The sequence below is a fragment of the Urocitellus parryii genome, chromosome 6 (genome assembly GCF_045843805.1).
Source record: "Urocitellus parryii isolate mUroPar1 chromosome 6, mUroPar1.hap1, whole genome shotgun sequence".
NCBI lineage: Eukaryota > Metazoa > Chordata > Mammalia > Rodentia > Sciuridae > Urocitellus > Urocitellus parryii.
Genome location: NC_135536.1, coordinates 173,732,939 through 173,804,227, shown reverse-complemented (window position 1 = coordinate 173,804,227; position 71,289 = coordinate 173,732,939). Strand labels below are relative to the sequence as shown.

The following is a 71,289-nucleotide window of genomic DNA, read 5'->3' as shown; positions in this document are numbered from 1 at the left end:
CAAAGCCTTTGATTCCATCGCTACAGGGCTACCAAGGGCTGGAAGGGGATGCAGGTGTGGCAGGGTATCACTTCCAATATTTAACTGAAGAAAACTCAAGAGATATTTACAAATTTAAGCAACTCCTCGAGTCTTGGAACTGAGTCCTGGGTCTTTGAGATCAGAAAAAGGCAGATGCTAGAATTTCTGCTGTACTGGGGACAGGCAGCGCCAGGGCTCCGGGGACCATCCCCTTCCACCCCGGGCCCCATGCAGAACACAGGATCCAGGGAAACCAGAACCAGGATGGAAAACAAGCTCAAAAACACACCATGGAGGAAAAGAAGCAGAATATTTCTTGAGAGGAACGTCGAGATGGCAAACTGTCTCAGAAACCTTGAACTCTAGAGGAAGATGCAAAACTCAGAAAGCAGAGTACTCACATTAAAACTCAAACCCAAAGTTTGCTATAGAAATAGCTTCTTTTTGTGTACAATGAATCCAAGAGCATTCTGCTGTCAGGTATAACTGATTAGAACAAAGAAATTAATTAATTAAAAAAATAAATACCTTCTCTTTTTTTTTTCCTAATCATGAAAGTACACACAAGCTTTCGCCCAAAACTCAGAATTTTTTTCCAAAATTTTTATTGGTGCATTGTCATTGTGCATAATGGTGGAATTCACTGCTACGTGTCACACATGCACACAACAGAACAATGTAATTTGGCTAATGTAGCTCCCTCCCTCCTCCCTCTCCCTCCCTCCTCCCTCCCCCTCCTCCCTCTCCTCTCCTCTACTGATCTCCCTTCGGTTTTCATTCGAGCCCCCACCCACCCACCTTCCTTCTCCTTTTTCCTCTCTAGCTTCCACATGTGACCCTTGACTTTCTGAACACTCAAGACAATTTACACAGACAGACAGACATATGCACACATACATGTTTGTAGGCACATTTCTTTTTCAAAGATTAACTCATACTAGGTGTATATTTTGTAGCCCACATTTTTCTGTTACTTTTAATGACTGCATGGTGTTCTTTTTATCTTACTTTTTTTTTTTTTTTTGGTACTGAGGATTGAACCCAGGAGTGCCTAACCACCGAGCCACATCCCCAGCCCTTTTCTACATTTTATTTAGAGATAGCGTCTTACTGAGTTGCTAAATGCCTCGCTAAGTTGCTGAGGCTGGGTTTGAACTCACGATCCTCCTGCCTCAGCCTCCCAAGCCACCGGGATTACAGGCGTCTGCCACCCCTCCTGGCTTCTCTTACGTTTTCTATGTAGAATGAGATCTGAGTTTTATCATCACTTAGGTTGCCTTTAGTTTTCTGCTTTTGTGAATAATGTTGAAATCAACCTCTTTAGGTACTTTTCCAATTATTCCCATTGAACAAGAGTCCAAGGAACAACTTCTGAGTCCAAAGGAAAGCGTATTTTAAGACTTCTGACATATATTGCCAAATCGCTCTACAAAAGAAAAGCCGATTAACACCTGAGCCTCAGCACAGGAGAGCGCCAGCTTCCCTCGGCCCCACCAGCACTATCTGCCAAGCCCAGTGTCCAAGAGGAGCACAGACGCACTGTTGCACATCTGCTCCTCAGAACAGCCTAGAACACAGGTGCTCAGAAAGTCAACCCAGCCTCCCATCCAGCTGACCTTCTGATCTAATTGGACTGCCCCAGGTGACAGAGAACTCTCTTTGGTCCTCTGCCCAGCACCCTGGTATCAGGTGGTTCTTATAAAGGCCTTAGCTCCGGGCACATTGCACAGAGGGCCTGGCTCGCTACACTACCACCTGCTCCCAGCTACGCTTTCAGCCATGAAGCTCCCACTCCTGGTCCTTGCAGCCCTTGGATTCCTGGCCCAGATGGCCCCAGGTAAGCTGGGTAGAGGGGGAAGGAGAGCGGGGTCAGGACCACTAGCAGACCTGGTTGCTCTGGGGACACATGGCCAGGTCAGGAGGAGGCAGGGCTCTCCCACCGAGTTCCAGTGTAAACTAGGGAGCCCCCACCGTCACCACTGGTCTCCATGCTTCACCCCACCACCGCCCTATAGGACCCCCTGCAAAAACGTCCCTGTTCTACCATGACAGAGCCTCAACCTGGTCCACAATCTCTCTCTTTCACCTTAGGTGAGTTTTTAAACTCCTAAGACTCTTTTTCAGGCTTCTTCCTTCACATTTTTCATCTTAGAGATCAGAGCTGAGTTGAGAAGTTGAGCCTTAGAGTCTTCGAGTCCTATCCCCAGGCCCCACAGAGGGCTGGCGGGGAGGGCAGGAAGCAGACCCCCTAGAGGGTGTGTGTCCAAGGGATGGTGAGCCAGGTGCTCAGAGTGAACCCTGGGGCAGGAGAGAACGAGGATGGGGCCAGAGGAGGGTCAGGCAAGGGCAGGGAAGGAAGAGAGTCCTCGGAGGGGGCTGGTGCCGAGAGCCGATGGAAGCCAAAGCCCTGAGACTTTACCAGAAGGTGAACCTGGTGGGTCCCCAGTGTGGGAATGCAAGCCATTATTTCCCCTCTATTGCTTTTAGAGAATGGTTTGACCTCCTGCATCCCCAGGGTTGACGGACATTTACTGTTTTAGATCCCCTGATAACAAGGCAAAAGCCCATAAAAGGGGAGCAGAAGGGTAAGAAGAGCCCCCACTCCCCCTTTGGAGTGTTCAAGCTCTTCTGCACAGTGAAAACCTGGCTCCCCTCCTGTGTGCACCTGTACCTCCTCTTCTGTGGTATCAAATTACCACCCCAAGAGGACCTAGGGGCTTCAAGGGTGTGAAACAGGCGAAGAGCAAGAGCCTCCTTGGAGTTCCCAGAGGCCATCAATCAAGGGAGACTCCATCTCCTCTTCATGTCTTTCCCAAGTCTGGAAAAACACATTGCACCCTTACATTGTTGTCACATTTTAATGACTGCATAGTATTCCATTTGCCTGTTGTCCTAAGCACACATCTCAGAATAAATAGCCAACAAAATGCTCCCAGCCCAGACCCCTCCCCATCCCCGTGCAGCTCCTGATCTTGACTTCTTTGTCTCTTTCTCACCCAAACAGCACACGGGGGCAGGACAAGATGTGGGCGTGCTCTCCCAGGACACTGCAGGCTGTATTGCCACAAGAAGGAGCAAACGATGTTCATGTGTGACAGGTACAAACAGTGCTGCGTCCTAAGCAACTTCCTGCCAGAGCCTGTGGTGTCACCCTACGGATCTCTACCCAAGTCCTCAAACATCAAAAACACCATAAAACACAGGAATCAACGACCAGCTACGACACTGCCCCAGTAACGGCCACTGTCATCGCCACATCTCACATTTCCCCACCCAGCGTTGAGAAATACCAAGGCCACCTCCTTCTGGACCTTCGATGGATGACCAACGCCAAAGCTCGGGTCTCGATCATCACTGTCATTAACCATTGCTGGGCCGGAGTTGTGACTCAGTGGATGAGCGCTTGCCTGGCTTGTGCGAGGCCCTGGGTTCCCTCCTCAGCACCACATAGAAATGAATAAAAGACCCACAGAAAACCAAAGAATATTAAAAAAAGAAAAAGAACAACCATCACGAGGACTCAGCCACAGAGTATCTGTCCATTGGAGTCTCCAAAGAGCCAATGTCAAAGCAGAATCAGACTTGCAAAAATAATTCAATTTGTAAAAAACAATGTAATTGGGGAAGGAGGCTGTGGAGTGGAGAATGCCCATGATGGACAAAGGCCAGAGGGAGAAGGAGGAAGCCCAGAGAGACTTCTGACCTCTGTGCTGGCCTGTTTGATAGCTATTAAAAAGAGAGACAGGGAGGGACAGAAGGAGGATGGGACAGGAGGAGGCCGACACTGCAGTTGTCAGGAGACCTCTAACCTGGGTCAGCAGCGCACACGCCTGTAATCCCAGCGACTCCAGAGGTGGCACAGTAGGACTGGAGTTCCCAAGGCAGGCTGGGCACCTGAGCAAGACTGTGTCGCAAAATAAAAAGGGCTGGGCTGTAGCTGAGCCTCAGTTCCAACAAAGGTCTCTGCCAGGCTGAGAGAAAGACCCGAAGCAAGGCTTGCCCCTTGCAGGACTTGGGCCCAGCCTGGGAAGGGCAGGCTCTGCTCTCCCACTGGGTTCAGCCTTCAGCCAGGAAGAGCCCACGGGTAATGCTGCCATAGACCAGGGAGTGTGGCCCGAGAGCCTGCCACCTACCCCCTCAGCAGGTTCTCTTGAAGGGAGCTGTGAGCAGCACACCCCATGACGGTGGCAGGGTACAGGGATGGAGGCACAGCGGCAGGACGTGAACGCATGACAGGTCAGGGACACTGACGGCCATGAGCCCCCTGGGGAATAAGACAACAGAGACCCAGCACTGGAAAGGCACCCTGAGAGCCAGGCTGTGTGATGCTGCTGACGGGCGGCCACCCCCAGGGGAAAATTGGCAGATCCGACTGGAAATCTGTGTCATCGGTGCAAAGAACTAACTTCTATTTGTTGAATCCAGTGGGCATTGGACATTACTCCTGGACTCTCTCCATCATAAATTATTTGAAAGAAACAAAAGGTTATGGGCACAAAGATATTCAATTTCCTGTTATTTAAAATAGACACCACTCAGAGAAAATGAGGAAAATAATAAAATATTACAAACTAATAATGTATAATTGTACACAAATGGAAATGCTTACAGAATCATGGTGCAGACTGGAAATTATTCAAAATTAAACTTGTGCCAGGCAGAGGTGCACACCTGTAATCCCAAGGCTCAGGAGGTTGAGGCAGGCAGATCACAGGTTCAAAACCAGCCCCAGCAACTTAGAGAGGCTCTAAGCAACTTAGCAAGACCCCGTCTCAAAGTAAAAAATAAAAAAGACTGGGGATGTGGCTCAGTGGTTAAGTGCCCTTGGGGTCAATCCCTGGTACCAAAAAAAAAAAATTGAGCTTGTACTGTGGTTGATATTATGTCAAAATTGTCTCCTCATATGATGCAATAAACTCATACAAATTATGATTTTTTTGTGTGTATGGTGCTGCAGATTAAATCCAGGGCCTTGTGCATGCATGGCAAGTACTCTACCAACTGAGCATGTACCCAGCCCCCCAATTTATCACTTTTTTATTTGATTGGAAATATGGTCATACATAAATTTCTTCTTACAAATCAATGCTTGTTAATTTTGTATAGTATTTTGTGTTCTCCCCAAGAACAGACAATGTCAGGCCTAAATAATTTAAGGCAGTTATGGAATCTAACTAATCATACCAAAAAAAAAATTTAACACTGCTTCCATACCTCATATCATCGACCAAAATTAATTCCCGAGTAGAGTTAAATATTTAATTTGGGAGCAAGAACATTCTTAATAAATGTGGCAATAAAGACATATAATATGGCAATAAATGGGCTAAGAACTGAACAGACACTTCTCAGAAGATGATATACAATTGATCAATAAATATATGAAAAAAGTTCAACATCTCTAGCATCTCTAGCAATTAGAGAAATGCACATCAAAACCACTCTCAGATTTCATCTCACTCCAGTCAGAATGGCAGCACTTAAGAACACAAACAACAATAAGTGTTGGCGAGGATGTGGGAGAAAAGGCACACTCATACATTGCTGGTGGGACTGCAAATTGGTGCAGTCAATACAGAAAGCAGTATGGAAATTCCTTGGAAAGCTGGGTATGGAACCACCATTTGACCCAGCTATCCCACTCCTCAGTCTATACCCAGAGGACTTAAAAACAGCATACTACAGGGACACAGCCACACCAATTTGTATAGCAGCACAATTCACAATAGCTAAACTGTGGAACCAACCTAGATGCCTCTCGGTAGATGAATGGATAAAGAAAATGTGGCATATATACAAAATGGAATATTACTCAGTCATAAAAGAGAATAAAATCATGGTATTTGCAGGTAAATGGGTGGAGCTGAAGAATATCATGCAAAGTGAAGTTAGCCAATCCCAAAAAACCAAATGCTGAATGTTTTCTTTGATATAAGAGGGCTGATTCATAGTGGGGGTTGGCAGGGGGAGCATGGGAGGATGAGATGAACTTTAGATAGGGCAGAGGGGTGGGAGGGGAAGGAGGGGGCATGGGGGTAGGAAAGACGGTGGAATGAGATGGACATCATTACCCTAAGTACATGTATGAAGACAGAATGGTGTGACTCTATGTACAACCAGAGATACGAAACATTGTGCTCTCTGTGTGTCATATGAATTGTAGTGCATTCTGCTGTCATATAAAAGAGATTAGAATAAATAAATAAATATGGCAATAAAGGCAATATTCATATTTTGATTCATAATTTGATTAATTCATAATAAATTATAAATTCATTAGATTGTAAAATTAAACTTCTCTTTCTTTAAGTTGCAGATGAGCACAATACCTTGTTTTTATTTATTTATTTTTATCTGGTGATGAGGATCAAACCCAGTGCCTCACACGCGCTGGGCAAGCACTCTACCACTGAGACAACCCCAGCCCCCAAATTAAACTTCTTTATGTCAAAACTTAACATTTTGAAAGTCATCCATCTTGTGGCCCATATCACTAGTTTTTTCCTTTTGATTGATGAGTACTGTCCCCTTTCATAGATATTCTGCAATTTATTTATCCATTGATGTGTTGATGGACATTTGAGCTGTTTATAGTTTTTTTTTTATTTGTTATATGTGACAGCAGAATGCATTACAATTCATATTACACAGAGAGAACACAATTTTTCATACCTCTGGCTGTACACAATGGGTTGTTTACAGTTTTTGCTGTTACCAATAAATTTCGCCCAACACTCATGCACAGGTCTTTACATGGACCGATGCTTTCATTTCCCTGAGGTAAATACTTAGAGTTGAATGACCGGATCACGGGTAAGTAAATGTTTAACTTTCTAAGAAAATACCATACTGTTTTCCAAAATGGTCGTGCCATAGAACGCGCCCACCAGCAGAAAGTTCCAGTCCTTCCTCGTCCTTACCAGCATTTGATTTCCTCAGTCATTTTCCTTTTAATAGTTCTAATAGGTGTGGTAGTGTTCCATTTTAATTTTAATTTGTATTTTAATAATTGGTCACCAAACACACACACACACACACACACACACACACACACACTGTAACTTTCATTTACAGAAAATTCAAAGCAAGATCTAATGACAGAAAGCAATCAGCAGCTGCCTTGAGATGTGAGGGTAGGTGGAGAGGGAGGAGGGCAGAAGGTACTCTGAGGAGCAATGGCTAAGTTCATTAACTCAATCGCTTACTTTAAACCCAAGCACTTTATTGTATGTCAATTATGCCCAAAAAGCTATCAAAATAAAGTAAGATAAATCTCAAAGGGAGGGAAAGATGAAAGTATCGTAAATAGTAAAAAAAAAAAAAAAAAAAAAAAAGACAGCCCAAGGCTGTAATCCCAGCAACTCCGGAAGCTGAGGCAGGAAGATTTCAAGGTCGAGGTCACTCTCAGCAATTTAGTGAGACTGTCTCAAAATAGAAAATAGATGGGGCTGGGGATGTGGCTCAAGCGGTAGCGTCCTCAGCACCACATACCAACAAAGATGTTGTGTCCGCCGAGAACTAAAAAATAATATCAAAATTCTCTCTCTCTCTCTCTCTCTATCTCTCTCTCTCACTCTCTCTTTTAAAAAAAAAAAAAAGAGTCCATTCTTAAAAAAAAAAAAAAAAAGAGAATAGAAAAAGGGTGGGGATGTGGCTGGTGGTGGAGCACCCCTGGGGGTCCTCATCGCTGCTATTTTCGATCATGCTCTCCTTGCAAGAAAAAGTGGTGGCCCAAAACAGATTCAAAGCCACAGGCAACATGGAGAAAGGTTGCACTCACTCATTTACACTAAGAGCTTTGTGGGGAGTTATGACGACGCATCAACACCCACAGCAGATCTTCACAATGGCTCCCTCCAAACATTCTTGGTTTCCTGAGTTCCTTTTCAGCCAGGGAAAGAGGCTCTGGGGCTCCCTCTGCCCTTCCCCACTCCCCTCTCCCAGGCCTCCTCTCTCTGCCCATCCCCAGTGCCCGCCTTTTCATAGACATTCACTGTGTCCTCTCTCCACTTCTTACATCCATAACCAGGCCACCAGACAGTGACCTTTCTTAGTATTCACTCCCCTTGGACTTCTTTATTGTCATAAATATATTTCTGATAGCAAGAGACCCCAAATAAATCTGGACACAGAAATGAATGTGACTCTGGAGGCTGAGGCAGGAGGATCAAGTTCAAGGCCAGCCTGGACCACTTAGTGAGGTCCTAAGCTACTTAGCAAGACCCTGTCTCAAAATTCTTTAAAAATTTAAAGGGCTGAGGATGTAGCTCAGTGGTAAAGCGCCTCTGGGTTCAATCCCCGGTACCACAAAAAATAAAGAGAGAGAGAGAGAGAGAGAGAGAGAGAGGCCATAAATAGATATACAAAGACAGAGTATTGTAGATAATGATTTCTAGTCATTATTTATCTTTCTAATTTTTTTTTACTTTCTTCTTGTTCTATAGTAAACATATACAGAAAAGTAAAGAAGCACTCAAACAGAGGCATGATAATTGTAAATCATATCACAACTTAAACTAGCAAAACATTTTCCAATTTTCTACTCATTTCTAAAGGACACTAATCCTATTGCATTGGGCCCACTCTCGTGAACTCATGTGACCCTAACTACTTCCTCAGAAGCCCTGTTTCCAAATACAGTCACATGGAGATCGAGGCCTTCAACCTGTGAAATTGGGGAGGGCACAAACATTCAGTACCTTATGTTCCATTTTGGAATTCTATTAGTTAATTTTATCCATTAGTGGAAAGAAAATCTATTGACAAATAGTTGTGATTGTTTTGAGAAAATGAATAAGAAAGGCATGAGAACATAATGTAAAATGTCCTGAAGTGGCAGATCTGGCCTATTTCATTGTTTTTTAATTAACTTTTTGCACTAAAGCAAAACGGTCTGTAAGATTTAGTCAGCTCTCTACAAGACATGAAATTTTCCATTAAGATGATACTTGAGGACATGGAATGTAAGAGTTTTGTGGGAGGCAAAATCCTAAAAATGTCCCCAAGGTTCCCGTCCATCAAACATGGATGTAGGAACTGCTGGGAAGGGATTTTACAGATGTGATTAAAGTCTCAAGTCATCGGACTTCATCACAGTGATCGTCCCCAGGGGCCTGGCCTGAACAGGGAGCCCTTCAAAAGCTGAGTCTTCTGCTGCAGAGGAGCAGGAGTCAGAGCGCGTGTGAGCTTGGGAAGCCTCTCAAGTCCCTGAGCTCCCTTGATCATAGAGAAGCTCCTGCTGTGGAATGGGCGCTCACCAGCAGCTGAAAGCAGTCCCCAGCGGCACCCAGCCAGGAAATGGGGATCCCAGTCCCAACACCAAAGGGAACTGAATTCTGTCAAACTGGTTCTTCCCCCAGAGGCCCCAGGTTAGAACCCAGCCCACACATTCAGGCGTGTGGGACCCTGAACTCAGCCCAGCCTTCCTGGGCTTCTGAGATAACAAATTGGCAAAGTTCTAAGTTGCTAAGGTTGTGGTGATTTGTCATACAGCTGTAGCAAACTCATACAGATTTCCAACTAAAAGGTGTTTTGTTTTCATGAACTTACAAACTGGTTCACATTAAAAAAAAAAAAAACAGATAATACCATAAACTTATGTAAACTAAAATTTCATTGAAATTTCCTGCATATTTAAGAGAATCAAATCTCTTTAATCTTTGAAAATCTTAAATATTTTCAGGGCTGGAGGTGTGGCTCAGTGGTATAGCACTTGCCTAGCATGCATCCAAGGCCCCGGGGTCAGTTCCCAGTACTACAAAAAGAAAAGAAAGGAGGAAAAAAAGGAGTTTGTAAATACTATTTTTATTGTGATGCTCTATTTTGATATTTTGAAATGTCTTTGGAGATTTTAATATGATACAATTATAACTACCCATATACATCTAAAGACTTTTCTAAATTGGAATTTAATTCCAAAGCTATGAAATTATAAAAAGTTAAAAAGATATAATGTCACCCCTTAGTCTCAAACTGTTTAAGTTTTACCAATACATATGGTCTAAATTTTAACAGCCTGACTTTTCTAAAGCCCAAGATGAAATAGTACAACATGATAACTTTACAATGTCCTTAAATTAGGTTTAATTAAAACAGCTTCAAGTTTTAAGTAATGTTGCAATTTAAATCTGTTGTTTGATATGACAATATAGATAAGACTAAAATGATAAGAGGAGAGTAATTAATACCTAAAACAAGCTGGGTGTGGTGACACAGGCCTGTAATCCCAATGACTCAGGAGGCTGAGGAAGGAGGATCACAAGTTCAAGGCCAACCTCAGCAATTTAATGAGGCCCTAAGTAACTCAGTGAGCCCCTATCTCTAAATAAAAAATAAAAAGAGATGTGGATGTGGCTCAGTGGTTAAGTGCCCCTAGGTTCAATCCCAAATATACATATATATTTAAGACAGTAATAGATGTTATAAGTGAAAGGAAGAATGAGAAAAGAAGAATAATTGAAAAGCTATAACATTTGGATAATATTTTTTAAATTATGACCATAGTTTAGGTACGAGTTTTTTAAAGGACAAAATGACAAGCAGTTAAGATGGGACAGCTGCGGCCACCCACCATTCTTGGTCCCATGATATCATCACCACCCCTCGGATCCTCCAGTTGCAGATGGGCACACAGAGCAGCTGACTTCGAGGCTGCGGCTCAGGAGCAGGGAGAACGCACCACCCCTTTGCCTACCAAAGAAAGGAGTGTTTTTTGGAAAATGAGGCAGAATGGGGCCAGCTGTTCATGAAAACTAATTTCTTTCCCTTCTGATACACTTCTAGACACATCTCCCAGACTTCTTTGCAATTAAAGGGGTCATGTGACTGAGATCTGAGTGACAGAAGGTAGGTGGCACTGATTTAGACCAGTGACCTATAAAATTCTCTAGTATAAGGCCGGCATGGGGGCGTGCACCTGTGTCTAGGGCTAAGGCAGGAGGTTCTTGTGAGCCCTGAAGTTCAAGACCAGCTGGGCAACATAGCGAGATTCTGTCCCAAAAAAAGAAAATAAATCTTCCCATGAAACCTTTCTGTTTCATTAACTATCTTTCATGGGGATGGTGATATCCAGGGCCACCTTGGAAGCTACAGGGACTTGGAAGCAACAGGACCCCTACAGCTTAGGTTCCAAGTTACTGCTTGAATGACCAACCCTCCCACCAAGGACTGAGAAACAAACCATTAACCAGACACAGTGGCATGAATCTGTAATCCTACCTACCAGGGAGGCTGAGGTAAGAGGATCCAAGTTCAAAGCCAGCAAGTTTGATGCCAACTTTGGCAACTTAGCAAGACGCTAACCCATTTAGAGAGACCATCTCTCAAAATAAAAAATAAAAAAGGATGGGGAGGTATCCCTAGGTTCAATCCCCAGTACCAACAAAACGTTTTCTGTAAAAAGGGAGGGAGGGAAGCCGGGCACGGTGGTGTACCCCTATAATCCTAGCAACTCAGGAGGCTGAGGCAGGAAGATCACGAGTTCAAAGCCAGCCTCAGCAAATTAGCAAGATCCTGTCTCTAATAAAATATTTTAAAAAGGGATGGGGATGTGGCTGAGTGGTAGAGCATCCCCCAATTCAATCACCAGTAACACACACACACACACACACACACACACACACACACACAAACACAGAAGCCTTTGCCACAAAATCCAAGGGAAAAAATGTAGCCACTACATTAATAAATTAATTATGTACCTTGTGTGAAGATTTCAAAGACTTCAGTCAGAACCCGTTATCCACCTTTTTCCCATGGCATTTATCATCTCCTAATATACAACATGTAATTTACTTGTTTATTATCTAACACCCATTACTTAATAAACACGCTTCCCGAGGATTTCTTTGCCTATTTTGTTCCCAGTTATATCTCAAGAGCCCAGAGCAGGACCTTGCATGTGGCAAATTCTTGAATGAAGGGATGAATAAGTAAATGAATACCTTTTTATATCCATAGCTTTCATACACAAAAGACACGGACGTTTCTCAGTGTTGGATCCCTCGTTTGTCTCACAAAACAGAGGGATGTATCCTCATAATGACAGTATCTGCTGAGATGATGAGAATAATAACTCAGCAACCAGGAGTGAACAGCCTGTGTCCTGGTCTACAGATGCTGTCCATCAAAATTCTCCAATAAAACAGTGGTACATTCAGCAAGTTACGCCAGAAAAAAAGATAGGATACAAATCAGGAACTACTAGATTATTGGAAAGACAAGGATATGTACATAAAGTATATTATTATTACTTATAATACCCTTTAATTCCAATTACAATAAACCAAACCAGCCATACTGGTCTCCTGGCCTCCTGTATACGTTCACTCTCTCTCTTTTATTTTAAGCTTTTCTCTCCTTTTTTTAAATTTTTTTTTTGTAGTTGTAGATGGACAGCATGCCTTTATTTTCTTTGCTTATTTTTGTATGCGGTGCTAAGGATAGAACCCAGTGCCTCACCCATGCTAGGCAAGCGCTCTGCCACTGAGCTCCAGCCCCAGCCCATAAGCTTTTCTCTTTCTCTTACATTTTTTAGTGATGCTAATTGACAGCATAATGAGTCTGTGTGACGGTTCCTATATGCCTGCAACTTGCTTTGGTCTCACCCACCCTCCCTATTGCCTGTTTCACCCCTCGGCCTCCCCACCCCCTCGCCCCACCTCTCCTTTTCCTTGGTGGCCCTCCTTCTATTTTCATGTCATCTTTTTTTCTACATTTTTCTCATATGAGTGAAAATATGCTGTTTTGGTCAGCTCTGCATCAGTGTGACCCAAATATCCAACAAGAACAAATTGGAAGAGGAGCTTATGGGTCCAGAGGCCTCAGTCCACAGATGGCCGACTCCATGGCCCCGGGCCCTAGGTGAGGGAGCCCATGTGGAAGAAGAGCCAGGGAAGGGAAGCTGCTCAGCTCCTGGTGGGGTCAGGAAGCAGAGAGAGAGGGAGCAGAGGAGCGGCCACAGGGAAATGCACCCTTCCAGGGCAGGTCCCCAGGGCCCCACCCCCTCCAGCGCGCCCCACCTGCCCACAGTTACCACCAGTCAGCCATTGGAACCAGGATGGACTGCGTAGGTGACAGCTCCCACAGTCTGATCATTTCACCTCTGGGTATCCCTGCAGTGACTTGGGGCGACCCCTCATCTCCAAACCATAACACACCCCATTCTTGTCTTCCTGAGTCTGGCTTCTTTTGCTCCACATGGTGATTTCCAGTTCCATTTTCCGGGGATTGGCATGATTCCGCTCTTCTTCGTGGGTCATACTCCACCACGGACCCACATCCCATTTTCTTATCCATTCATCGCTGAGGGGCACCTGGGCTGATTTCATAACCTGGTGTTGCAGCTAGTGCCACAGGAGTCGTGGGTGTCAGGTGTCTCCATAGTAGGTGACGCGGGTTCCTTCAGGTGTGCGCCCGGGCGTGGTACAGCTGGATCACCTGCAGCTCTGGTTTTAGTTTTCTGAAGAAGCATCACACTGATTTCCATTGTGACTGTACTAATCACATCCCCACCAACAGTGTGTGAGTGCTCCTCCCCACCACCCCTGCATCTTCGCCAGCATTTTGCTTGTTTTCTTGATAACAGTCATTCTGACTGAGGTGAGAAGGAAACTCAATGTAGTTTTAACTTGTGTTTCCCTGATGACTAGTGATGCTGAGCATCTTTTCCTAAATGTCGGGCCTTTTGTACTTTTTTTTTTTTTTTGGCGGGGGCGGGGGGGTGGCGTGTTACCAGGGATTGAACTCAGGGACTCTGGACAGCTGAGCCCCATCCCCAGCCCTGTTTTGTATTTTACTTAGAGACAGGGTCTCACTGAGTTGCTTAGCGCCTCGCTTTTGCTGAGGCTGGCTTTGAACTCATGAGCCTCCTGCCTCAGCCTCCTGAGCCTCTGGGATGACAGGCACACGCCACCGCACTCAGCTCATTTTTGTACTTCTTTTGAGAATTGTCTGTTTGGCCCATTGGCCCACGTACTGATTAGATCACGTGTTTTAGTGTTAACTTTGTTGTGCTCTTCCTGGACATTAACCCCTGTGAGTAGCTGGCAGAGATTCTCCCGTTCTGTCGGCTCTGTCTTCACTCTGCCCAGGGTTTCCCTCCCTGTGCAGATCTTCAGTTCCACGTCATCCCATTTGTCGATTCTTGCTATTATTTCCTGAGCTCTTGGGGTTCTTAGGGAAACCAGGCCTGTACCCTTCTCCTGAAGTGTTTCCCTTCTGGTCTCCTCTCGTTGTCTTAAGTTCCAGCAGATACATGAAGGTCTTTGGCCTATTTTGAGCTGATTTCTGTACAGGATGAGAGACAGGGATTCAGCTTCACTCTTCCCAGGAGGAGCTGAGTATTGTTTTGTTTTGTTTTGTTTTTTGGTGGGGGTGGCAGTGCTGGGAATGGAGCCCAGGGCCTCAAGCGCCCTCCACTGAGATGGGTCCCCAGTCCTGGGTACCATTTAAGCACACACCAGATGTACTCCTTGTCCAGGGCCTTTTCTTATTACTGAGCTGACCCTCCCTGAGCACTCCTGGGGCCCATTTCCTCACTTCGCTGAGATCTTGGGTCAGGTGTCAGTGGGTGACGACGTCCCTGACCACTCAGTAAAACCCAAAAGTCCTGGGCTGGGGCGCAGAGGGCTTGCCAAGCGTCCCCACGACCTGAGTCTGACCCACATTGCAGCCCCTCCCCCAAAAGAATTGAATTTGAATTCAAAACAGTTTTCAATTAAAAAAATAAAATTGAAAATTCTTAGCTAGGAAGCCCTGTTTGTTCCTCTTCTATTATTCTCCACAGATTTACTGCCATCGAACACATTAAATATGCCACATATTTTTTTTTAATTTTTGCTTCCCCTTTATAGACTAGAATGTAAAATTCCACCTTGTATTCACTGTTGAAACCCCAGGGCCTAGAAACAATAAAGAAAGAAATAAAATAAAGGCATTATTTTTTTAAAAAGCATATTTTGAAAATAATGGGATAAGAAACACAGTGTTGTTTTATATTTCTACAAATTTCTTTAGTAGATTTAACAGAGGAGAGTGGGATCCCTGCATTTATGTATTCCATCTGCTACCAGGTATTGTTTGGTTGAAATACGTGTGGTTGGAAGAGGAGGAGGAGGGTAGAAGTCTCTTCAGATAGTTATGGATAATATTCTTTGATATTACACCAAAGCAAACAAGTGGCAGTTTGTTGAAGGTTAGTTATAACATGGAATCTGAAATAACACTGGTGAAATTTCTAGTCCTCTGTCACATTAAAAATCCACTGGGAGCCGAGTGTGGTGACACATGCCTGTAATCCCAGCGGTTTAGGAGGCTGAGGCAGGAGGATCACAAGTTCAAAGCCAGCCTCAGCAAAACGCAAGGCACTAAACAACTCAGTGAGACCCTGTCTCTAAATAAAAATACAAAAAAAAATAGGACTGGAGATGTGGCTCAGTGGTCGAGTGCCCCTGAGTTCAACCCCTGGTACAAAAAAAAAAAAAAAAATCCTTTGGGAGACTAGGGCTGTAGCTCCGTGGTAGAGCATGTGTGAGGTACTGGGTTCAATCCTTAGCATCACATAAAAATAAAGAAATAAAGTAAAACATGCTGTCTATCTACAACTAAAAAAAAATTTTTTTTTAATCCATTGTGCCAGGTGTAGTGGCACACACCTGAAATCTCAGTAGCTCAGGAAGCTGTGGCAGGAGGATTGCAAGTTCAAAGCCAGCATCAGCAACTCAGCAAGACCCTAAGCAACTCAGCAAGACCCTGTCTCTGAACAAAATATTAAAAAGGGCTGGAGATGTGGCCCTGAGGTAAAGCACCCCTGGGTTCAATCCCTGGTACCAAAATAAATAAATAAATAAAATCCATTGGTCTATCCTATTCTTTAAATCATCTGTTAATCACACATGATTTGGTCACCTCGTGCTTTAATCATTCAGAAAATAGTGGTTCGCTGAGTTATGCAGATCTTCCACTTTTTGATAAGTTTCATAACACTATATTAAAATATCACATGTGTTCATATCACCCCTCCCTCAGTAGAAGTCTCTAAGACCTCAGGGCTATGGACAGTTTGAATGTTATCATTGCCCCAAATTCTAACAGTCATTCTCCTTGAATTGGCTGGCTCACAGAGGTCATTTATGAAAATACCAAAGTCTGAATAGCCATAGTTTGTTCAAAAGTTACTCATTCAAGTAAAAATGGAGTTTCATGAAGAGTGACTGTCAACTCACAGTTTAAACAACGGCACTAGTGTGTTTCCCTGGAGAAGATCATTACACTCCAAATAGCTCTCTGTGGACATCCTGCTTCATCAAAAGGCATGGGGTGTGGGGGGCACACGCCTGTAATCCCAGCAACCCAGGAGGCTGAGGAGGATCACAAATCAGGCTAGTCTTGCAACTTAGCAAGACCCTGTCTCAAAATTTAAAACAATAAAAAGGACTGGGGATGTAACTCAGTGATTGAGCCAGCCAAGAAGGCGTATTCTTGAGGGATGAAATTTGATTTTAAAAAATACAACTTTCAGCAGGGCATGGTGGCACATGCCCGTAATCCCAGCAGATCGGGAGGTTGAGACAGGAGGATGGCGAATTTAAAGCCAGCCAGGTGCTAAGCAGCTCAGTGAGACCCTGTCTCTAAATAAAATACAAAATAGGGCTGGGGATGGGACTCAGTGGTGGAGTGCCCCTAAATTCAATCCCGGGTACCCAAAAAAAGAAATAGAACTTTCATCAAAAACATTCTTAAGTAAAACTAGGTGGCTGTTTGGCTTGCTTGAGTCTTGACCTTGCTTGTGTTTTTGCAGAACGTGGTACAGCTGCCAGATTCTTGCTGTGGAGCAAGCAGTTTTATGCAAAAATGAGCACAAACGTCGTCACAGCAAAGAAGGCCACTAACTAACGTCTTTGATTAGGAAAACAGTCCGACTCTGAGGGCCACTTTAAGTAGTTTGGGGGAACCCCCAGGAGTCTAACAAACATACTTGGGAACATCCAGGTCACAGTCTCAAAAATCTCAGTGATTTTGGAGGCATTTGTAATTACACATCATCAACACCAGGAAGTCGACACTGTCACAACAGACTCCAGACCTTACTCAGGTGTCACCAGCTTACATGTGGACTGGTTTGTGCACCTCTTTGTGTTTAGCTTCATATTTGAACACATGCCATTCACCTACCCAACACCACAACCTCTGTGACCACAAAGGAAGGCCCTTTGAAAGTCACACCTTGGCCTGGGGCGCCACTCAGTGGTAGAATGCCTGCCTGGCATGCAAGAGCCCTGGGTCCCTACTCTGTTTCTTTAACTGAGTCATCTGAAGAATGCTGTCTAAGGGGAAGCTACTGCAGGTGACCTTTTGAGATGGGCTTTTTTGCCACTCAGCGTAAGTTCTCTGAGATCCATCCACATTGCCTCTCATGTAGGTAGTTAGCTCCTTCTTATTTGAGTAACGTTCCATTTCATGAAGGTATCCCAGTTGGTTTAACCATTTACCAATTGAAAGACACCAAGGCTATTTCCAGATCTGAGATATTGAAAAAAAAAAAAAAAACCTGCAATAAACGTTGTGTACAGGTTCTTGTGTAAACAGAAGTTTTCATTTCTCTAGGAATAATGCCCAGGAATGTGATTGCTGGGTCACACAGCAAGTGTATGGTTCACTTTTAAAGAAACTACCAAACTCAATTTCAGGGTAGCTGAATCGCTTAAAATTCTCACCTGCAATATCAAAGAGATTCAGTTCCTTCATATTCTCACCAAAATTTAGTAGTCCCAGTAATTTTTTCTCTTTTCTTTTTGGCAGTACTGGGGATTGAACCTAGGGGCACTTACACTGAGCTACCACTTTACCCCAGTTCCTTTTATTTTTTGAGACAAATCTCACAAGTTGCCCAGTCTGGTCTTGATCTTGCTTGCAAATCCTCCTGCTTCAGCCTCTGGGGTCACTGGGATTACAGGAATGCACCACCATGCCCAGAGAGTATCAGTATTTTTTTCTTCTCTCTTTTCTCTCTCTCCTCTCTCCCCTCTCCCCTCTCCCCTCTCCCCTCTCCCCTCTCCCCTCTGCCCTCTCCCCTCTCCCCTCTCCCCTCTCCCCTCTCCCCTCTCCCCTCTCCTCTCTCTCCTCTCCTCTCTCCTCTCTCTCTCTCATCTCTGTATGTGGTGCTACATTGAACCCAGGGCTGTGTGACTGCTAGGCAAGCACGCTACCAACTGAGCTATATCCCCTGAAGTCAGTATTTTTTATTCCAGCCATTCTAATAGGTGCATAGCAGTATCTCATCATGATATTAATTGCATTTCCTTAATGACTAATAATGTTAGACTTCTTTTCAGATGCTTAGTTGCCATTTGTATATCTTCTCTAATGAAGTGTTTGATAGAGGTTTGGTACAGGTGTATGAATTTGTCAAAACCAAGTGAACATGTTTAGATTTGTACATTTCATTGAATGTAAATTCACCTTAAAAGAAGAAGACAATAAAAAAAATCAACCTATAGGGCTGGGGTTGTGGCTCAGTGGTAGAGTGCTTGCCTAGCATGCATGAGGCACTGAGTTCGATCCTCAGCACCACATAAATGTAAAATAAAGATATTGTGTCCACTTAAACCTAAAAAATAAATATTTTTCAAAAATCCACCTTTAGCAAATAATGAATTGTTAAAGTATTTAGTAGGAAAAGTACTGATTATACAATTTACTTTGAAATGTATCAAGAAAATGGATGGATGGATGGAGAAGGTGTAGACAGATGGCAAGATATCTATTAAAGCAGATACAAGCAGGGAGCCATGGGGCATGCCTGCAATCCCAGCAGCCTGAGAGGCCGAGGCAGGAGGATCTCGAGTTCAAAGCCAGCCTCGGCAACTTAAGGAGGCCCTCAGCAATTCAGCGGGACCCTATCTCTAAATAAAATATAAAAAAGGGATTGGATATGTGGCTCAGTAGTTAGGTACCCCTGGATTCAATTCCCAGTAACACATACACAAACAAACACACACCAAAAAAAAAAAAAAAAACAGTATTGTTCAGAGTAGAATCTCAGAGGTGGAGGAAAGGGTATTCACTTTAAAATTCTTTCAAATTTTTCATAAAAATTTTCATTAAAATGTTGGAGAAATCAAATCCGGGATTGAATGATAGATACCAGGTTACAATAGACAGAATCACCTCATTAATTCAGTGATTTAATATCATGAGAACCAGCTACTGCCAGGACCTGCGCCCTACCCTGGGGACAGCAGAAAACAAGAGGGACAAATTGCCACCCTCATGCACATTACATTATGTTTGAGGGAATCAAGGAAAATAAGGCAGATTGAAGGATGCTGAGTGCTGGGGAAGGAGCAGAACCAGGTCGGAAATGGTGGTCAGCCGAGGCCTCTGACGGCGTGACGAGGAGGACCCTGAGGGCACGTGAGGAGCAGAGGACAGCCAGGGCAGAGGCCAGCGGTCACGGAGCCCGACGGCGGCGGAGGAGGGCGCCAGCCGGCAGAACCCCGGGCGGGAGCCGAGCGATGGAGGTGAGGCTGGAGGCCAGCTCCGGGTGGGGCGCCGGGCAATAGTAAGGGGCGCAAAACAACGTCTTTCTCTCGACACTAATGACCAGAAATGGTCATCTCCAGCTGCGAACTCTGGAATAAACGCTCCTTTGTCGGCTTATAACCGGACGTTTCCCCCTGGAGCTCGCCCTGAAGAGTCGCCGCGATCAGATGGATTGTTGCCGGCCTTGACCGCCACCTGCCGGCCACACTCGGTACACCGCGTCCTGGGGCTCGCGAAGGGCCGCGTGCTTTGTTGGAAGCTGTGGCTCAGGGACTGGCAAAACCCTCCCGATTCCTACTGGTGTCCCAGACAGAGCACACGCAGATCAAGGCTCAAACTTCACTCCACAAAGTACCAGAGAGATGGGCTTGAGAATAGGGACATGCGTGGAACTTCCACTGGAACATTCTACTGAAATTAGAAACCAACACTTGCTCATCTCGCGCCTGGGGCGTGCCTGCCCCAATCCTGATCATGCTCAATGCTCCACTTTGGGGGCGCTCTGCATCTTATCAAATGCCCTCACCCCATTGCCTCTCTGGCCGTTAAAGTTCCCCCATACACCTCTTCTTTCTCACTCCTTGTTCTGGTTTTTCATGGCTGTGACCAAAATACTCAACAGAACAACTTAGAGTAGGGGAAGCTAATGTGGGGGGCTCACGGTTCCAGACGTCTCATAGATTGTTGACTCGGGTGCTGGAGGTCCAAGGTCAGGCAGCACATCATGGAGGAAGGGCCCGTGGGGGAAGTGCTCAGCCCCCCCCTCCCCCCAGCAGGATTAGGAAGCAGAGAGAGAGGGAGCAGGGAAAGGGGCCACAGGGCAAATGCTCCCTTCCAGGGCAGCCCCCAGGGACCCACCTCCTCCAGCCTCGCCCACCTGCCCACAGTTACCACCCCATCAGTCCATTCAAACTAGGATGGACCGGTTAGATTACAGCTCTCTCAATCCAATCGTTTCACCTCCAAATATTCTTTTATTAATAGAGGAGTTTTGGGGGGACACCACACGTCCAAATCGTCCAAACCGTCAGGATACTGCTGCCATCCATACTCCAATAAACAGGCCAGCAGACTGGCGGTGTCGCACATTAATAGAGCACTTGCCTACCATGCGTGAGGTCTTGAATTCAATCACCAACACCATTTTTTAAAGGGGAAGAAAGGTGGACAGATAATAGGGCAGGATCCTTTAATTAGGGAGCGCCCACCCCAACAGCCCCAAGTATACCAATTTAGAGTCCTAATGATCCCAAATTGCCTAGCCGGAAGCTTTGCATGAATTCCATGAGTACCAGGGTCAACTCCTAGCTAATAACAATGATGAACTTTCACAAAAGGTGGAGGTCAGAGTACCCTGCCAAGCACACAAGATGGAACAGATACTGACATACATGAGGAATACCCTCAAATACCACAGCCCTGGGCCTCCCCACAAAGGGATGTCACCCCAATCCATATTCTTGCTGAACCAGGGACAATTCCCCATGCCCCCTTTTCCCTCTGCACCCAAAAAATGGTGGAAAAAGGAAGAAGTCCACCATAATGGCCAAGACCATGAAAATGTCGTTGCATAAACTATGGACCATGTTTAACTTTCTTGGGACTCGTTTGGCTTCAGACATGGCCGTGGGACACTCATCTTTCATCCTCACTGATATCAGGTTTGATTGGGCTGGTCACACTCTAGAACCAAGAAGATGGGTTCCTCCTCCTCACACCAGAAACCACACCTCACCTGGAAGTTGGACTGCAGTGCCTAAACCACCCCCCCATGCAGGAGCCCCTTAAGGCAATGACCTCCCAACAATGACAAATTCATTAATATGCTGAGTCAATGTGTCCATGACTGTGACCTTCTGCTCAACCAAGCTCTCTGCCTCAAGATCCTGGAGGAGGCTAACTCTCCCTGTCCCTCTGGCCCTGGGTCCCACTAGATTCTGAAGACTTAGACTCTGGACCCTGGTACCTGAGATGACAACACCTATCCACCCATGGGACTTCTCCTGAGACAAAACCACCCCTCCAGAAGGCTATGCATGAAACAGCCTCTCTTGGGGCCCCCACCATGATCTGGGATCCTAATTTGAACTAAAAAAAAAAAACCCTGCCTGACAAGCCCCCTGTGTGAGCTGCCTCCCCCCACAGACTCTTCCGCCTGTTGGGCTTTCCTTTCAAGGTGACACTCAGAGACAAATGGTATCAGTTGCTTGGTACTTTCCCCAACCCATCTGCATTTGTTTCCCATTGCTTGCATTGGCCAGCGCAGACATACTCAGCCAGAACAAGTAGCATCCAGGCACAACTGTCTTGCAACCCTGCTGCCTTATGTAGAGACACTGTTGTATCTTATTAAGCTTCAGCTTCTGCATTTAGCCTATAACTACGTGTCTACCACCCACCAAAGGTGCCTTTCTATTCAGCATTTCTCTGCAACTGAGAACAGAATTCCCACCTTGATTTCCCAAGTGGATGCACAGAAGGGAAAACAAAAATGGTGGACCAACCCAAGCTGATGACTCCCTGTTAGAGGCTTTGCACAATCATATTTCAGAGGCTGGGGTATAACTCAACGGAAGAGAGCTTGCCTTGCAGGTGCAAGGCCCTGGGTTCCATCCCCAGCAGTGTTTCCACAAAAAAAATAAAAATAAAAAAAATAAATAGGCAGGCTCCCTGACTGTCCATGAGAGGGTGTGTGGGAGTGGCACTTCTGAAAACCAAGCGCCATTTGACAAGCCCATCTAGATGTGATTTATCTGGGGCAAAGTCCTGTCTCTGTGATGCTGGGAACTTGGGTTGCTGCAGAGCAAGAGAGAAAAGGAGGGTGTGTCCCAGACCTGGCCCAAGGTCTAGGGCACCAGCCAGCCTGGGCCCGGGAGGCCCCCAAAGGTTTCCAGAGCCCTAGGAGGGCCTTGGGGACAAGACTCCTGGTGTGGAAGAGAGGGGCTTCTTTTGAGGCGAGACATGGTCAGAGGGCTGTGACAGGTAGATTAACGCTCCCCTCAAGATGCTCACATCCTAATCCCTGGACCTTTGAGACAAGGAGAAATTGAGGTTGCAGGTGAAATTAAGGCTGTTGTGGGATGACTGAGACCCTCCTGGACTATCTGGGGGCCCAAGGCAATTGTGCCTGGTCTTAAAAAGCAGAAGAGCGAGAAAGCAGAGGAGACCTCAGTCCCTTTAGAGGATATCTAAACTGTTGTGAGCAGACTGTAGAAATGAGATGGTAAAGATGCTACTGGGGAGGACTCAGAAAAAAAAAAAGTGAAATGTTTTATTGGAAACAGGAGGAAAGGAGATGGTTATGATATAGTGGCCGAAAGCTAAAGGGCACTGTGTCCTGCTATGTGGAAAGTACAGCTTGGATAAGTGATGACCTTGTATATTTCACATGAGAAGATTTCCAAGAAATGTTCTAGAGGTGAAGGCTGCTGTCTTCTTTATGTGGAAGGAGAGATAGAAATTGAGGGAGGAACTGTCGACCTGAAACCAGGACTTCATGATTTTGGAAGTACTCAGTTTACCTGTCTTGATCCATTAGGGTGGATTTTTTTTGGTGGTGGTGAGGTAGGAGTGTTGCAAGTACCAGGGATTGAACTCAGGGGCACTAGATCACAGAGTTGCTTAGCACTGCACTTTTGCTGAGTCTGGCTACAAACTTGCAATCCTCCTGCCTCAGCCTCCCAAGCTGCTGGATTATAAGCATGCATCACTGCACCCAGCTGATTTTTTTTTAATTAGACTGAGTCATTTATAAACAACAGACATTTATTTCTCAGTTCTGGAAGGCCTGGGAGGCTGGGAAGTTGACAATGAATCTCTGCTGCCAGAGATTCAGCAGCCATAAAGGCTTGCTCTCCAACATAGTGTCTTCTTGCTGCATCCTCTCATGAAAGAAGAGGTAAACCCTGTCCTCACAATAGGGACAAACTTGTTCCCCTCGAGCCCTTTGTTTTTTGATCCTGGGGATTGAACCCAAGGGTGCTCTACCACTGAGCTACATCCCCAACTCTTTATTATATCTTTTTGAGACAGGGCCTCACTAAGTTGCTGAGGCTGGCCTTGAACTTGCAGTCCTTCTGCCTCAGCCTCCTGAGTCACTGGGATTACAGGTGTGCCCCACCATACCCAACTCCCTCAAACCCCTTTCTAAGGGCATTACTTACATTCATAAGAGCAGACCCTACATAGCTTCACCACTCCCCAAAAGCCCTTTACTTTGGGAATGAATTTTCAATGAATTTGGGGGAGACAACATTCAAACCACAGCTGTACTCAAATGGTCAAGAACGCTTGTGTTAAGAGACAGTCTCCAGCTCACATGAGCTCCTGACAGCACAGCAGTTAAAGCAAACTGCCTCGACCACTTACTAGTGTTTATTTGTGTGTGTGGGGGGGGTTACTTCATCTCTTCAGGTTTCTTCATTTAAAAAACAGAAGCGGGACCAATGTTTGTCTCCCAGGGTTGCTCTGTGGATTAAATGAGTTGAAACAAGTACAGAAGAGTCAGTTCCAGTTAAGTATTTGCTATTATGTTCAACACTGTCAATTTGCTTGGAGATGGATGGTTCTGGAGAAGGCCTACTGGCCTCCAGAGCATGTGACCTGGACTAGACCTTCCCCTCTCCACCCTCTCTAGATGGACATGCAATAGAAGCAGTTGGCTGGAGTCTGGGGCAGAGCATCCTTTCTCTTCCTGCAGGGCTGAACAAGGAACAGCACAACTGCAGGAGATGCTGGCACACTAGGACCACCAGCAGCACCAACCTTAGGAGGAGGACACTTAGGGCCAGGTGTGTCGGTACACGCCTGTCACCCCAGCAGCTCCATAGGCTGAGGCAGGAGGATCGGGAGTTCAAAGCCAGCCTCAGCAAAAGCGAGGCACTAAGCAACTCAGTGAGACCCTGTCTCTCAACAAAATGCAGAAAAGGGCCGGGGATGTGGCTCAGCATTCAAGTGCCCCTGATTTCAAGTCCCAGTACAAAAAAAAAAAAAAAAAAAAATTCAAAAAAAAAAAAAGGACGACACCTTGGGCAGGGTCCTTGGTGCCATCATTCAACTTCTGGATAAAGCCTGATTATTTCATCATTTAGACCAAGTCAGTTGTTCTGTTCTCTCTAACCAAGTCTCCTAATTTACAAGATGATGTGAGAGAGGACAGAGGCTGCTAGTTGTGGCACCTGGGTCCTCTGAGATGGAGTGGAGGGTGCAGGTGGTTGACACCCTGGGCGTCAGCTGGGGAAGATGCAGGCTGGGCAGCAGCACAGACCCAGGACAGCTTCTGCCAACCCTCCAGGCAGCTCTGGAGCGAGAACATTTAAGTATTTGGATTAAGGTCAAGAGGGAGCAGGAGGGCTGGGGCTGGGGCTCAGCGGTAGAGTGCTCGCCTAGCACGTGTGAGGCCCTGGGTTCGATCCTCAGCACCACATTAAAAAATAAATAAAGGTATTGTGTCCAGCTACAACTAAAAAATAAATATTAAAAAAAAAAAAAGAAAAGGAGGAGCAGGAGTTCAAGTCCTGAGGCTGCTCAGGACGATCATCGTCTCTGGAGTCAGGATGACTTGCTCCGTCACCTTGAGCAAGCTACTTCTCCCCTCCGAGTTGTTCCAAGCTGGACTAAGATATCTGGGCCTCTGACCTTGCACATTGCACAGTCATGGACGTGGGAAGGGTTGACCTTGGGCAAGTGGCTCTCTGCAGCTGAGACAGTCCCTGAGGATCTGACCCTGAGGGTCTGGCTGGCTGCCTAGGATACCTGCCAACAGGACCTTCAAGTGCTTGCTCCAAGGGGGACCCGGGCCATGCATCTCCAAGTCCACCACAGCAGGGTCTGCAGCGGCACAGAGCTCTGCCCTTGAGCATGAGTTTGGGTTTGTGTCCCTCTGCAGTTGGGGCACAGGTAGTGGGCAGTCAGGTGGCTGGACTGCGTGGCCACCAGCCGTGTAGACAAGTTCCCATGTGTGCTGACTGAAGGAGCCTCCCCTCTGCCTTGGCACTGTCCCCAGCAGCTCTGGGCACAAACTACAAGGGAAGCAGGGTTCCCAATGCACCAGGTGGCAGCCTTGGGGATGCAGCGCTGCCCGGGGCGGGGGGGGGGGGGGGGTGTCACTCCAGCACTTCTTCTGGAGAAGTCCTGAGCCCCAGTACAGTCACCATGGCTGGCCACCCTTCATCTCAAGGCAAAATCCATCCCTATCCCGCCTTCTGCAGGCCCGGGACCCCACACACCAGCACAGAGCAATGCAGACCCGGCTTTATTGGTAGAAAGGAATGGAAATTTTAACTGGGAATCCCCAACTGGCCTGGGGGGCAGGGCCACTGTAGAAAAGGGAGAGAAAGAGAAGGGAAAGAAATCATTGTATACAGGAAAGGAGGGGAGGAGGAGGGGGAGGGGCTCAGAGCAGGGTCTGAACAGAGACTCAGGCTGGAAGTGAACCCATCAAGGCTCCAGGTGCTGGGAAGGGTGGGGGAGGGGAGGGGAGGGCGGCCGCTGCATCCTCTAGAAGAGGAGCTCTTCTTCTGGGAGGTTGAGGATGACATCCATGTCTGGGGTGCATCTGGAGGGAAGCAGCAAAGAGGAGTGTGGAGGGGCAACTGGGGGCCAGAGTTGGGGGATGGGACAGCCTTGCCCGTGGCCCACTGGCTGGGGGCAGCAGCAGCAGCAGCACCCAAGAATTTCTCCGTGATACAGAACCCGGGGCCCTCCGCAGCCTCCTGGTTTAGAATCTGCTTTTTAACAAGAGCTCTGGGTGCGTCGGGTGCAGAGGCGCTTGCCTGTAACCCCGGCTACTCAGGAGGCTGAGGAGGAGGATCGCAAGAATGGAAGGCCAGACTGGGCCACTTAGTAAGGCCCTGTCTCAAAGGGGAAAAATAAAAGGGCTGGGGACACAGCTCAGTGGTAGAGCACCCCTGGGTTCAATCCCCAGTACAAAAAAAAAAAAAAAAAAAGATGTCCAGGTGTCCAGGTGATGGCTGCGCATCTTCGAGCTTGAGAATCTCTGCTGGGCAGCCCGCCATGCCCACGCTCCGGGAAGGGAAAGCTGCTGGGCCTTCCTGATGGTGTCTTCCATCAGGAAGATGTGGGTGGGGGCACTGCCCTCGGCCTCTTTGCCCCTTTTACTCCTCTGCTCCTGCAGACGGGGTAGGTCTACCTGGACAGTGAGCCTGGCAAGGGGGGCCCACAGCAAGGGCTGCCCGCTCTCCTCTCAGCAACAAGCTGCCCACAAGGACCGGCTCTCCCCCAACCCTGTGTCCAGCTCCACCACGGCCAGGTGGCTCCATCTGCCTAATTCTAAGGTGGCTGGAAATATAAGCCACATTCTCTAAATAAACTTCAGCAGAAAAAAAAACAAAACCTGGTACCCTAGCCCACATCACCCTCGCCCCCTCACTCTCCTTTCAATGTGTGCAGGTCCCAGGTCAAGGCAGTGGGCACCTACGTGTGCCACCCCAGAGACCCCAGCACCACCACCAAGAATCGCTTCTTCTCCGGCCCTTCACCTGGCGAGCTTCTACACAAACTTCAGACCTTGGTTCAATGTCACATCCTCAGGGAAACCTTCCTTGACTGCCCCAGGCCCACTACCATGGGACACACTCTCCCAGGGCCATGGACTTCTGTCCTTGACAGTTCTGTCCATCTGTGTCTTCTTGTTGTTGGTGGTGGTGGTGGTGTTACCTGGTACTGGGGACGGAACCCAGGGGTGCTCTATCACTGAGTCACATCCCCAGTCCTTTTTATTTATTAAGTTTTTAAATTTTGAGACAGAATCTAACTAAGTTGCTGAGGGTCTTGCCAAATTGCTGAAGCCGGCTTCGAACTTGCAATCCTCCTGCCTCAGCCTCCTGAGTCACTGGGATTACAAGTGTGCACCACTGTGCCTGGCTACATCTGTGTCTTATTGTCCATTAATGTCTGGTTCCCTCCTCAACTCCATGGTGGCAGGACCAAAGGTCCCTTTCATTCACATGGTGCCTGGTTCTTCACAAGCACTTCATAAACTCAGGAAGAGGAAGAGATGAAGGCAGAGAGATGAAGAGGGAAAATTAAATAATTCTCCAATACCAGCTCTACCACCCAGAGTCCTGTCGTGCTGACCTGCAGAAGCCTGGCCGGGGGACCCCAGCCCAACCACAGAGGGCCTGGTCCAAGAGAGCAGGCAGAGAATTGGTTCTGGAAGGGAAGAAGCCTGAAAGGACGGGGGGCATCCTTCTCTCCTCAGGCTGTGTCTCCAGCCTCAGCTCCCTCCCGGTGAGTGACAAGCGTGTCTCCTCGTGGTGACAAGACCAACCACCCCCTCAACTCTGCCTTCTTCGACAGCCCACCAGGTTGACACTTGGACTCTGGGAAGCAGATGGGTCCTTAGGGATTGCCTAGCTCTGGGAAAATGAGACCCCGCCATGGGAAAGGTCCCGTCGGCCTGTGGCCAGTGGCAGAGCCGAGGGGGACACCCAGGCCTCCTCCCTCCCTGTGCCGGGTCCTGCCATCCACACGAGGCTGAGTTTCCTGAGACCAGAGAATCTCCTGGAGCCCCAAAGACGGCCAGCTGCACAAGCACCACATACTTGGGTCTCCGAAGCAGAACGTCCTTGAAAACAACCTCTCGGGGTTCCTGCCTCCGGGCCCGGAGCTCTTCCACCTCGGCCTTCAGCTCGGGCAGTCTCCCCTTCAGCTCGTCAATGAACTGACAGGTGGGGCGTGGGGGGAGAGGAGGGAGAGGCCGGGTGGCCCCCCATGACAGGGAGAGAAGGGCGAATGCACAGGAGTAAGGACACCTGGGAACACGAGGTGGGCTTTGTCCCCAGGACAGGCTGGACTCCAGAGGAGACCTCCCTGCTCAGGACGGGGCCAGAGCACCAGCTGGCGGCAGTGTCCTGAGGTGAGGAAACGCTGAGGGGTAGTGAGCACGGGGACCCCCACCCCTCAGAGGGACCATCACCTTCCTGTCCACTCACCTCCGTGACCGTCCCTCTGCACCTCCGCCTGTGCTGGCTGTCCTGGGTCTTCTGCAGAAGGGCCTCCTCGTGGGGCTGCAGGGTTCTCTGTGGGTAAGGGAGAGGCCTGGGCCCTGGGCGCCTCTTCCAGGGCACCTGCGCTGGGCTGGGGGTCGGGGGTGCTGGAGGAGAGGACTGGGAAGGTGGCAGGGCTGGGGTGGGACTCGGAGACCCCCCCCCACAGCAGCTGGCCACTCACCATCGCCAGAGACCTCAGGATTTTTTCCTTCTTCTTCCAAATCTCGGCGGACAGCAACTCCAGGACCATTCTGCGCATCTCAGCAAGGTTATCCAGCTCGTCCTGGGGCCAGCACAAGGGGGTTGGCCGCCGGCCCACCTCCCACAGGCTCCAGCGCAGCCGGGCCAGGGGCTCTCCCCACCTGCTGGTCGTCTTTGGCCTGCTGAAGCTGGCGCACAAGGTTGGCAATCTGGACAGACCTAACTGGGTACTCGTGGTCCATGTACGTGCTCAGGAAGTTCACCTCCTCTTGGGTCTTCTCGACTTTGGCGTTCAGCTGCTCCACCTGCAGCTCCAGGCCTGGGAGGGGTGGAGAGGAAGGTCAGAGGGGCAGGAGGCAGGGCCTTCCCTCAAAGGTCTCACTCACCCAGGAGGCCCAGGAGCCCCCTGGCCAATAGGCTGGGGTCTGCACTGAGAGGAGCTCACACAGCCTGGGAAGAGGTGAAAAGTCATGTCCCTAGAGAGTGACCCAGGCCTGCGGGGGACAGGCAACGCTGACAGAGAAGCTAAAAGGCTGCAGATCCCTAGACCAGCAGGGGGCAGTGATCTCGCCTGTAATCCCAGCAGCTGGGGAGGCTGAGGCAGGAAGATTGCAAGTTCAAAGCCAGCCTCAGCAAAAGTGGGGCTTTAGGCAACTCAGTGAGACCCTGTCTCTAAATAAAATACAAAATAGGGCTGGGGATGTGGCTCCGTGGGTGAGCTCCTGAGTTCAATCCCTCGTACCAAAAATCCCTAGAGCAGTCCAGCCCTGCTGGCCGGGCATGGCACCCCCAAGCTCATTCCTCCCTGAACTTCAACCTCCTCAGACATGCTCCCAAGGAGCCGAGACCAGGGAGACAGGGACCCGCTGGCTCCCAGGACACAGTCTCCAGTGCTCTGTCCTGCTTCCTCTGTGGAGGGGTCCCCCAAAGTCTAAGCCTACGTGGTCCACGGCTCCCTGCCCCCTCTAGGCCGCTCAAAGCCCTGCGGGCTGGAAGCCAGGATCCTAGCCCAGCCACTGGCTCCCAGAGGGACCTTAGAGATCGAGCCAGGCTAGAACTGGGTTCTGGCTCCCCGCTGTGTGACCTTCAGCAGGCTACTCTGCCTCCCTTAGCTGCGGTTTCTTCATCTGTAAAATGGGAACGCAGCCCATTCTGCAGGTGGTTATAATGGCCGTGTGAGAGTGCACCCAGAAAAATGCAGACACACGAGGCCTAGCAAGTGCTAAGAGCTGGATAGCAAGCTATCAGCTCTATCCCTGAGCAACTCCATCGGCCTAGGAGGGAGAGGCGGGCCCGGTGACTTCTGAAAGGCGGGTGCAGGTGAATGCCCCAGCTGTCCTCCCCGAGGGGTCAGGGGTGAGCACAAGGCGTTGGTCCCAAAGCTTCTTACAGTTTATCTTGCTTTCCTCCTTATCTTCCCACTCCTGGAGCTCAGACTGCAATTGCTGTATCCTCTTCTTGTTGGAGTACTCCAGGATGTCGATGATGTTCTGTGGGAGTGGTGGGGTGGGGTCAGCTCACACCCCCCCCACCCCACACCCCCCCACACACCCCCACCCCCACCTCTGCTGGCTCAGGCTCATGGCAGGCTGCAGCCATCTGGCACTTCCTCAGCGAAGTTCCCAGTCGCACCCCAGGCCCAGCAACCTGACCAGAGGCTGGAGAACAGCTCCTACCCACCCCCCACAGACTCCTTGACTGACAGGGCCCTCCATGATCTGGCCTGGACCCACCTCATCTCCTGAGATTTCTTCCTGGCACCTACTGTCAACCACCTAACATGGCTCCTGGGCCAGTTCCGATCCCTCTCCTCCCAAGTCTCTTTCCTGTGCCTGCAGCACGTACCTGGTCTCCCCCAGTTCACACCTGTATTGCAGATTTTAGCTCAGGAATCCTTCCTGTGAGAAGCCTCCCTCATGTTCCCATGCATCAGTCAGTGGCCCCCTCGGGGTTCCACAGTCCCCTACCTCTTACTTTCCAGGCTTTCTAAGTGCCTGGGACCCCAGTGGAAGGAAGAGCTTGATGTAGACAGGGTGTCTCCCGTCGGCCATTCCCAAGGAGCCACGGGACCATCCAGGATGAACAAAAGATGCACAAGCAGACCAGCCGAGGAAGGTCTGAAGAAGGTTCTACCAAGTTTCCTTATAACTGTACGTCCCTGGCCTTGGTCCCTGTTATAAGCTGAACTGTTTACCCCCAAAATTCACAGATTAGAACCCCAGCCAAATGACTATATTTGGAGACAGGACAGGGCCTTTCAGGAAGTAATTAAAGCTCAACCAGGTCACAAAGGCCCTCATCCGACAGGTCTGGTGTCCTTATCAGGAGAGAAACCAGTGCTCGCTCTCCCTGCAACAAGACCGCCATCTGCAAACCAGGAAGAGGGGCTGCGCCAGAAGCCAGCCCTGTCAGCTGGGCATGGGAATGCACGCCTGGAATCCCAGCTACGTGGGAGGCTGAGCCAGGAGGATCACAAATTCAAGGCCAGTCTAGGCTACTTAGCAAGACTGTTCAAATTAAAAAATGAAAAGGGCTGGGGATCTAGTTCAGTGATGGAGCACCCCTGGGTTCACCTCCAGTCCAGGTGAAGCAGGGGCCCGCACTGCTGGCCCCTGGGTTCTGAACTCCCAGCCTCCAGATCTGTGAGAAAGTCAACTGGTGGTCTACAGAATCTCATCAGACATTCCCAACGACCAACAGGGTCCCCAAGAAGTCTGAACTTTCTTTCTCTCTCAGACTCTGGATGTGCTCAGTCCCCCTCCTCCCTGGGGAGACAGACTATAGTTGAGGGACATCAGTCCATCCAACCATTTTCTCTAACTCTCCTCCTGCCCTACACTACAGTGTCACCGACCTCTCCTAGAGGAGGCCGGGGAAGCTCCCTGGGTTCTCCACGGGTCATTCTTCACCCACAGGCCTCAAGTGCCACCACCGGGCAGAGGGTGCTCACAAGAGCAGGATGGGAAGGGCCCAGATGGGGGTGCCAGAGTGCCTGGGTTCCAATTCCAACTCTGCCCCTTGGTGGCTGGGTGACCTAGAGCCAGCGACCCAGTCTTTCTGCCTTTCCATTTGGTCTTTCATAAAATGGGATAATAATAGCGCCCACTCCACAGGGCAGTCGCCTGTTGGTGGTGAATAATGGTGGCGCTCCCTTCTCTTGCACGGGTACCACGGGTGCCAGCTGCAACCCGCTTTGGGTTGTGCCCTGCCCAACAGGTCAGCTAGTGAGCTCGGGCTGGCCCTGGGAGGGCGGCTCTGGGATTCCAAAGCCCGGCTGGGGCCAAGCGTGTTAGGGGCGCCATCTGGATGCAGGAAGCGGCCGGTAAAGGGCCCGGGGGACCTGGCGAGGGCGCGATGGGCGGGCTCACCGTCAGGGTGTCCTGCTGCTGCAGCATCGCCCGCACGCGCAAGGCCGTGCTGTCCTCGGTGTCCTGGATGGCCCTCACCAGCTTGTCGCACAGCTTGCCGAGGAAGAACTTGCGCTGGCGCATCTCCAGGAGCGAGGTCCGCTGGTTCCTGACCATCGACTGCGGGAGGGGGCCAGCAAGGGAGCGGCGCTACGCCGCAGCCCGGGGACCTGGGGACCGCTCCCGGCCGCCATCGGCCGCCCCCGGTGGCCTCCCCTGGTCGGTGCGCCGAGCGGGGCGGTTCCCAGGTTCCCATTGTCCGCCGCCCAGCGCCTCTCGACCGTCCGGAAATGCATACAGTTGATGGCATGTCACCCTCTCGTTGAAAAGATCTCATTAGTGACTAAATAAAATAAAGGAGCACTTACTATCCCTGGCTTTTTAAATCAATGAATGAGAAATAACAATGGTAAACGCCCCAGGTGATGGGCCAGGTTGTGGGGGAAAGAGGGGCAGAATGGAGGACGATAAGGACTATCCCGACCTCATCAAGCCACACACCTGTGAAAACGACCAGGGCTAGGGAGGTTAGTGACTTGCCGAGGTCACAGACAACCTTGGGCACATAAAATCCACAGTAATAATAGCATCAGTAGCAATCATCGCAGGCCGGCTTCGTGCCAGGAGAGGCACTGAGCCCTGTCTGCAGATGGCACATGGTATCAGTTCAACTTTCAGCAGCCCTGTTTACTAACTCTATTTTGCTGGTAAGTGAAGGCTCAATGAGGTTCAGAGAGGTTAAGTGATTTGCTCAATGTCACACAGCCAAGAAATGCTACTGCTGGCATTGGAAACGGAGAGTCTTTTCACTACACTAAGGTAAGGACTGAGTGGGCTTAAAACTGCAAGAAGTGGCTGAACCAGTGACTATGACTTAGATATTAGGTCGAGACACACCTTGGTTCGAATCCTATCTCTGCCACTTACCATCTCAGGGAATTTAGACATGTTAATTAACTTTCCAAAACGTGGTTACACTCATTCTAAAGCTGCCAGAAACTAAGACTTGCTTCAGAAAGCTGCTATGAAACATAAAGGAAGCCAGGTGTGGTGGCTCACGCCTGTAATCCCAGCACCCTAAGGGAGGCTGAGGCAGAAAGATTCCAAGTTTGAGTCCAGCCTCAGCAACTTAGTGAGGCTCCAAGCAGTTTAGTGAGAGCTGTCTCAAAATAAAAAATTATCCAAAATACATGTATAAAGACATGAATTGGGTGTCAACATACTTTATATACAAACAGAAATAAGAAAAATTGTGGTATATAAGTGTAATAAGAATTGTAATGCAAAAATCAGTACATTATAAAGACATGAATTGGCGTGAACATACTTTATATAAAAGATATGAAAAATTGTGTTCTATATGTGTGATAGAATTGTAATGCATTCCGCTGTCGTGTATTCAAAAAAATAAAATCAAGTTTTAAAAAAAGGGCTGGGGATGTAGCAGCTCAGTGGCAAATCATCCCTGGATTCAATACCTAATTACCCTCCAAAAAAAAAAAAAGAAAGAAAGAAAGAAGATAAATTCACAGTCAAGTCACTTAATGGCAGGGCCCAGATGCGCTCAGTGAACAGTACTGATCGCGGTCTCTGGGCCTCCACCCGGGCACAACCTTTGCTCTATTTTATAGTCCTTCATTTGGGGGAAGGGGGTAACTGAGGATTGAACTCAGGAGCACTTGACCACTGAGCCAGACCCCCAGCCCTATTTTGTGTTTTATTTAGAGACAGGGTCTCACTGAGTTGCTTAGCACTTCGATGTTGCTGAGGCTGGCTTTGAACTCATGATCCTCCTGCCTCAGCCTCCTGAGCTGCTGGGATTACAGGCGTGCGTCACCATGACCGGCTTCCTTCCAAGTCCTTCTTTTCCTCCTGCTTTCTCTGCCCCTCCTGGCCCTCAGCTCCTGTATGACAACAGTAATAATGCTAATGTCTGGGGTGAGGCCAGCACTTCATGCCACTCACCCCACAGTGACCCTGATGGGGACTATTATTAGCCCCACTTTACAAAGTGGAACCCGAGGACCAGATTCAGTAACATACCCAAGGTCACACATAGCAGGGCTGTTGTCTTCCAAGTCTGGGCGGCTAGCCACTCGGCTGTCTTGCCTCCCCATCTCCAGACCCAAGTATCCACCAAGGTCTTGGAGTAACATCAGTCTCTAAGTCCCGGGCCACTGAGCCTGCGCCATGGGGCTGGCCACAGCAATCTGCATGATTATCACACACCCCACTCCCGAGTGAGCCTGGGAAACAGAATGCAATGACTGCTCTAGAGAGGATCTCTGACCGCCAGATCTAAGGCAGATCAGTTTCTCTCTCTCTGACCCTTATCTCAATCTGCACTTATGTGACCCGACTCCTAACTCTGTCTCCCCCTTTCCCAACTGATCTTTCTCCTAGGACTTATCACCTGACATGACCTTTTCTTTTTCTCTTCTTGCTTGTCTCCTTCTCATGGCATATCACGGCCTGGAGGGCAGGGGCTCTGTCTTGTCACAGCTGTGTCACCAGCGTGTAAACCATGCCTGCAGTAGGGTAAGTGAATGGGCAACTATTCTATGGGGCCTTGAATTCATTTATGATGTCTCCCAGGAAAAGGATCAGCCCCGTGGCCACACAAAGCTCAGCTCCTTGTTGGTGGCTGCATCCCAACACTGGCACACTCCACGGGATGGACTGACTAATCGCCCTGGTGATGCTGAGGGACAAGACAGCTGAAAACCTGGCTCTAAAAACAAGTCACCTGGGCAACTTCTGCGCTTCCCCTGCTTCCTCCTCACCCCACAGTCCATTCTCCACAGGGCAGCAGCGGCCCAAGGATTCCTTTGAAAACCTAAATCAGGTCACATCCCCCCTCTACTCAAAATCCCCCAGATTCTTGCCATCTTAGCATAAGAACTTAAGAGCTAATCATGACTACAGGGCCATGAGCCCCTCTACCCCAACACACCATCCGGCCTCACCATCAATTACTCCAGCCACACCAACCCCAGGGCCTTTGCACTTGAGGTTCCTCAGCCTGAAACATTCCTCTTTCAAATGTACACGTGGGGCTGGGGATGTGGCTCAAGTGGTAGCGTGCTCGCCTGGCATGCGTGCGGCCCGGGATCGATCCTCAGCACCACATACCAACAAAGATGTTGTGTCTGCCAAAAACTAAAAAGTAAATATTAAAACTCTCTCTCTCTCTCTCTCTCTCTCTCAAAAAAAAAAAAAAATGTACACGTGGCTGCTTCCTTACTTCCTTCAGGTCTCGACTCAAAGGTGAGCACCTCAGCAGCCTTCCCTGAGCACCCTGTCCAACAGTCACTCACTGCCACCCCCTCTTATTTTTTTTTTTTTTTTTTGGTACTGGGGATTGAACTCAGGGGCACTCAACCACTGAGCCACATCCCCATTCTATTTGGTATTTTATTTAGAGACAGGATCTCACTGAGTTGCTTACACCTCACTGTTGCTGAGGTTGGCTTTGAACTCACAATCCTCCTGCCTCAGCCTCCTGAGCCGCTGGGCTTACAGGTGAGTGCTACTGTGCCCAGCCCCCTAATCTTATTCTCATGCTTCCTCATAGCTTTCATCATCACGACACATCACGTATCCACCCTGGTTATCATCTGTGTCCCCCAGGAGAATGTCAGTTCCCTAAGGTCAGAGGCCACATCACTGGTGGTCCTCGTACTCAGAACAGGGCCTGGCACTTAGCAGGTGCTCAATAAATATTTTTTGACTAAATGAATGAGAAAGTATTGAGAGACAGTGTTATCAACTGGTTAGGAGCCCAAGTTTTACAGCCAAATTGTCTAAATTCACATTCAGTGTCAGACAAAAACAATAAACCTCTATAAAGTCAGGATAAAAGTAATATCAGAAACTATGAACCTCCTTTTTGAGAATGCTGGGCCCCCTCTAAACAATTTTGCAAAACTGAAGCCTAAAGTGCAAAAAGTGGTTTTAAAACGAATACATTTCCCCTCTTCTTTTATAGTCATCATTCATTTAACTATTAAAAAAAATCTTGAAGAAGTAAGAATTCTTCTAACCAGGTATGGTGTTGTACGCCTATAATCCAAGGTTTGGGAGGCTGAAGCAGGAGATCTGCAAGTTCAAAGCCAGCCTCAGCAACTCAGTGAGGCCCTAAGCAACAATGAGACCGTGTCTGTAAATAAAATATAAAAAGGGCTGGGGTGTGGCTCAGTGGTTAAGCATCCCTGGGTTCAATCCCTGGTACCAAAAAAGAAAAAGAAAAAAAAAAAGAATTTTTCTGCAGTATTTTGTACTATTTATAACACAGTGTTTCCCTTTCTGCTGTGAATACTGCAGACTCCTCTTTCTTCAGTCATTTTCAAATACTTTGAAATGCTGTTCAGATAATAAAAGAAGCCACAAAACAGTCTGTGATGGGAATATTAATCAACGGCCATGCTAATCAGCTGATTGGACATCTTAAGGGTCAGCTTTTAAGCTGCGCCTCAGTGTTCACTGTTCCCATGAGGTTAACATATGGGAAATTCCTTAAAAAGCCACTCGATGGGATTCCTAATGCACCAAAATAAAAGGTGATTCTGATTGTCTCTCCGAGTCTCATCACAAGAGCCAGCGCTTAGCTTAACTGACTTTGACCCCTGGGATGCCATTTTCTTGTTGTGTGACATGCTGCAAGTCATTTACCTTCCTGTCCCTCAGTGTCCCCACCTGTAAAACAGGAATGATCGGAGTGGGGGGTGGTGCGGGGGTTGCCACGGGGCAGAAGTGAGTCTGGCCCCCTGAGGTGCTCAGAGCTGGTCGCTGAGCCTCCTCGGTGCCCCTCTCTGGCCAGGGGCCTGCGGAGAGACCCCCTCATACCCTCATGAACCGGACTTTGGCCTGAATCTTCCTAGAGTTGAACTTGTCCTTCAGGTGCGAATCTTCTGGCTCCCTGGGCTGGTATGTCGTCACCACTGTGGGCTGGTAGTAGGTCACTGGAGACATATGGAAAGAAAGAGGGTCCAGGGCCAGGGCTGAGGCTCCGCAGTGGCGCACTTGCCTGGCACTTGTGAGGCTCTGGGTTCGATTCTCAGCACCGCATATTAATAAATAAAATAAAGGTCCATCAACAACCAAAAAATATATATTAAAAAAAAAAAGAAAGAAAGAAAGAAAGAAGGTCCATCCTCCCAGAGAACACTGTATTCTATGAAAAGCTGATTGCATTACGCAGACGGCCACTCTGAGGCTTCCAGGTAGAATGAGTTGGAAACGCCCCCTTTTTGTATTCTGCCAGTTGCTGATGCAGCTGGGCACAGCCAGAGACCAGAGCCTGGTGGCCCAGCTCTGAACACCTGGTCTCTCACCAACCTGGCTGATGGAACAGGCCAGGTGAGTTTGGAGTAAAGAAGAGCTATTGAGGGCCGCGCACAGTGGTGCACGCCGGTAATCCCAGAGGCTCAGGAGGCCGAGGTAGGAGGATCCTGAGTTCAAAGCCAGCCTCAGCACAAGTGAGGCGCTAAGCAACTCAACTGTCTCTAAAGAAAATACAAAACAGGGCTGGGATGTGGCTCAGTGGTCGAGTGCCCCTAAGGTCAAGCCCTGGTACTCCCCACCAAAAAAAATGAAGAAGTATTGAAGAAGACAGAGCCTTCTAAGAGCTCTATGACCCAAGGGGTCACGAGACCTCTCTGTCCCCGGGTTCCTCCATCTGTAAGATGGGAGTCATCGTCATGCCTGCCTCTTGGAGTTGTCTTGAAGATTAACTAACTTACTGTGCTTTAAGGTGTCAGGGCAGTGCCTGTCACGCCTTCCACGCTGGGCACACTATTATTTCCAGTCACCTGGTAACTGGGACCACAGCATCAGACCAGGCATGGTACCAGCTGCAGTTCTCCCTTCAGGGAATAAAGGCATTTGGAGAGCAGGTCCTTAGGATCCCTGCTTTCCTGCAGCCTGTCGCCAACTAACACTTGACAAACCCCAGAGGGCTACAGCTCCTCTCTCAGTCTCCACCAAAACCTCTATTCCAGCTACAACCCAGTTCATTTGGGGAAATAATTAATTATTTCTTTAAAAAACTCAAGATCCTGGGCTGGGGATGGGGCTCACTGGTCAGGTGCTTGCCTGGCATGCATGAGATCCTGGGTTCAAATCCCCCAGCACCAAAACAATATATTTTTTTTTTTAAGCCCAGAAAAGGGCCATGGTCGGGGCTGGGGATGTGGCTCAAGCGGTAGCGTGCCCGTCTGGCATGCGTGCGGCCCGGGTTCGATCCTCAGCACCACATACCAACAAAGATGTTGTGTCCGCCGAGAACTAAGAAATAAATATTAAAATTCTCTCTCTCTCTCCCTCTCAAAAAAAAAAAAAAAAAAAGACAGAAAGAAAGAAAAGGGCCATGGTTGTGGCTCAGTGGTAGAGTGCTTGCCTAGCACATGTGAGGTCCTGGGTTCGACCCTCAGCACCATACAAAAAATAAATAAATAAATAAATAAATAAATAAATAAATAAATAAAGGTATTGTGTTCAACTACCAAAAACAAAAAAAAAAAAGAACTGAAATCATGAAGTAAATTAATTTTCTGTCAAATGTATGAATTATCTGTACATATCTGGGAATTAATTGTATTTTTAAGGGACAAAATTACTATGATTCCAATCTTAAAGGTATAAATGAGATTTTTGCCTTAAAGTTAAAAGGTAGAAGACACTCTAATTAAATGTGTATAAATTACAGAAACTTTCAAGAGAACATAACATTACCCATATTTAGAAGTTTAGATACACAAGAATTATTTAAATACCCAATGGTTTTTGTTAGTCACACGCATGAACTATTTGAAAATGAAAATATTAAATTTCCCTAAACCTTAAAAGGTTTAGGGAAATTTAATTAACCAAGTTCCAAAATCCCTCTTACAAGTGTTTATAAAAATTATAAGATTCTAAATCTTCCTAAATGCTTAAGGAAGATTTGTAGATTTAATAATACTTATTTGCTTATTTTTATCACTACTAAGTAGCCATGACTTATCTTTGTGTGTGTGTGGTGCTGGGGATTGAACCCAGGTCTTGTGCATGCGAGGCAAGCACCCTACCAACTGAGCTATATCCCCAGCCCCATGACTTATCTTTTTTAATTAAATTTTTTATGTTCAGATAAATTCAGATTCACATGCTCGTTTGGGGTTTGGGGCTTTTTTTTTTTTGGTGGGGGGGCCTTGGAGAGGTATTTGTTTCGGTCCTGGGGATTGAACCCAGGGGCGCTTTACCACTGAGCCACATCCCAGTCCTTTTTAATTTTTTTGAGACAGGGTCTCTCTAAGTTGCTTAGGGCCTCACTCAACTGCTGAGGCTGGCCTCTAACTTGCAATCCTCCTGTCTTAGCTTCCTGAGTCAATACAATTACAGGTGTGTGACATGGCAGCTTTGTTTTTGTTTTTGTTTTTTAATTGTTGATGGTCCTTTATTGTATTCATTTATTCACATGCGGTGCTGAGAATCAGACCCAGGGCCTCACACATGCTGGGCAAGCGCTCTACCACTGAGCTACAGCTACAGCCCAACACTGCCATTTTAAGAAATAAAAAAGAGAGATCTTTTGTGCACTCTACCCAGTCTCCCAATGGCAACAAACATCTTGAACAAATACAGTACAATATCCCCAACAGGATATGGACATGAAGATACAGACAGAACTCTTCCATAACCAGGAGGGTCCCAACGGCTGCTTTTCATAACCACACCCACTTCCCTCCCATGACCACCCGCCACCAACTCTGTCCCTAACCCATGGCCATCACTAATCCGCTCTCCATTTCTATAAGAGGGTCATTTCCACAATGTTACATAAGTGGCATCATACAACATGGAAGGTTTGGTTGGCTTTTTCACTCAACAGAACTCTCTGGAGAGTCATGGAGGTTGCTGAAGGCATCATCCTTCCTCCTGCACTGCTGCACGGCAGTCCATGGAACACAGCCCCCTTCGTTGGTGGACACACTCACCTGTGGAAGGTCATCTGGGCTTGGAGATGTCCAACCCAGACTGGAGGATTATGAATAAGGGTGCTGAGACATGAGCATTCATGGACCGGCTTTTGTGTGAACTTAGGCTTTCAATTTTCTGGAATAAATTCCCAAGAGTGCAATGGCTGGGTCATCCGGAAATGGCATGCTGAATTGTGTTGGAAACTATCATACTCATTTCCTGAGCCATTTTATAGCCCCACCAACAATTTATGCCCAATCCAGTTTCTCCTCATTCATAAGCATTGGATGTATTCACTATTTTTATTTTAGCCGTTCTGATAGGTACACAGTGATATTTCATTGGGGTTCATTTGCATTTCCCTAGTGGCTATGACGTTGAGAATCTTTTCATGTGCTTATTTACTATCAGCAAATCCTCTTTGGTGAAATGTTTCTTCACATCTTTTGCCAACTGTCTAATTGAAATGTCTATTTTACTGGGATCCTTTTGGGGGGAAGGGCAATAGGTACCAGGGATTGAACTCAGGGGCACTCAACCACTAAGCCACATCCCCAGCCCTGTTTTGTATTTTATTTAAAAACAAGGTCTCACTGAATTGCTCAGAGCCTTGCCGTTGCTGAGGCTGGATTTGAACTTGTGATCCTCCTGCCTCAGCCTCCCGAGCTGCTGGTATTACAGGCTTGCGCCACCGCACCCAGCTATTTTACTGTTTTGAGAGTTCTGGATAATAGTCTACCAAATACAAGTCCTTTATAGATACATGGTTTGCAAATATCTTCTCCAGATTTGTAGGTGGTCTTTTCATTCCCGTAAAAGGATTTTTTAAGCCCAGCACAGTGGTAAATGCCTGTAATATCAGTGACTTGGGAGGCAGAGGCAGGAGGGTTACCAATTGGAGGCCAGCCTGGGCAACTTAGCAACACCCTTTGTCTCAAAATAAAAAATAAAGAATAAAATGAGGGGCTGGGGATGCAGCTCAGGGGCAAATCGTCCCTGGGTTAAATCCTCAGTACCATGAAAAAGTGGGGGGTACTGGTGGTGTGGCTCAGTGGTAGAGCACTTGCCTAGCACATGTGAGGCCCTGGATTTGATCCTCAGCACCACACAAAAATAAAAATAAATGAAATAAAGGTTAAAAAATGATTTTTTTCATAGAACAAAAATTGTTCATTTCGGTGAAGGCCACTTTCCATTTTTCATTTTTCAGTTCATAAACTGGGCTGCTGGCGTGGTGTCCAGAATTCTTCAGTTAGCCACAGGCTCCAAAGGTTGTTTTCTCCTGCCTTTTTCTAGGTTAACATTTTATGTTTTACATTTAATTTTTATGCATTTCTACATTTATATTTTGAGTTAATTTTTTTTATTAAGTAGCGAGACTTAACTTGAGGTTCACAGGTCTGGGAAAGGTGAGGTTCATTCTTTCTGTCCATAGAAGTCCAATTGCTCCACCTCATCTGAATTATTTCCTCTACTGAATTGGTTTTGCACCTTTTTCAAAAATTAGTGGGGCATATTTGTATGGAGGCATCCCCTTTCCCTCCCTGGGTAGAGCTGGCTGGGCACAGCAGAGAGCTGATCCTTCGCCCCTGCCTGGAGGTGCTGCGATCCTCACCTGGGACAGCGCTGACAGAGTTGGTTGGGCAACTGAGCTTCTAACCCCAGCATGGCAGAAGCAGGTTTTTTGGTGCTGACTGAGGGTAACATCACAGGGTCCAGCAGGAATTCTAGCCTCTACTCCCACCTAGTACTAAGGAGGCTGAAAAAAGTGGTGTGAGGTAAGACTTGTCACCTCTGAGCTTCACTCCCTCCCTCTGCCCACAGGTCAGCAGAGCCCAGTGGGAACCTGAGCCTCTACCCCCGGGCAGCATCAATAAGGCACAAGGTGGTAGACATCAGTGTTGCCCCAGGGAACTGACATTCTGTTCCTCACTCAGGGGCAGTGAGAAGGTGTGAGCAGTTGTACATGCAGGTGTGCACAGGTAGGTTTGAACAAGTGTGCAGTTCAATCAGGATACTCAAGAAATATTTCAAACCGGGCACGGTGGCACATGCCTGTAATCCCAGCAACTCATGAGGCTGAGGCAGGAGGACCAAAGCCAGCCTCGGCAACAGCGAGGGGCCTAGCAACTCAGTGAGACCCTGTCTCTAAATAAAATACAAAATAGGGCTGGGGATGTGGCTCAGTGGTCAAGTGCCCCTGAGTTCACTCCCAGTACCAAAAAAAAAAAAAAAAAGAAAGAAAGAAAAATTTCAAAATATCTGTTATTAAAAGGAATGTTGGGTGTGATGAGGCTGAGCAATAATGTTCTACATGGGTATTCTTAATACAAACCTTTTGATGTCCCCATTCCACAAATGAGAAGCCTGAGGCTCAATGAGATGAGTGACTTTTCAAATGTGTAAATTTCAAAGTCAAGATCTGAACCTACACCTGTCTGATCCCAAGCCTCAAAACTTCCTGGAAAGCATGACAACAATATGGCAGAGATGATCCCATGAGTTCACCAAACCCTGTCTTTTCCCCCCTCCTGGACACACAGCTGGACTGCATTTCCCATTTTTTCTTATGGTTAAGGGTCATGTGACTGAGTTATGGCTCTGGGACATGTGTGGAAATAGGTCACTTCATGTCTGGGCCCTAAAACAACTACCCACAAAACCATTCAAGTTCTTGCCCTCTCCTTTCCCTCTCTACCAACTAGACACAGAAATATCCTACAGACGACTTCAAAGCCTCATAAAATATCAGAGATACAAGGTCAAGGAGAACAGAAGACCACATGGAATAGATTCTCCTCGGATCTTCAAAGGCGCTTTGACATTAATAAGAAATAAGCTTCTGTATTAATACTTGAAATCTGGAAGTTGTCTGTTACATCAGTGAGCCTATCTTAATATGAATAGTGTCACCAAGGGCCAAGAGCAGCCACTTTAATTTGTCCCCATTACCCACACCAGCCCCCAAGTGCCTCTGCTCACCTGATTGGACTTTAGTCAAACTCTTCGTTTTTCTTTTAGCTTGGCTGCTGGCTTGCCCAAGTGGAGGTAGAGTAGATGGCTTGGTTTTCTGCGTGGACCACTGCCATGGAACCCAATGCAACCAGACAAAACACAATCAGTCACACAGCACGGTAAATTCAAGTTTCACTCCACCCTTTATAGGTATCCATGACCTCGAGCAAGTGATGTTAGCTCTCTGAGCCTCAATTTCCTCATCGGCAAAGCGGATCTAATAACACAACCTAACTATGGGTTGATGCAAGAATTCCAAGAGATGATATTCTTAAAGCTCGTAGTGCGTGCTCCATAAATTTTATGGGTCAGCCTGAATTTACTAAGCATATCCAGGTTGTGAGGTGCCAAGAAACAGAATGTATGGGAAGACCCAATACCCACCTCTTAGGGAACCAGAAGAGCAGACAGGAATATACCCTTACATTCTGATAAAGTAGTGACTAGAGAAAAATGAGGTTCAGAGCCTTGCTCAGGGTCCCACAGCAAAAGTGTGACACAGCTGAGACAGGAATTCAGGTCCCCAGACCCTACCACGCGGGCAGTCCCAGCCGTGGGAGGTGAAGGCAGGCGGGCTGCAGCATCGTAAACCCTCCCTTCCCGCCTAGCCCTCCCGGACTCACCAGAACGTGGGACTTGGGTTTGGACTGACTCCCATTCTGGCTAGATCTGGAAAGAGTTGGGGCGAGAAAGAACTTCCATCATCCCCAGCCCAAGGAGGAGTATGCAACACACTTGAAATTGGTGTGCAGTCTCTACCCTACAACCGCAGGGGACCAGGTACCACAGCGGAGCACAGCTGGGAGATCGCCAGAATGAGCGAGGCGGGGCTCTCAGGCGTGGGCGGGGTGGGGGCGTGGCCAGAGGACTTGGGCCCTTCAAGGAGAAGGCGGGGTTAGCGACTGGGATGCGCATGCGCAGTCCACCCCCGCCGCCACCCCACTCCTTTCTACTTCTGAAAGTCGTACTCCATTGGGGAAAAGTGTAGAGTCCTGAGTCCGTGGGTCCTTGATCTCTGAGATGCCTGTTCGGCTTCTCCAGCTTTTTTTATCTGGAGCGGATCGCGGCAACCCAAGCCAATCAAATTTCCCACAGACAAGGTGCTTTCTCGCGCTCGCGCGTCTCGGTTTCCAAGGAAACCGACTACGGAGTGCCTAGAGGAACTATTCGCGCAAGCTAATAGCACACCCCGCATTCATCGCTGCTCGGTTTCAAATATCTCTCACCTTGCCCCGCCCGCAATTCTAAAAAAATTATATTTCTCCACTCTCATCGAACTTCCATCACTTTCTCCCTCATCCTCACTCCCAATTTTACTAAAATCGTGGGAAATAGTAAACACAAAGTCACGTTTCATTTACCTTCCCACTTGCCTCCCTTCTCTTAACTCTGTGTGTGTGTGTGTGTGTGTGTGTGTGTGTGTGTGTGTGTGTGTTGCTGGGCATCAAGCCCAGGGTTTCACAGATGCTAGACAAGCGCTGCATCCCTAAGCCATACCTGCAGCCTCCTTTTCTTAACTATGTATTAATTGCCTACTAAAACCTATTTCTACACTTATTCTTACACACTGTCATTTTCTCAAATACATAAGCCCAACATTTGCCCCCTTTTTCTCCCGCATCATCGTTTTCCCTCTCCTTTTCATCATCCCATTGGTATAGCGAATGTTTTCATTTCTTCTATTAAAAAAAAAAAAAAAAACAGTGAGAGGTGGGATTGTAGTTCTGTGGTAGAGTGATTGCCCAGCATGCACAGGCCCTGGGTTCATCCCTCCAACAGAATGAAAAAAATAAATACGAACCACTTCTCCAGCTGTACCCTCTTTTTCTGCTTCACTTTACAGCAAAACTCCTAAAGAGGTTTGCCTGTGGATTCCTATTCCTTTCCCCAAAATTCAAGATTTTCACTCCCTACCTCATCTTTGGAATTACCCTTGTCAACAAATCAGTGGCCTCCTCTTTCCTAAGTCCCTTGGTCACTTTCCAGTTCTCCCCTCATTTAGCCTGCCTTCAGCATTGAACATGGCAGATTACTCCCTCCCTTGACATATTTTCCTTTTTTCTTTTTCTTTTTTTTTTTAAAGAGAGAGTGAGAGAGGAGAGAGAGAGAGAGAGAGAGAGAGAGAGAGAGAGAGAGAATTTTTAATATTTATTTCTTAGTTCTCGGCGGACACAACATCTTTGTTGGTATGTGGTGCTGAGGATTGAACCCTGGCCGCACGCATGCCAGACAAGCGCGCTACCGCCTGAGCCACATTCCCAGCCCTCCCTTGACATATTTTCTTAATGTGTTGTCCAGGAAGTCCCTCTCCCTTCAGTTTCTTTGCTGGCTCCTTCTCTTTTATTATTAAAGCATCCCAGGGCTCAGACTCCACCCTCTCCCTCTTTTTCTCTTACTTCATTCCTGCTCCCTTCCAGGGTCTTGGTGTGGATGTCATCTGTATTCACGCAAACTCACATCTCCAGCCCAGAACTCCCCCCTGAATTCCATCTACGAACATCCAACCCCCTACTTGACATCTCCACTTGGGTGTCTAATAGAAATCTCTAACCTGCACACGCAAAAGGGGGTGATTGAACAAAGGAGAACTTTGTCACAGAGCTACCTCCCCAGCCCATTTGTTTATTTGTTTGCTTGCTTGTTTGTTTGAGATGAGGTCTAAATTGCTTAGGGCCTCCTCAAGTTGCTGGACTGGCCTTGAATTTGTAATCTTCCTGCCTCACTCTCCCAAGTCATTGAGATTTAAGGCATGCACCACTATGGCTAGCTCCAACCTTTATACCTCTTAAAAATCATGGGAGAAGCCGTGCATGGTGGTGCATGCCTGTAATCCCAGCAGCTCTGGAGGCTGAGGCAGGAGGATCATGGATTCAAAGCCAGCCTCAGCAATTTAGCAAGGCCTTAAGTAATTCAGCGAGACAGTATCTCTAAATAAAATACAAAAAGGGGGTGGAGATGTGGCTCAGTAGTTAAGCACCCCTGGATTCAATCCCAGGTATCAAAAAAAAAAAAAGTAAAAATCATGGGAGAATGTTTCAAACGGCACTGCCCACCAGAGTAAACAGAAAAGGCTACTATGGCAAAAGCAACAAGCCTGGGCATTCTAGCTACCCAGGCCCCTCTTGGCTGCCCCTGAATGTGAGGGAATCACTATTTTGGGTACTCCCATTTGCAGAGCCCACTGTACTACAGCACTCTGACTGGGAAGCTCTCTGTACCAGGAAACCATTAAAAAATAGCAAGGAGCATCAGGCGTGGTGGCGAACACCTAAAACCCCAGTGGCTCAGGAGGCTGAGGTAGGAGGATCGTGAGTTCAAAACCAGCCTCAGCAAAAGCAAGGTACCAAGAAACTCAGTGAGACTCTGTCTCTAAATAAAATATAAAATTGGGCTGGGGATGTGGCTCAGTGGTCAAGTGCCCCTGAGTTCAATCCCTGGTACCAAAGGAAAAAAAAAAAACAGCAGGTAGCAATATATGGTAGACCCAGGTGTGGCGGCCTACCCAACAACTGTTCTCTACTCCATCCCAATTAATAGACCCTGACCTTGTCCGTTATGCATTTGTTTTAGAGAAGGTGGCCCCAGCCCCAGTCCCAGCTCCAGTAGTTATGATTGGTCTGAGATAGGCTTTGTGGGCCTATTACCCTTACCAGTTACAGAGCTAGTCATAGGCAATCAAAGTCCAGCCAAGGAGGCAGGGAGAGAAGTCTACTCAGAGACTTTGGGGAAAGGTTTTAAACACTCTTTTTAAAACACAGTGCAGAGGGGCTGGGATTGTGGCTCAGTGGCATGAGGCACTGGGTTCAATCCTCAGCACTACATAAACATGAAATAAAAATATTGTGTCAACCTAAAATGAAAAAAAAAAAAAACAGTGCAGAAAATCATCCTTTATCTGCTAGTAAATATTGTCATGTCTTCTCGGGATTCCTGGATTGTGGAATTGTGAGGAGAGTTCGCCAAAGAGGACATACTGAGAATGGTAAAGGGGAAAGTTGGGGAAACCTGTTCCTTGATAGCATTTCTGGGTCATTAAGTTAGCCAACCCTGTCACCTATCTAGAAATTACTCAAGATTAAATAACAAATCATCTTGCTGGGTGAATCATTTAGAGTTGAGTTTTCTGACACGTGCAGGCCAAAAACATCCTACTAAAGTCTACATATGGAAGATCAAGATAGAAGAAACCTGGGCCCCTGACAATCTTGCAACATACAATTAGCTGCCTACGCTGCCTGCCGGCCAAATTCTGTGCTGTTTCATTAAAAAGAAGTAAACTCCCAGCTGGCATGGGGACACATGCCTGTAATCCCAGCAACTCAGGGGGCTGAGGCAAGATGATTCCAAGTTTGGGACCCTCAGCAACTCATCGAGACCCTGTCTCAAAATAAACGTTTTCACATTTTAGAAATGAATACACTTAAGCATGTTTAAAAGGCTGCCCTTGTAATCAAGGCCAAAACATATTTGAGGGGCCATTGACGATCATTGTTGTAACATCAAAGCTGATGTTTGAACTGAGATTGAAGATACTGCACTTATCCCTGTTTGAGTGGCATTTCTGTTTCGTGAGCACCTGGTATAACCTCCTATTTCACTGTAGCTGGGCAAGATGAAGTGGCCTTTCCTTCCTGCAGGTGTGAAGGTGAAGTGTGACAGAGGATGGATCCGGTCTGCTTGGCTCCAGCCTGTCCCTGACTGTGAAGCCACAACACCAGGTCTGAGCTGTGTACCTCCAGACTTATGACAGAGAGAAGTTTCATTCTTATCTTTCCATTATTCTAGAATTTTCTGCCATTCGGTTATTTCAAACTAACATAGTAAGTTTCCTAAGAACTCAAAAACCAGCTGTCACTAAGTGCTCACAGAGCACTAGGTAACTGTTGTCCCCCCTGCAATCATCTGTGAAGACAGAGAGGAAGACATGGCCTAGCTCTCAAGGATCTCAGAGATACTCCTGAGACAGGTCCCTTTACCCCCTCAGTCTCCTGTGTAAAGTGGAAATAATGATACCTTAGCCAAAGATGGCAAACTTGTTGGCCTGGCCTAGCCTGCACACATCTATCTGTCCTGGGTTGTTGCTGTTGTTTGTTGTGGTATTAGGGAATGAACCCAGGGCCTTGCACATGGTAAGTGCTCTACCACTGAGCTACATCCCCAGACCTTTTTATTTTTGTTTTTAAAATTTTTTTTATATTTATTTTTAGTTCTCGGCGGACACAACATCTTTGTTTTTGTATGTGGTGCTGAGGATCGAACCCGGGCCGCACGCATGCCAGGCGAGTGCGCTACCGCTTGAGCCATATCCCCAGCCCCCCCTTTTTATTTTTAATTTGGAGACAGGGTCTCACTAAGTTGCCCAGACTGATCTCAAACTTGCAATCATTCTGCCTCAGCCTCCCAAGTCCCTCGGATTACAGGCATGGGTTCAGACCCCAGTACTGGAAAAAAAAAAAAAAAAGATAAAGTGAACCCAATCCACAAGTCAAATCTTTTCAAACTACAAATGAAAATCTTTAAAGTCAGAGACGATGCAAAAAATGTCCAAAATATGCTGAGTATGAGAGGTCCTGGCTGATACAGTAAGACAAGAAAAAGCATGAAAACTAAAAAGAAAAACAAAACCTTCCTTATTCACAAACAACAGGACTGTCAACATAGAAAAGTAGATTCCAAAACCACTGGAACCTACTTTGAGGCATTTATCTTCACTGAGGCATTTAATTTGTATGTATGGTTTGCATCCCTGGAAAAAGGCTCTCAGGATTATCCCTTCTATATTTTCATGGTCCAGAATGCTAGCTGAGGGTGTCAATAGGATGAACCTGAACTGACAAAATGGGAGCAGGTGACCCGGGTATGGTTGGCACACATCTGTAATCCCAGCAGCTTGGGAGGCTGAGGCAGGAGGATCCCAAGTTCAAAGCCAACCTCAGCAACTTAGCAAGGCCCTAAGTAACTCAGTGAGACTCTGTCTCTAAATAAAATACAACATAGGGCTGGGGATGAGGCTCAGTGGTTGAGTGCTCCCAAGTTCAATCCCAGGTACCAAAAAAAACAAAATGGGAACAGGTGACTCTGCCACTTTTCTAGGTCTTTGAGCTGCACATCAACTCTGGGGCTGATCACACCTCGCTTGTCCCACCTACGTGTAAGGTTCACAGCCATTTCCCCAGCTCTGTGATCATCAGTGGTTTCCAATTTGCCGATGTAACCACGCTTCCTCATCACAGTCAGAAACCGAAGATGACTCTGGAGAGTGGCCTAATAAGGACTTGACTTTTCAGCTCTGTGAATGCTCTTGAGAGCATCAGCCAGGACCTGCATGCGCACCATTATGGCAGTACAAAAAGGAGGCAGAAAGAAACCATGGAAAAATTTTCAGGTTTCACCTTTGTTGCTAAATATGGGGTCAGTACTCAAAGTTCAATTGTGTTCCCTCTAACTACCATCAACAAACAATATATTTACATTTATGATAATTTCACTTACAGTAGCATCCAATCCATATAACATCTTGGAATGTATCCCAAAATTGAGATTTTTCTGGAAAAAAAAAATATGCTACTGAAATTCAACCTGCATGCAGTGGCCCACATCTGTAATCCCAGTGGCTCAGGAGGCTAAGGCAGGAGGATCACAATTTCAGAGTCAGCCTCAGCAAAAACGAGGAGCTCAGCAACTCAGTGAGACCCTATCTCTAAATAAAATACAGAAAAGGGCTGGGGACGTGACTCAGTGGTTGAGTGCCCCTGGGTTCATTCCTCAGTGAAAAAAAATTTTTTTTCATAAAAAAAGAGATCTAAATAAATGATAAATTAAGTAGGGTCATAGATGGCGAGACTCAGCATTTTAAATGCCAGTTCTGTATAAATGCAATGTGATTTCAACTAAAATGCTATGGCTTTTTGGAATTTAGTAGACTAGTTTTAAAACTTATATGGAGGTTCCAGATATAGCTTAAGAATTGTAAGGAGAAAAACGTTTCCCATAAAAGAAGAAACTAGAGTTCAAGTTCTTCTTTAGAAATGGATGATCTGGCCACAGTGGACCCTCACCTTGACTTTTGTGGATTTTCAATGTGATTGTTACCTGGACTTAGGTAAGATCATAAGTGATTATTTAGAATACATGTTCTGCTGGTTTTGTAAATATCCTCGCATGGGAAGACTTGAGCAGGCAAGCAGAAAGAGTAAGAGAGTGGGAGGTATGGATCTAAGACTGATATTTTTGGTAATATTGAGGTTCTGAGCATGACCATGAATGAGTGGCTGAGAAGGGATGGAGGAAGGTGCATCTGGGGATATAAAGCAAGGGAACTGGGAAGTGCAAGTGGCACAAGAGTCAGGGATTATTGACTTTTCTGAGACCTGGAGTTGGAGGCAAAGGAAAAGATGGTAAGCTAGTAATAAAGATTCGAAATACTAAGAAGAACTTGGGTGTGGTGGCACATATGTATAATTCCAGCAAGATGGGAGACTGAGGCAGGAGGATCTCAGTTGGAGGCCAGACTAGGCAACTTAGCAAGACCCTGTTTAAAAAAAGTTTGTTTTTTTTTTTAAGAGAGAGAAATTTTAATATTTATTTTTTAGTTCTGGGCGGACACAACATCTTTGTTGGTATGTGGTGCTGAGGATCGAACCCGGGCCGCACGCATGCCAGTCAAGCGCGCTACCGCTTGAGCCACATCCCCAGCCCCTAAAAAAAGTTTTTTGAAAAGGACTTGGGGTGGGGGTGCTGGATGCAGTGCCACATGCCTATAATCCTTCCCAGTGGCTCCAGAGGCTGAGGCAGGAAGACTGCAAGTCTGAGGCCAGCTTCAGCAATTTAGCAAGATCCTTAGCAACTTAGCTAGACCTTGTCTAAAATAAAAAGGACTAGGGATATGGCTCAGTGATTAAGCACCCCTGGGTTCAATCCCTGTACCAAAAAAATTAAAAAGGGCTGGTAGTATAGCTCAGTGATAAGAATGCCCCCTAGATTTAATCCCCTTAAAAAAAAAAAAAAAAAAAGCTAAGTAGAATTTGGAAAATGTTTTAGAGAAACAGGAGAGACTCTTAACAGTGGAAGAAAGGAAGAATTAACTAACTTTCCTAGGAATCCACTTTGGACCAAGCTCTTTGCCATAGGTTACATGAACCTATAATGCATGAATAGATAAATTAATTAGTTTGATAGTTATTAACATATTAATAGTAGTCCTTTGAGAGTAGCTATTGAGAGTTACCTACACAAGGGACTGCCTAAATCTGCCAAGTGATCAAACTTCTCTCTTCAAACTCCTGCCTCCTTATCTGTAAAATAAGTGTATTTAGAGCATTGTATTCCGAAGAGTCCATGTGTTAAAGTCTGCATGCAGTATGCTCAGCGTAATATGGGGCACTTAAAAAGCACTCAATATATTATAATCATCATAAGTACAAGAGATGTTTTTTAAAAAACAAAAATGCAATGACTTACTTGAAAAATGCATCAAAAAATAAGGACGAACAAATGGACAATGGGATTAGTACAGTAAAAGTTTTGACAGGTGTGGAGGGGCACACCTGTAACACCAGTGACTGGGGAGACTGAGGCAGGAAGATTCCAAGTTGGAGGCCAGCCTCAGCAATTTGGCAAGACCCATCTCGAAGAATAAAAAAGACTGGGGATGCAGCTCGGTGGTAATGTAACCCTTGGATCAATTCCCAGTAGCTAATAATAAAGTTGTTAAAGTGGCAAAATTTCCACTAAAATTCTTTCTTTCTTTTTTTTTCCTTTGTTTTCAAATGCTCTTGATCCAACGTTAGGAGGGGGAATCGTGCATTGTGGTACACTTCGGGGGAAGGGACAGCGAAGTGCGGCTTTTGTTTGTTTTTAAATTTGAAAGTCACCAAAAAAAACAAACAAAATGAGCGAGATCTCCCTCTACACCGTCCCGCCTTTCGGCCGTGGGCCGTTAAACATCGCGGCTTGAATGAAACCATCGAGGATCGCTTGCGAAATGCCAAATCCTCGAGAGCGAGGCCGAGGCTGCCAAGCCCGCCCGGGCGCAGGGCCGCCGAGCTCCCCGTCCCGCGGCGGGAGGAGGGGCCGGAGCCGGCGCCTGCGGAAACAGGGCTCAGCCGCTGCCGGGCCCGGGGGCCGGCGCCGTCCAATATGCGCTGCACGTAAACACTCCTGCGGGGGGGCGGGGGGACGGGGGAGAGAAGCGTCGAATTTCAAAAAAAAAAAAAAAAAAACTCCAAACCCCACAGCCCCGGGCGGGCGGGCGCGCGCGATGGGCGCCCTTTGGCTGCGGGAGCGAGTGGAGGATGCTGGGAAGGAGGTAAAATGGCCACCGGCGGCGGCGCGGAGGAGGAGAGGAAGCGGGGCCGGCCGCAGCTTCTGCCCCCCGCGCGGCCCGCGGCCCGGGGCGAGGAGGCCGAGGGCACGCGCGAGAAGATGGGCTGGGCCCAGGTGGTGAAGAACCTGGCCGAGAAGAAGGGCGAGTTCCGCGAATCGCGGGCGCCGCGACGCGAGGAAGAAGGCGGCGGCAACGCGGGAGGCGGACTCAATGCTCCCGCGGGCCTGGCGGCGCCGGGCCTCGGCGACTTCCCCCCGGCCGGTCGCGGGGACCCGAAAGGCCGCCGGAGAGACCCGGCGGGGGAGGCGGCCGACCCCCGCAAGAAGAAGGGCGCAGCCGAGCCGGGCAGAAGGAAGAAGGCCGAGGCGGGGGCGGCCATGGCGGTCCCCTCCAGGCCCGGCGCGGCAGAGGACGCGGCCGAGCGGCCCCTCCAGGATGAGCAGGCGGCGGCCGCGGGCCCGGGCAAAGGTCGCTTCCTCGTGCGCATCTGTTTCCAGGGTGACGAGGGCTCCTGCCCGACCCGGGACTTCGTAGTGGGCGCGCTCATCCTGCGCTCCATCGGCATGGACCCGAGCGACATCTACGCAGTCATCCAGATCCCCGGCAGCCGCGAGTTCGACGTGAGCTTCCGCTCGGCGGAGAAGCTGGCCCTGTTCCTCCGCGTCTACGAGGAGAAGCGCGAGCAGGAGGACTGCTGGGAGAACTTTGTGGTGCTGGGGCGGAGCAAGTCCAGCCTGAAAACGCTCTTCATCCTCTTCCGGAACGAGACGGTGGACGTGGAGGACATCGTGACCTGGCTCAAGCGCCACTGCGACGTGCTGGCGGTGCCCGTGAAAGTGACCGACAGGTTTGGGATCTGGACCGGGGAGTACAAGTGCGAGATCGAGCTGCGCCAGGGGGAGGGCGGGGTCAGGCACCTGCCGGGGGCCTTTTTCCTGGGGGCCGAGAGGGGGTACAGCTGGTACAAGGGGCAGCCCAAGACGTGCTTCAAGTGTGGTTCCCGCACCCACATGAGCGGCAACTGCACGCAGGACAGGTGTTTCAGGTGTGGGGAAGAGGGGCACCTGAGCCCTTACTGCCGGAAGGGCATCGTGTGCAACCTCTGTGGCAAGCGGGGACACGCCTTTGCCCAGTGTCCCAAAGCAGTTCACAATGCCGTGGCGGCTCAGCTAACCGGCGTGGCGGGGCACTGAACGCCCGCCCGCCTGCCTGCCAGGGTGAACACACAGCCAGCTTACCCCTCTTAAGTGCCAAAACTTTTTTTTAAACCATTTTTTATCGTTTTTGAAGGAGATCTTTTTAAAACCTACCAGAGACATCTCTCTATGCCTTCTTAAACCGAGTTTACTCCATTTCAGGCTGTTCTGAATTGGTGGCTCTTACCAGAAATGTAGCGTGCAGATATGTCGCCCCCCCCCCTTTTTTAAATTTATTTTCATTTTTGTATTTGAAGGGTTTTTTTAATTCCTTTTTTTTTCCATTTGTTTTGGGGGTTTTGTTTTGTTTTGTTTTCTTGTACTTTTTACTGGCCCCTCCCCATACCTTTTTTTCTCCCCGGATTTTTACCATTCGGGCTGCCTTTGCCCATCTTTACGCCCCACCATGAGGTGCGGGGTCCAACACCGGTAGGCGCTCCATCAGTGTTTGTTGAATTGAAAACATTGTTGACCGTGGCTTCTGTCAGAGTGTCTACCTTCTGCAGCTCTCCCTCGTCCCCTTTTTAATTTGCTGCTTCTAATCTCTGTGGTCTGAGAATTTGTGGAACCAGTGTTGTTAGAAGTGTATATAATCTAAACCAATAAGCTCTGAATGGTGGCTGAGGGCCTCTCTTATGGCATAAAAATGCATGGACTTTGTGGCAGCTCTTCTGGTGGCTCAGAAACCATTTTTCATAGAATCATGGAATCTAGAATTTTCCCTGCTTGGAAAGGACCTCAGAGTTGGTTTGGACCAATTCCTTGGTTTTTCAGCAGATGAAACATACCCATGGAGATGAAATGACTGGGTCCAAGTTGCATAGCTGTCTGGTGCCAGAGCCAGCCCATAGTAGAGTCCCCGACCCCAAGCCCGGTGCTCATCCCACTACCTCTCACACTTCACAACAATTTCCTCAACACTTGAGGGCCCAGAAAGGCTGATCTCTCCACAGTGACAAACCCAGAGCAAAGCTGAGCTATCTGGGGGAGGGAACAGAAAGAGAAGGTTTGGCAGGGGTTTTGGAATATTTGGAAGATAGGGAAGGGACTGAGGCACAAACTCCATGGTGCATTCATTGCTCCCTGGAGGGTCATATCTGAATTAAATGTGCCAGGTCCTTTGGAAGCCTCCTCCTTCCTCATTCATCGGCACCAGTGAGAAACGGGGGTGCCCCTGAGTAAAGACACCTACCAAAGGTTTACATTTGCACCTTAGCCTCAGTAGCTAGGAACCCTACAGAAGGAGCTAGCTGGAGCTCATCTGCAACCTCCTGACCCTCAGGAGAAAGGCGGTTTACCAGTTATGAGTGAGCTGTTAACTGTAAAATGTACTTGGGAGATAGGCCAAGCAAGAGGGCATGGGCCAACTAAGTGTTATCAAGTTGAAGTAGAAAAGACAATACACTGCTTTTTAGTTTTTGTCTTCTTTTGCTATATGTTTTGCTATTTCCTTGTGGCTTAGAATGTAAAATCAATTGTTAAAAAGTTTTGTTCTAAATAAATATTTATCTTTTGTATTGCTATCACATTGAGCTGTTTCCTTCTAAAGTGTAAGGTGCACAGTTACACAGACACCAGTTCAATGCAACTCCCTACACACCATTTGTTTATCCTGCAAATGTATTTACCGCCCCTGCAGGCAACACTTAGCACCTACTGTTGTGCCAGGCCCACTGGAGTTCTTACCTAAACTCAGTGCAGCATCAGTCACTCGGTATACTGTTAAAACGCACGTTTCAAGCCCCGACCCAGGTCCAAAGACTGACTCACTGGAGCAAGCTTCCGCAAGCATTTCTGATGGGCAGCCAGGTTTGATGACTGGACTGCAGACCAGTGGGGAAGAGGAAGATGAGATGTGGGCAGTTATCTTAAGTGCCGTGAATGGGATACAAAGCATCTTGGCTGTTAGAAAAATGCCATCTCTTCCAGCTGAACAGGAGAAGGGGTTCTGGTGGAGAGGGAGAAATACCTCAGCTGACACTTTTCCAAACTCCTCTCCCAGACCTTTGGGCCTGAGGGCAGAATAGGGTCCAGGTCTGAACTCCTGGGTTCAGTTCTCTGCAGACCCTAGAAACAACCCTCCGAAGGACTTTCTAGCTGTGATAAAGAGTTAAAATTTTTCCAGTATATTGATTCTCTGGCTCAGTGATTTGAGCTGATCTGGGGCCTGGTAGGCTCTTGAGATTCCAGGGCCAGCTCAGCCCCTCTCCTTCCTGTGTCCCACAGCAACCAGACCCGCCCTCCCCGTTCCCCCATTTCCCCCTTCTCTGCCAGCGGTTTCCCTCCCTCTGACAGCCCTGGAGGCCGCTGGCCGGGAGAAGGCCTGCTTTCACCAGGCTCCCCACCCCCTTCCGTGCAGCTGGCTCAGCGCCAAGACACCGCCACGGTGGAAGGGACCTTCCCTCCCGCGCTCCGCCCCCCACTCTCCAGGAGCAGCCGGGAAGAAACTGTTTCCCTGCCCATCCCCCACAGGATCCGCTCCAGGACCGCCTGCCCAGCAACCCAGGGACTGAGCCAGGGGCTGGATCCCAGCTAGCCTCCCCCGGCTTCCTCCCCAGATCAGGCAGCCCCCAAGTTACAATGCTTCACTGTTCGTGGGAGCCCCAGCCTGAGGCTGGCTGACTAGCTGATTCATGCCACGCACTGGGGGGCCCTCCGAGCTGGGCCCTGCCGGGCTCTGCAGAGCCGCCATGAGCAAGGAGGGCGCTTGCCGGGACGGGAGCCTGTGGCCGAGCGGGCAGGCTTCACAGTTGTGTACAGCGTCTTAAGATACTGGGCTGATGGCCCGCGATCATGGCTACTGGGGAGACTGACGCAGAGGCCAGCCTAGACAACTTAGCAGGACGCCCCCCCACACACACCCTTTTTTTTGCCGGCTCAAAAAAAAAGGTATTTGTCCTGGGGAAGAAACCAGCCAGCCAGTATAGAAACGTCTGAAGCAAAGCTCTCCCTAGGAGGCAGCACCTTGCCTGAAACCCGCGGGATGAGAGGGCCAAGAGGGGAGCAGAGACCGCCCGCCCACAGAGAGCTCACTGCGCATTCCAGCTGGCCGGGGCTCACAGCCAAGGTTGGAAAGACCAAAAAGAGGTGACACACGGGGCTCCTCGGCCTATCTAAGAATGGAATTTTGCCTCAGCCTCCTCCATTTCGTTCTCTTTCAGCCCATGTATACGAAGCACCAAGCCTTTTCCCTTTCTCAGCAATGGAATGTCGCAGGGAGCAACTCCCTGGGGTCAGACTGTTAATGTGTTGCCCGGCCAGCCATGAGCAGGCCGGTCAGGGAGCACGATGGGGAGGTAACTTACAGGGAGGACGGCACACAAGGCACAGGACTGGGGGTTGAGAGGGAACTTTATCAAAGCAGACAAACATCTGGAAAATGGGAACGGGTATGCCAATCCCCCCCCCAGTCATAGTTAATTATGGCCCCTTAAGGAAACTATTGTTCCAAGACCCCAAAGTAAGTCATAGTTCTCTCTTGTAACCAGGTCATCAGGACCCTCACAAAGAAAATTGGCTGAGAACTACACAAAATAACAGGATAATAATAAACCATTTATCAATCAAAAAGGGGACAGGTATGAAAAATGAATCAAGAACAAAGGGACTCAAACCCTGAAGAGCCACATGTTTCCAAGATGGTCCATTTAGCTTGAGCTAGCTTTCACCTTTAATATTAAATTCCTGCTTATTACTCTGTGACTTGCTAGAAATCCTTCCTGCAGGTGGGCAAGGACTAATTGCTGTGGACCCCACATTTGCTTCAGCTGCATGCAACCCCTCTACAACAAAGGCATTGAAAGAAACATACAAGGTGGGGCTGGGACTGTGGCTCAGTGGCAGAGCACTTGCCTCATACATATGAGGCACTGGGTTAGAGCCTCAGCACCACATGAAAATAAATAAATAAAATGAAGGTATTGTATCCATCTACAATTTGAAAATACAGCAAACATACAAGTTGAAATCCCTGTTTTAATAGAGAGAGCTGGTCCAGTCTGAAGGGCCAGGGATAACTTCCCATGGAAAATGTTTAAAGTGAGATAGAAAGGATATATAAAGATTTAAATGTGAGAGGTGGTGGGGATTAAGGGATGGCAATAGTTACTAACTTGTTCGCACTACCGTGTCATTGAATGATACAATTCCAGAAGGAACCCCCTCACTTAAGCAATGTAAAACCGAATTTACAAGTCAAAACAGCCAAAACTGTGGCTTACTCCTGCCTTCCTTCCACCTTCCAAATCTCATGCCAATACATGTCATTGCTGAAGCCCTAACTGTGAAGGAGTTTTAGCTTTCTAGCATCTGTAGCACAGGAAAGCGACAGAGTGGAAATGGATGCTGTCTGCCAAGGAACCACACCCAGCACAACCAGTGTGTCTACAGTGCAGAGAAGGGGAGAGAGACAGTGGTAGAAGAAGAGGCTAGAGCCCCCAGGGTGTCTGCTAAACCATTAAGAATTTGGGTCTAGCCAGATATGGTGGCTCAAGCCTGTAATCTCAGTAGCTCAGGAAGCTGAGGCAGGAGGATTTCAAGTTCAAAGTGAGCCTCAACAATTAGGCAAGTCCCCAAGCAACTTGGCAAGATCCTGTCTCAAAATAAAATATAAAAAAGGGCTGGGGATGTGGCTCAGTGGTTAAGCACCCCTGGGTTCAATCCTCAGTACAAAATAAAATAAAAAGAATTTGGGGGCTGGGGATGTGGCTCAAGCGGTGACGCGCTGGCCTGGCATGCGCGGGGCTCTGGGTTCGATCCTCAGCACCACATAAAAATAAAATAAAGATATTGTGTCCACCGAAAACTAAAAAATAAATAAATAAATAAAAAGAATTTGGGTCTAAAGCTGGACCTTTATGCCTGTAATCTCAGCTATTCTGGAGGCTAAGGCAGGAAGATTGCAAATTCAAGACCAGCCTGGACAAGGTAGCAAGACTGTGTCTCAAAATTTAAAAATTAAAGAAGGATGGGATGGCCCGGTAAAGTAGTGCACACCTGTTATCCCAGCCACTCAGGAGGCTGAGGCAGGAGGATTTCAAGTTCAAAACCAGCCTCAGCAAAAGCTAGGCGCTAAGCAACTCAGAGACACCCTGTCTCTAATAAAATATTTTAAAAAGGGCTGAGGATGTGGCTTAGTGGTTAAGCTCCCCTGGGTTCAATCCCGAGTATCAAAAAAAAAAAAAAAGAATATGAGTCTAAGAATGATGAGGAGCCACTGGAGAATTTTTAAGAAAGGGAATCATGTGATTTAGAGTTTTTGTTTTTGGTGTTTTTTTGTTTTTGTTTTGTAGAGTTTTTGGTTGGTTGTTTGGTTTGGTTTGGTTTGGTTTGGTTTCTTTGGTTTGAATTCAGGTTTTTTGCTTTGCTTTGGGGTGTGTGTGTGTGTCTGGACCCCAGGGCAACACACACAACACACACACACACACACACACACACACACACACACACATGCCTGCTCTTCCACTGAGCTCCTCCCCCAGCCTAGGGGTGTGTTTTTAAGATATCCTCTGAGATAGCTTGTGGAGAATGAATGGGTCAAAGGAGAGTCCCAGTGGAAATGGAGTGCACTTTACCAGTAAGAATGGAGCTGGAAGGTGGAGATGGACGGAGAAGCCGCAAGAAAAAGAGATGTTTAAAGATTTATGTCAGTTAGACCTAGAGTTCTATGTGTCATGGACTGAAAAAAAATGTGAAATACCAAGGCTGACCCCAGCTTTTCATCTTGTGCAATTAGATAGTGGGGTCTTTGCCTGAGATGGTAGGCAGAGGAGAAAACCTAGGTTTGGGGTGAAGGTCTTGAGTTTGATTTTGGACTTGAGTTTAAGGTCTCCATAGAGGATGTCTAAGAGGAGGTGTGAAGTAAGCTGCTGGATACATGCAAATCTTAAATTCCCAGAAGATTTCTGGGCTTAAGAAGTAAACAGGAATCGCACAGCAGTGGCTTTTAGACTGTGGCACTCTTGTCCCCCAGTGTTGCAGCCGTCATTCACAGGCATGTGTGTATTGATATCTAAATCTGAAATCAGTTTCTTGGAGCAGTATTTATGCTGCCACGTCACCTAACGGGTCACGGGAGAAAGCTACACCAGCCAGGCTCAACCCTTTTTTTTTAATTCTTTTTTTCGGCGGACACAACATCTTTGTTGGTGTGTGGTGCTGAGGATTGAACCCGGGCCGCACACATGCCAGGCGAGCGCGCTACCGCTTGAGCCACATCCCCAGCCCCAAGGCTCAACCCTTGAGCACCTCTGACACGGGAAGTGGAAAAGGATATGACGACAACATAAGGGACAGCCAGGAAGGGAGAAGGACAACAAGAGAGTGTAGTGACAATACAAACCCGAGAGGACAGTTGCAAGTGGGAGGGGTTGACAACTGTGTGGAGGGTTGTGAAGGTAAAATTGAGTTTGAGAAAGGTAAAGATCCGTACTCAAGAGTGCCCCCTGGACTGAGTCATGGGAGGTTCTCCGTGAGGGCCTTTAAAGGCACAATGACAGCCAGTTGTGGTGGCGCACACCTGTAATCCCTGAGGATTGAGAGGCTGAGGCAAGAGGATCACAAATTCAAAACCAGCCTCAGCAAAAGTGAGGTGCTAAGCAACTCAGTGAGACCCCGTCTCTAAATAAAATACAACATAGGGCTGGGGGTGTGGCTCAGTGGACAAGTGCCCTTGAGTTCAATTCCTGGTACCAAAAAAAAAAAGTAGAGTGATAGGGGAAGGAAGCAATTTAGGAGCACATGAGCTTCCTTATATGTTAGTTTTTGTTACTACAACAAAATGCCTGAGGCTGAAACTATAGAGAAAAGAGGTATATTTATTTCACAAGTTTTGAAGGCTAAAAGTCCAGGATCAGGTGGCCTCAGCTACTCAGCCTCTGGCAAGATCCTCATAACAGATGGCATCATGGTGGAAGTGCATGTGAGAGACAGAGATCACATGGCGAAACAGGAAGCCAAAAAGACTCAGGGAACAGGCTCCTTCATTTTATAACTGTTATCCCAAGGACCAACGGAGGTTGCAGAAGAACTACATTAATCTCTTCCCAGGGCGGTACCCACATGACCTAACTTCTTTCTACTTGGCCCTATCTCTACTACCCGGGGGACCAAGCTTTCAGCACAGGAACCTTTAAGAGAGACTCAAACCATATCCAAACCGTAGCATTCCTAAAATATCACTTTGATCATGTTACTCCTGCGTCATGTTCTCTGGGATTCTTTCTTGCTCTGAGAACTCAGGCCTGGTACCCATTCCCTCCACAGGAGGCTACACTCCTTTCTGGCCTTTTTGTTTTTGGTCCTGGGGATTGAACCCAGGAGCACTTTACCACTGAGCCACATCCCCAGCCTCGCTGAGTTGCTGAGTCTGGCCTCAAACTTGTGATCCCCACCTCAGTATCCCAAGTCATTGGGATTATAGGTCCGCACCACCTCGCCAGGTTCCTTTCCAACCTTTCTCAGGTTCCTTTCTCAGCCAGAGTACCCACCACATCCCTTCAAGTCCTCCAGGTATGGCTGACCAGGAAAACCAGGAAATCAGGTTGGGAATGTGCAGTGGGACAAGACCAAGCTAAGGGCGAGCAGCGATTAGACTAGACCATATTGAGCTGGGACAGGAGTTCAATGGAGGGCACCAAGCATATGCAAAGCACTAGATTCATACAAGACTCTCTGGCTTGTCAGTGTAACTAAGAAGATTTGGGGGAGGATGTGAAAATAAACAGAGATGGTTTATGGAGGAGAATGCAAACTTTGAAGAGTTTTAAAATAAAACAGAAGAACATCTTCAGAAACGAGTTTGGCACTCTTATCAAAATTTAAAATTCACAGGATCTTTAACACAGTAATATCATTTATATGAAATGAATCTATAGTTATACTTGGATGTGTGCACAAAGAAAACATACGATGGCGCTGGGGTAGGGCTTTGTGGTAGAGCACTTGCCTAGCATACTAAGGCCCTGGGTTTGACCTCCAGCACAGGGGGGAAAAGTGTATGTGCTGGAATGTTCACAGCAGTATACTCAGAGAATAAAGATCTAGAAATAGCATTGACTGTCAATAAGGAACTGTTGGATTAGCTATGGCACATAAAAAGTTTTGGGGCTGGGGATATAGAGTGCTTGCCTCACATGCACAAGGCCGTGGGTGGGTTCAATCCCAGCACCACACACACACACACAAAAAAAAAAAAAAAAAAAAAAGGAAAGAAAGAAAAAAAAGAAAAATAAATAAAGTAAGCTACTATTTACATTTTGAAATGATGGAATAAATATATATTCTTACATATAGAATACTCTGGAAAGATATTAATAAAATTGATAATTATGTCTTCTGAGACCTAGATATTTGGAGTTTGAGGTGAAGGGAAAACTCACTTTCCATTGTATCTGTCCTTTTTTCTTTGTTTTTTAAACTCTTTTGTAAGTCCTACCAGAAAAAAAAAAAAAAAACTTAACAATAAAAGCAAACACAAAATCCAAGACTTAGAGAAACTCCCACAATTTTTTTTTCAAGGATGGGAATCCATTTTCTCTATCTTTAAAGAACTTTGATGGAAAAGTTTATGAAACTGTAAGCAGCCAATTCACGGGTCTCCCTGCTTTCAAACTAGGTCTCTTTCAATCCAGGGAAATGGATCCCTAAATGAAACTTGATCACATTACTTGATTGCCTTCAAAACCTTTGTGTCCTCCCTGGGACCCCGGCCTGCTGCCTCCTCTGGGCCTCCTCTCTGGTCAGAACTCACCCCCTCACTCTGGGTGGCTTCCATCTGCTCCAGCCAGTCATTCCTGCAATTGGACCTCCCTCCCCCACACTCATGGTTAACCCTTGCCTGCCCAGGGGCTCAGCTCTAATGCCCGCTTCTAGAGTCTTCTCTAGTCTTCTGGACCAGTACCGCTCCTGCTGTCCCCTGGCTCCCTGGCCCTCCCTCCACCAGCAGTTCTTGCAGGTGTAACGATGTGTGTATTTATACCATGCTTTGACATCTGCCTCTGCCTCTCAACATCGAGCTCATTGAGGGAGAGATCAGGTCTCTTTTCCTCATGCAGCTAGTACTGTGCCTGGCACATAGCAAAAGCCCCATAAGTATTTATTGTTTGAATCATCTAAAGATTACTTGGCTGATAATACAGATCAGCAGGCCAGGCACAGTGGTGCATGCCTGCAGTCTCAGATACTCAGCATACCAAGGCAGGAGGTTCGAAGGTTAGAGGCCAGCCTACGAAACTTAATATGACCTTGTCTCAAAAAAATAAATAAATAAATAAATAAAATAAAAAAGATTGGGAATGTAACTCAGTAGTAGAGAGCCCCTGGGTTCAATCCCCAATATACAGATGAGGTCATGCATCTAGTTTAAGGGCCCTCCGTGTGCCCTTTACACACCCACCATGGACGCTGTAAACTGAAGGGCCTATTTATTCATCTTTAGAAAGCAAATCACTGAATTAGTCTTCCCACCTTTGATAAGGGTGTCCTTCAGCCCAGAGGTCAGGCCCTCAGTTAACCACCTCATCCTCCTCTATTTCTCCTGCTGTCCCCTGGGTATAAAATCACTGAAACTCAACCTTCATGTCCCTGATACTTTGAGGCACAGGAGAGAAGCAACAGTCTCCTGGGTTCTATTTGCGGGAGTATGAAGCCAGGCTTCCACACTCCCTGAGGCAAGAGTGGCCCTGCCCGGAGTCACCCACCATCCCTCCCCACAGGGCGAGGGTTCTGCAGACACAAGAAGAACTGTCCATCCAGAGTCTGTGCCCACCCTGTCTGAGACCCTAACCCCCTTCCAAAAGGCCTTCCTGGCGTCCCTGATTCATCTCACCTGAAGGCAATCTGTTACTCCAGATGGACACCTTATAGCTCTGAGCCTTAGGCCTCATGGCAGCTGTTCACAAGAAATAACTTGGATGTGGCAACAGGGGTGTCCACTCACACATGCTAGCTCCCTCACTGACAGAACAGGAAGCAGCTGGACAAGGGCCAGATGCAGGATAACTCTCCTTGGGCCAACACATTCTGGCACAGAACTCCAGGGTCCTAGAATTCTAATTTGAACCTGCCTTCTAGGATGTTATGAAGGTATATCCATCAAGGAGAAGAATAGAACGTATCTCACTGAACACCTGCTAATCCAGTCATGGGTTAGGGGATTGAAGGGTTCTCTTGAGAGTGGTCTGTCATGAAAGCCAGTTTGGCTCAATCTCTTGCATATCCCCCCGTGAGCCTTTAAGAGAGGTTATACTAATAAAAGTCTTCACCATTTACAGGGGAGAAGAGACCCAACCCTTCACCTCTTAATCTGCAGACTGTGAATTGAATAAATCTTTATTCTTTATAAATTACCCAGTCTGTAGTATTCAGATATAGTAACAGAAAAGGGACCACGTAAGTCTCCAACTATATGCTTGTCCTTAGCATCCCAGTGCCCCTCTCTGGTTCTGTCATTCCTTGGCTCAAACCACATAACCTTTCTGGGCCTCACTCTACTCAGCAAGAATATGGGTCTTGTTAGTGTACAGACAGATGAGGATGGTGGGAAAATGAGGTTAAGAAAATAATTCTATGAAATGGACCCATTGTGTTGACCCCTACATGCTTTCTTGACCAAAAGCAGTTTACCTGCAGCCCTGCCTGGCCTAAGTGGACAGGATATGTCACATTCTTCAGCAAACTACCTGTTATCTGCAAGGAAATGCAGGCAGGAAATAACATTGATAAGAGAAACCCAGGTTACTTTGAAGGGAGAGAAAGTTGTGACCCTTTTCACAGACCAGATTCTGGAAGATAAGGGTAATTCCTCCTAACCATAAAACCTGTAAAAATGATTAAGAGTCCAATTAGAGGGTGGGGTGGTGGCTCAGTGGTAGAGCACTTGCCTAGCATGTGTGAGGCACTGGGTTCGATTCTCAGCACCATATACAAATAAATAAAACAAAGGTCCATCAACAACTAAAAAATATTTTTAAAAAAGAATCCAATTAGATCTGCTTAGTATGGGCCAAAGTGACACAGAGTTGTCATGGCAGTGGGGACTTGAAAGCCTGATGTCATCTTGCTGTCAGTCTAAAGTCAAGAGGTGGACTTGGGCAGGACTCTATGGAAATTTCTCTGGGATCCCCAATAAAATTGGAGCGCAGGAGAGACATGGTGTCTCTCTCCTCTCTGAGAGGACTTATTTTCTCCCTTTAAAGTGTCCCCTTTCATTTTCCTATCCTTTCAATAAAACTCCTGTTACTCTGAGCAACATGTCTGAAATCTTTCTGATTTGTTCACAAGAATCAGGACTTGAAGGGGGGTCTTCATGCTGCCTCAGTTCCTCAGAAGCCCCAGCTCTGTAACGTCTCATCAGGACTAGTGAGAAGATGAAAGAAAACAATTCATGTAAAGGGCCTGGCAGAAGGCCAGGTCTGCTCCCTATAGTAGCTCCCATCATTAGTTTATTATTTATTTTATGTCTTTGGTTATTACCTCCCATGATTTTCTCTATGACATCCAAACAGGTCTAGGCTTTCCACACCACTTCTGCCTCCTAACAACCATGACATCTCTCCCATTTTCTCAGCCTAGACAAATCCTACCCCTTCTTCAATTATAATGGCTACTGTGGATTGCACACTGTTCCGGGCGTTGTATTAAGAAACTTAGTGCATTAGCTCAACGCAGTTCTGACACCAACTCAATGAAGTGGGTACCATTTGTTACTGCCCAAACACAAAGACTTGGGGATCTAGCGAGTGGAAACACTGGGGCTGAGCAGAGCCAGAGGGCTGTTAGGCAGGGAGGAGCCTGATTGCTGTCAGGCCTCCCAAACACCAGGAGAGACTCTAGGGCTGCTGGTCGTCCCCACCGCTTTCCAAGGCACCAGCTACCCCTCCTCCTCCGAGCCCCTACATCCAAGGCTGTCAGACCCCGTTAGCCTTAGGGGTCAACTGGACTTTCAGCCCCAAAGGGCGGGCAACTGGTCTCAGCCCACGTCATGTCGCCCACTTCACCGATCCTCCCACTCTCTCTCCTCTTCCTTCCTTCATTTCTTCTTCACTGTAAGTACTGGACACCTATTCAGGGCCTGGCTTTGTGGTCAACGTGTTACCAGTGGAGAGGTTGGGGGAATGGGGTTACAGGTCCTCATTTTCCTTCGGAGAAAAAGCCCCTTTCCGTTGGGCTGTTTTTTGGTTTTGGGGAGAGCACACAGGCCGGGTTTGAGACCCGCTTTAGAGGTGGCCCTGCTAGGTTGGTTCAGTCCAAAGCAGGCCAAGTCCCCTTAACTCCCAGCCCCCACGCCTCTGCAACCGGCCGTCGAATCCAGGCCGCCCTGCCCCCTCCGGAAGGGGGAGTTGGGGGCGAGCGCCGAAATCTGAGCGCTTCTTTCAAGCCTCGGTTGCCATAGAAACCGGCCGCACAGCCTCGGCGGTCCATTACACCACCCTCCAGCGTCGCAGCCAATAGGCTCCTAGCTCCATCCCGGCGCTCCGGGAAGCTCACCAATCAGCAGGCTTGGCTGAGAGCCCTGCCCTCGGCCCAGGGACACCACCAATGAGCTTCGACCCTGCCCTCCCTCCATCCTCAATGTAGCAAGGAGGCGCGGCGCTCTGCTCGCTCTCCCTCTCCCTCCCTCTCTCCTCCCTTTCTCCTCTCTCTCCCCTTTCTCTCCTCTTTCCTCTCCTCCCTCTCTCCTCTTTATCTCCTCCTCTCCCTCCCTTTTCAAGGAATTCTTCAAATTAGAAGGAACTACCTCTAACGCCTTTGTCAGTTGCAGCCTGTGCATAATCTTTGGTTGGTAGTTTATATAAGAGCAAAATTGTTTCAATTATACAATATATGTATTCTATTAAGGCAGGTTTAGGCAAGGCAATGAGTATGTAGGCAAAGGAATTGTTATAATCTGCTCGATGTGAATTTCTTTCATTATAGATATTTTCTTTAATTTTTTTTCTAGTTGTAGATGAACACAATGTCTTCATTTTTCTTTATTTTTTATGTGGTGCTGAGGATCGAACCCAGGACCTCACGCATGCTAGGCAAGTGCTCTACCACTGAGATGCAGCACCAGCCCTGGTATTTTCATTTAGTTTAAAATGAACGATGAAATTTGTCATCTTTCCTTGTTTATATTTCAGATACAAATTAGAGATCCTTAATTTTTTGACCCTGAGTTCTTAAGACACTAACCTAATTAATTCGTAGCTGATTTGTATTGAACAATCTAACTCCTGGATTCAGAACATATTAAAGCTGTTGAAATTTTTCTTAAACCATGGAAGGAATTTTTTTTTTCCAGTTGCAGTTTTGCTATGTTGCTCAGACTGGCCTTGAACTCACAATCCTCCTGCCTCAATCTTCCTGGGATTTTAGGCATTAAAAAAACCTTCTTGGAAAAAAAAAAAAAAAAAAACTTCTGTTTAAGAAATTCTGTTTTTGAAGTAGGCTGCATTATAGCTTTGTCATTCTGAAGTGTAAATAAAGCAAATATGCTTTTGAAACCTTATTCTATTAAGAAAAAAAGAACAGTTTTAGATTTACAAAAATTGCTAATTACAAAGTTCCCATATACCCCACCCTCCCTCTTTCCCCTATTACCAATATCATGCATTAATATCGTACATTTCCATTAAGAAACCAATAATGATACATTATTAGAATGCATAGTTCACCCTTAATGTCCTAATGTCCTCTTTCTGTTCCAGGATCCATCCAGCATGACATTCACCTCACATTTAGTTGTCTCCTTAACTTCCTCTTGGCCATGGCAATTTCTCATTCAAGTGATCTATCTTTGTGTGTGTATGTGTGTGTGTGTGTGTGTGTGTGATTGAGGATTGAACCCACGGGAGCTGTACTTCTAAGGTACATTCCCAGCCCTTTTTATTTTCAAGACATCCTCCCCCTAAATTGCTGAGGCTGGCTTGGAACTTGTGACCCTCCTGCCGCAGCCTCCCCAGTAGCTGAGATTACAGGTGTGGGAATGCAGGTCTGCTCATATTTACAACTCTAATCCATTATCACATGGGTCATTCTAAGCCTCTTCCCACTTGCATATCAGTGAACTCCCATCCCAACAATGGAAATGGTGAGTCCCATCACCCACCAGCCATTTGATCATTTGTTTATTTCCAGTACATATGCTGAGCAGTGTGGAAATCGTTAATGCATGCCCATGGGAAATTTTATCAAGCACAGCCTTGTTTATACTTTCTTTGGCCTCTGGTGTTGCAGATGCTACTCATTTCTAATGTCACTCAGGTCAGCACCTTCTCCTCCACACCCTTCAGTGATATTGTTTCACACATTTGTAACAGAGTTTAGATTTTGGAGGGGTGCGCTCTGTCACTGAGCTGTAGCCCCAGCCTGTTTTGTCACATTCTGCATTCAATCTTGGAATTCTCCAGATGCATTAAATGATTTTCTAAAAATTTTACATCTTTTAAATGTTAAGATTCATCTCTTTGTGCTGTAAAACTGAATGAATGACTAATGCATACATAGCCACAATTATAATATCTTACAGAAGTTTCACTACCCTAAAAAAAAATCCCCTGTGCTTCACTTATTCAACTCTCTCCCCCAAGAATAACATATCTTTTTTCTATTCTCTATAGTCTTTTTTATTTTTTTTTTTGACAGGGCCTTTTTCCAGTGCACCAGCAATCCTCCTTCCTCAGCCTCTCAAGCTGTCACATAGCTGTGACTATAGGCAGATGCCACTTTACCTTGCTTCTTTTTTTTTTAAGACAGTATTTTTGTTGTTCTTCTTGGTGTAGTTGTCATCCATGCCACCGTGATGTAGGGCCTAAGCTCTCTCATTTTGAAATAAGGAAACTGAGGCAAATGAGTAGAATTAACTCCCTAGAGACTCATAATGTTGAACAAACCAGTGGAAAGTTCACACCTGTGGAAGCCTTGTGCTTCTCTGAGTCTCCAGCTACATCTCGTGTATGGCCACCCAGTATTGGACCAGGGTTTTTAAAATTTTGGAATTTCATAGAAATTTTTTTAATCCTTTCCCCACCCCCCCAAAAAATAATAAAATAAAATAATTTTTTTTTTAAATTGGGAGACAGATAAAAAAGATTATCACCTTTTTATTTTGTCAACCATAGACCAAAAAACCCCTCCATCTTCCATGTAAGTGCTAATAGAAATATAGCATAAGCCACAAGTGGAAGTTAAAAATTTCCAGTAGTGGCTGGGGATGAAACATGGGGGTTCAATGTTTGTTTAGCATGTGCAAAGGCCTGGGTTCAAGCCCCAGTGCAGCAGGAAAAATTAATAAACAAAAATTCCCAGGAGCCCCATTTTAAAAAGTAAAACAAAGAGAAACAAATGAAATTACTTTTCATATATTTTATTTGCTTTATTAATCATTACTTGCTAATGACTACTATTAATTACATATAAGTTCAATAAAAATGATATATATCCAAAATGTATTCTCAACGTGTAATCAATAGAAATATATAAAAAGAACTTTTTTTTTTTGTGGTACCGGGAATTGAACTCAGGGGCACTTAACCACTGAGCCCCATCCCCAGCCCATTTTGTATTTTATTTAGAGACAGGGTCTCACTGAGTTGCTTTGCCCCTCACCATTGCTGAGGGTGGCTTTGAACTCATGATCACCCTGCCTCAGCCTCTGGAGCTGCTGGGATTACAGGCGTGCACCAAGGCTCCTGGTTATCTTACTTTTTTTTAATAATAATATGTGAAAGCCAATGTGTATTCTGCACTACAGCATCATTTCAATTCATACTAGCCACACTTCAAGTGCTCAGTTGCTACCTATGAGGGCTAAGGGTGTAACTCACAGAAAGAGTGCTTCCCTAATGTGCATGAGACCTGGGTTCAAACCCCAGGGCTGCATATAAATAAAATATAGCTACATGGACAGTTCTATACTATCATTTAATAAAAAGAAAGGGTCTTATAACACATTTATTATCATAGCCTCTGAATGTGTTTAAATGAAGAAATTTAGATGAATTTAAGAGAAAGGAGAGAGGGAGAGAGAGAGACCGACTAACCGACCTTGTCTTCATTCTGAATGTCTCTGAGGAAAACACTGGTTCACCTGTTTGAAGATGGGTCCTTCTGGAGTTACACATAGTTGGAGGTGGGGGAGTCTAGCTTACCTGAGTTGGTGTCTTCTTTCCTTCCATGAACAGATATATTTTTTTCTACCAGGGATTGAACCCAGGGATGCTTAACCATTGAGCCACATCCCCAGCCCTTTTTATTTTTATTTATTTATTTTTTAAATATTTTTAGTTGTAGTTGACACAGTACCATTATTTTATTCATTTATTTTTATGTGGTGCTGAGGATCGAACCCAGGGCCTCGCACGTGCTAGGCAAGTGCTCTACTGCTGAGCCACAATCCCAGCCCCCCAGCCCTTTTTATATTTCATGTTGAGACAGAGTCTATACCAGTCTATGCCAAGTTGCTCAGGACCTTGATAAGTTGCTGAGGCTGGCTTTGAACTTGTGATCCTCCTGCCTTAGCCTCTAGAACCGCTGGGATTACACGTGTATACCACCGCACCCAGACACTGAACAGATATTGAGAGCCTACATAGTGCCAAGCTCCACCAGGTGCTGGGAACACAATGGTGAGAGTGGAAACCGGGGGAGTCCTCTGGCCTCACGGCACAACTGAAGTGGTACCTGCAGAAGTCCCTTGATGCTCTGCAGTGGGTACTCGGGGGGGCTGCACAGGCCTTGACAGGGTGCACTGTCTGCAGAGAATTACAGAGAATAATAAAAGTGATTGAAAGTTAGTCTGCTTTTTATTATCACCATGCAACCACAATTCTAAACCATGTGGGTGATAAAATACTCCTCCCCAAAGAAGATCAAGTTGTTGGTCTAGCTTGAGTTTTAATGATATATTTGTAAGCTTTAAATCAGAACACTTTAATTACTTATGCAGTAATAAGCCTTCTACAAGGAAGTTAATTCAAAGCATTCCCAGTTATACAGTCAGCCCTAACACCCAGGGAGCCAGAATCAACTGTCTGCATTCATTTTGAGAGTAAGTCCCCAACAGTTCAGAATTGTTCAGGCCTGTCTCCTGCATAGTTGCAGTCTCATCTCCATTGCCTTTGGTACCACATGTGTCTGTTTAAACAACAGATCCAAAACAATGACAGCACAGTGACTTTTGAAAGAGCAGAACTTGAGTTGCCATTACTGTCATTTCATGTGACCACTTGGAAATTTGCTATTTAAAATTTTAAAACAGTGAAAAGACAAACTGGAAAATGTGGTAACTATGACTTAGTAAGATCATATTATACTATTACTGTTTAGTAAACTTATGCTCTACTATCAAATTGGAATATATTTAACATTGAAATTGGCTCTTATTACTTATTTTGCAGTGCTAGGGACTGAACCCAGAACCCTGAGTTACAACCCCCGCCCAGCTCATTGATTGACTGATTGATTGATTGTGGTACTGGGGATTGAACCCAGGGGCACTCTACCATCCAGCTGCATCTCTAGCCTTTTTTGAAATAGGTTCTCACCAAATTTCCCAGGCTAGCCTCAAACTTGCAATCCTCCTGCCTCAGGCTCCTGAGAAGCTGGGATTACAGGGTTGTGCTACCTGCCTG

General features: G+C 47.1%; 3 protein-coding genes across 3 annotated transcripts; 2 read left to right on the top strand and 1 right to left on the bottom strand.

The window, feature by feature from the left end:
- Positions 1 to 1,800: 1,800 nt before the first annotated feature.
- On the top strand, positions 1,801 to 3,258 carry Defb132 (defensin beta 132). Its single transcript, XM_077800169.1, has 2 exons — positions 1,801 to 1,858; positions 3,026 to 3,258. Exons 1-2 carry the CDS (start codon positions 1,801 to 1,803, stop codon positions 3,256 to 3,258), a joined length of 291 nt encoding a protein of 96 aa, XP_077656295.1.
- A 22,803-nt stretch (positions 3,259 to 26,061) lies between these two features.
- Positions 26,062 to 43,232, bottom strand: C6H20orf96 (chromosome 6 C20orf96 homolog; the record flags this gene model as incomplete). Its single annotated transcript, XM_026402165.2, has 9 exons — positions 26,062 to 26,119; positions 28,128 to 28,246; positions 28,518 to 28,604; positions 28,756 to 28,857; positions 28,937 to 29,094; positions 30,166 to 30,265; positions 32,144 to 32,302; positions 37,028 to 37,143; positions 43,124 to 43,232. Coding segments are annotated over 9 exons (1,008 nt in total), but the record flags the coding sequence as incomplete, so codon positions are not given.
- A 9,236-nt stretch (positions 43,233 to 52,468) lies between these two features.
- On the top strand, positions 52,469 to 55,194 carry Zcchc3 (zinc finger CCHC-type containing 3). Its single transcript, XM_026402137.2, has one exon. It carries the CDS (start codon positions 52,469 to 52,471, stop codon positions 53,672 to 53,674), a length of 1,206 nt encoding a protein of 401 aa, XP_026257922.2. The 3' UTR covers positions 53,675 to 55,194.
- The last annotated feature ends 16,095 nt before the right edge of the window (positions 55,195 to 71,289 follow it).

What these genes read in the sequence shown, in the direction of transcription:
- Defb132 (XM_077800169.1), top strand. Translation starts at nt 1,801, where the DNA reads ATGAAGCTCCCACTCCTGGTCCTTGCAGCCCTTGGATTCCTGGCCCAG. An exon ending in CCTGGCCCAGATGGCCCCAG is followed by an intron (nt 1,859 to 3,025) that starts GTAAGCTGGGTA and finishes TCACCCAAACAG; the next exon opens with CACACGGGGGCAGGACAAGA.
- Zcchc3 (XM_026402137.2), top strand. Translation starts at nt 52,469, where the DNA reads ATGGCCACCGGCGGCGGCGCGGAGGAGGAGAGGAAGCGGGGCCGGCCG.